Raw genomic sequence first — 60,948 nt, forward strand, 5'->3', positions numbered from 1 at the left:
CAATTTTGATTTGTATTTCCCTGATGATGAGTGATAATAAGCATTTTTTCATGCGTCTGTTGGCCATTTGGATGTCTTCTTTGGAGAAATATCTGTTCATGTCTTTTGCCCATTTCTTGATTGGATTCTTTCTTTTTTGGGTATTGATTTGATAAGTTCTTTATAGATTTTTGGATACTAGCCCTTTACCTGATATGTCATTTGCAAATATACTTCTCCCATTCTGCCTTTGTCTTTTGGTTTTGTCAACTGTTTCATTCACTGTGCAAAAAGCTCTTTTTCTTGATGAAGTCCCACTAGTTCATATTCGCCTTTGTTTCCCTTGCCTCTGGAGACAGGTCGAGCAAGAAGTTGTTGTGGCCAAGATCACAGAGCTTGCTGCCTGTGTTCTCCTGTAGGATTTGGATGGAATCCTGTCTCCCATTTAGGTCTTCCATCCATTTTGGGTCTATTTTTGTGTGTGGTGTAAGGAAATGGTCCAGTTTCATTCTTCTGCATGTGGTTGTCCAATTTTCCCAACACTATTTGTTGAAGAGATTGTCTTTTTTCCGTTGGATATTTCTTTTCTGCTTTGTCAAAGATTAGTTGATTTTAGAGTTGGGGGTCCATTTCTGGGTTCTCTATTCTTTTCCACTGATCTATGTGTCTGTTTTTGTGCCAGTACCACACTGTCTTGATGATCACAGCTTTGTGATAAAGCTTGAAGTCCGGAATTGTGATGCAAAGTTTTGGTTTTCTTTTTCAACGTTCCTTTGGCTATTTGGGGTCTTTTCTGGTTCCATACAAATTTTAGGATTATTTGTTCCAGCTCTGTGAAAAAAGATGATGGCATTTTGATAGGGATTGTATTGAATGTGTAGATTGTTCTAGGTAGCATAGATGTTTTAACAATATTTGTTCCTCCAATCCATGAGCATGGATTTCTTTGTGTCTTTCTCAATTTCTTACATGAGCGTTCTATAGTTTTCTGAGTACAGATCCTTTGTCTCTTTGATTAAGTTTATTCCTAGGTATCTTATGGTTTTGGGTGCAATTGTAAATGGGATTGACTCCTTAATTTCTCTTTCTTCTGTCTCATTGTTAGTGTATAGAAATGCAACTGATTTCTGTGAATTGATTTTTATATCCTGCCACTTTGCTGAATTTCTATATGAATTCTAGCAATTTTGAGGTGGAGTCTTTAGGGTTTTCCACATAGAGTATCATGTTGTCTGCAAAAACTGAGGGTTTGACTTCTTCTTTGCTGATCTGGAGGCCTTCTATTTCTTTTTGTTGTCTGATTGCTGAGGCTAGGTCTTCTAGTACTGTGTTGAACAGCAGTGGTGATAGTGGACATCCCTGCTGTGTGCATGACCTTAGGGTAAGAGCTCTCAGTTTTTCCCTATTGAGAATGATAGTCACTGTGGGCTTTTCGTAGATGGCTTTTATGAGGTATGCACTGAGGTATGAGGTATGTACTCTCTATGCCTACACTGGGAAGTGTTTTAATCAAGAAAGGATGCTGTACTTTGTCAAATGCTTTTTCTGTATCTATTGAGAGGATCATGTGGTTCTTGTCCTTTATTTATGTATTGTTTCACATTGATTGGTTTGTGGATATTGAATCATCCTTGCAGCCCAGGAATAAATCCCACTTGGTCGTGGTGAATAACACTCTTAATGTATTGTAGGATCCTATTGGCTAGTATTTTGGTGAGAATTTTGGTGTCCATATTCATCAGGGATATTGGTCTGTAATTCTCCTTTATGGTGGGGTCTTTGTCTGGTTTGGGGATCAAGGAAATGCTGGCCTCATAGAAAGAGTTTGGAAGTTATCCTTCCATTTCTATTTTTTGAAACTGTTCAGAAGAATGGTATTCACTCTTCTTTAAATGTTTGTGTAGAATTTCCCTGAGAGGCCATCCAGCCTTAGGTTCTTGTTTGTTGGGAGATATTGATTACCACTTCAATTTCCTTGCTGATTATGAGTCAATTCAGGTTTTCTTTTTCTTCCGGGTTCAGTTTTGGTACTTCATATGTTTCTAGGAATGCATCCATTTCTTCCAAATTACCTAATTTGTTACCATATAGTTGCTCATATGTTCTTTTTTTTTTAAAAAAAAGATTTTATTTATTTATTTATTTGACAGAGAGGTCACAAGTAGGCAGAGAAGCAGGCGGAGAGAGAGGAGGAAGTAGGCTCCCCAATGAGCAGAGAGCCTGATGTGGGGCTCGATCCCAGAACCCTGGGATCATGACCTGAGCCGAAGGCAGAGGCTTTAACCCACTGAGCCACCCAGGTGCCCCACTCATATGTTCTTATAATTGTATTTCTTTAGTGTTGGTTGTGATCTCTCCTCTTCCATTCATGATTTCATTTATTTGGGTCCCTTCTCTTTTCTTTTGGATAAGTCTGGCAGGGTTTATCAATCTTATTAGTTCTTTCAAAGAAACAGCCCCTAGTTTCATTGATCTGTTCTACTGTTCTTTTGGTTTCTATTTCATTGATTTCTGCTCTAATCTTTATTATTTCTCTTTTCCTGCTGTGTTTTGGCTTTATTTGCTGTGCTTTCTCCAGCTTCTTTAGATGTAAGATTAGGTTGTACATTTGAGACCTTTTTTGTTGCTTGAGAAAGGCTTGTAGTGCTATATATTTCCCTCTTAGGATCACCTTTGTTGCATCCCAAAGGTTTTGAACAGTTGTGTTTTCATTTTCATCTGTTTCCGTTAATTTTTTTAATTCTTCTTTAATTTCCTGGTTGCCCCATTCATTCTTTAGTAGGATGCTCTTTAGCTTCCATGCATTTGGGTTCTTTCCAAATTTCTTCTTGTGATTGAGTTCCAGTTTCAAAGCACTGTGGTCTGAAAATATGCAGGAAATGATCCCAATCTTTTGGTACCAGTTGAGACCTATTTGTGACCCAGTATGTAAACTATTCTGGAGAATGTTCCATGAGCACTCAAGAAGAATGTGTATTCTGTTGCTTTAGGATGGAATGTTCTGAATATATCTGTGAAGTCCATCTGGTCCGGTGTGTCATTCAAAGCCCTTATTTCCTTGTTGTTCTTCTGCTTAGATGATCTGTCCATTGCAGTGAGGGGGGTGTTAATGTCCTTTACTATTATTGTATTATTATTGATGTGTTTCTTTAATTTTGTTATTAATTGGCTTATATAATTGGTTGCTCCCATGTTAGGGGCAAAAATATTTGCAATTTTTAGATCTCTTTGTTGGACAGACCCTTTAATCATGATATAGTGTTGTTCCTCAACTCTTAGCACAGTCTTTGGTTTATAATCTGATTTGTCTCATGTAAGGATTGCCATCCCACCTTTCTTTTGATGTCCATTAGCATGAAAAATTGTTTTCCACCCCCTCACTTTCAACCTGGAAGTGTCTTTGGATCTAAAATGAGTCTCTTGCAGGCAGCATATTGATGGGTCTTGCTTTTTTTAGTCCAATCTGCTACGCTATGTCTTTTGATTGGGGCATTTAGCCCATTTAAATTCAGAGTAACTACTGAAAGATACGAATGTAGTGCCATGGGATTACCTGTAAAATGACTGTTTCTGTATATTGTCTCTGATCCTTTCTGGTCTATGTAACTTTTGGGCTCTCTCTTTCCTTAAAGGGTCCCTTTTAATATTTTTTTGTGGGGCTGGTTTGGTGAGGACAAATTCTTTTAGTTTGTTTGTCCTGGAAGCTTTTTATCACTTCTTCTATTTTGAATAAAAACTTAGCTGGATAAAGTATTCTTGGCTGCATATTTTTCTCATTTAGCACCCCAATACTGCATTTGATTTTAAATTAATTTAACAGAAGCACACGTGTAAATCAAACTTCTTTAGATAAGGGAAGTAAGTTCCTAAAGGAAGCAACTAAATGTAAGGGAATTTAAGAAGTTGGAGTCATTGTGGGCTGTTTTTGTTTTTTGGTTTTTTTGTTGTTGTTGTTGTTTTTAATGTGAGTTTCTGTATAGACAGGAGTAGCTGATTACTCCTTGGAAAAGATAAAGGTTAATACAGATATATCTTCCATGCTGCCCTCTCCTTCCTCCCAGTCATGATGATTATATTGCTGTAATTTTGTTGGATTTCACATGTGAATCCTGCAAATTATTATCTGCAAATAATTATCTCAGATGTTTAGTAGCATTTTTAAATGTCAGTAGAATCTCTGCTTCCACCAGGCCCATCTCCATGGCTTTCTGGCTTCAGAATAAGAGGACTATTTATTTCGACTGAACATTCAGTGAGCAAGATTTCACCAAGTGGATTTTTCAAAAGGGCTCATAGATGCTGTGTTTTCTGGGTCCTTTCATGTCTGAAACGTGAGATCCTGCCTTTATACTTAAGCTCCAACTTGGCTGGTTAGACCCTACTTGGATCGTACTCTTTTTTCCTCGTAGACATTTCTCCTTTGTTCTGGCACACATTGCTGCTGGAAAGACATCTGAAACCTACCTTATTTTTCTTCTTGTATGTGAATTTCTTTTTGTCCCGAATGTGAAAAATATTCATACTTTTTATATTCTAAGTTTAATAGTTTAGCCAGAATGTGTCTGAAGTTTTACTGCTATAGCTTTTTCCTATGAAATGACCTATATTTTCAATCTTGCAGGTTTAGTCTTTATTCTCATGCTCATATGAGTTCACATTTTAAATACAGCTCTCTCATCTGTTTGGAATTTATTGTGGTGTATGGCATGAGGGATGGGTCCATTGTTATCTTTTTCCTAACAACTATCCAGGTGTAGTTCGGGGTATAGATTTGAATTTGAGGTATGGATGGAACATGCAGGTGAAGCTGCCTCTGGAATCAGGCTGGAGGGGGTCCAGGGTCCAGGTCCCCATTTGAGGGTCATAATAGTGATGTCCAAATGAGAGATGAATGGGATTGACAGGTGTCAAAAATCCAGAGGTAGCTAATGAAGCCCACCCATCAATGACCACTACTTAGTTAAGGGTTTACTGTGCATATGAGAACAGTATACCCATGGGAACTTTTGAATTCAGAGATGACATGGTGCTGGGGGGCATGAGGTAAAAACGACAAAGCTATTTAACCTTTCCAATGACTGGTTATTACAGTGGGGGTTTCCAGATGGCAAGGGATTGTTTTAAAGTGGTTATCTCACATCATTTTTAGAAAGAGGACATAAGTTTAGAGTTTTGTTTGTTTTGTTTTTGTTTTATGATTTTCTGGAAATTACAAGAAGTCGCCAAAGTTTACTTTTGTTTGTTTTGCAGAATAAGCTAAATTAAATTTCACTTATGTTGTTTAACTGGTTTCCTCCACTTGGGATTTTCAAGTCCGCTCTCCATTTTGTGTTTAAGTTTAACAACTCCCCCCTCTGGTCAGTAGGCTGAAAATATGATCAATGAAGTATAGTGTTACTCTCGGTTACCCCTGTTGAAGTCAAGCAGAAGACATCTTCAGTTTGCTGTCTCTGCCCATTGAGTGGACAGGCTCTGGGTCATATAACCACTGTTCCCAACAGCTGCCTCGGCATCATGAATGTGGGGGGCAGATCAATGAGATCCTCCAGTTGTCTAATCCGGATGGATAGATCTAGTTGATGTGTGAGTAGCTGCAGAAAGGCATTTAAAACCCTTGAGAGAATACAGCATACTAGAGAGGTTAATAATGACAATTATAAGGACAGTAAAGCATAAAAATTAAAAAGTTCCCCAGAGCAGGGGCACCTGGGTGGTTCAGTCAGTGAATGTGAAAAGTCAGATGTGCCTTTGGCTCAGGTTGTGATCCTGGGGTCCTGAAATCAAGCCCCTCCATGGGGGGTGGGGGCTCTTTCTCTGCCCCTCCTCCCAGCTTGTGTGCTGTCTCTCCTGCTCTCTTTCTCTCTCTCAAATAAATAAATAAAATCTTTTAAAAATAAAATAAAATTCCGCAGAGCAGGGGCACCTGGGGAGACACAGTTGGCTGGGTCAGCAATTCTTGGTTTCAGCTCAGGTTCATGAGCTCAGGGTTGTGAGATCGAGGCCCCACATGGGGCTCTGAGCTCAGGGTGGATTCTGCTCCTGGGTGTCTTTCTCCCTCTCCCTCTGCCCCTCCCCACTACGTTCTTTCTCTCTCTCTCAAATAAATAAAATAAAAATCTTAAAAACAAAATAAAAAATAAAAAATAAAAATTCCCAGAGCTGAGATTCCCGGAAGCCAAGATTTAACCAATTAATCAACCAAATGAGTTATAATCAGATTCAGGCTTTACCTTTCTAAGTCAGTCCACATTTCAGGGGATAGTGTTCAATCGTGTTTCAATTTTTTTTCTGAGTCCGTTACATAGGCCCCACATGTAGTACAAGCAATCACGGGTATCCCTTGGGACAGACAGGAGGGACACAAGGGCGTTTTATTTCAGGAGGCGGTGTTGTAAGTGAGGCCACCTAATTCAGGTCTCTGCATAATGTGAGCAATCAGGCAAGTTAATAAGAGGCATTTCTATGGAAACAGAAGAAAAACAAAGGTTAGTCATTGGAGCAAATTATAAACATAGTTTCTGAGTTTGGAGAGCAGCCAGTTGAGAAAATTTCTAGATGTGAGTTGAAAGCATCTTTAAATGATGGAACAGGGATGGCAGTTTCGATCTGATGGGCCTTTCTTGTTTGCATTTTGAGCATCTCTGATGATCCCCTTGAATGTTCCCGTGAACTCCCTTAAGTGGCCTGACATCATCTTTTGTGGGGGTTTCTCTGAAGCTTACAAGAAGACAAAGCCTCAAAGACTGTGGCTAGGAGGAGAATCTGGTTTTCTACGGAAACAATTTTTTATAGTCATCCCATTTTTACCAAAGATAATTGTAATTATAATGAAGCTAATTTGTTTGTCAAAATAAGTCTAATTTTACTAAAATTGGCTTGATTGGGGCGCCTGGATGGTTCAGTCGGTTGTGTCTGACTTTGGCTCTGGTCATGATCTTGGGGTCCTGGGATGGAGCCCCATATTGGGCTCTGTGCTCAGTGGGGAGCCTGCTTCTCCATCTCCCTCTGCCCCTCCCCCCACTTGTGTGCGTGTTCTCGCTGTCTCAAATAAATAAATAAAATCTTGCAATAAAATAAAATTGGTTTGATCATTTATACAATTGTAGTAAGAATAATGATTCTGTGTATATTCTCAAAATATGACATTCTAGCCAAAGCTCTGGCAATATCCAAGGGGCTTTATTGGTTCCATAAAGTCAACCTTAGTTTTTCAAAACTCCCTGGTAATTAGGAATCTCAGATTCCGTCTTTAAAAGTTTGTTTAGGCTGGGGCACCAGGGTGGCTCAGTCGGTTAAGCATCTGCCTTTGGCTTAGGTCATCTAGGATTGAGCCCTGCATTGTGCTCCCTGCTCAGCTGGGAACCTGCTTCTCCCTCTCCCTCTGCCCTGCCCCTCCCACCTCTCCTTGTGCTCTCTCCTCTCTCTCTCTATAAAGTAAATAAATAAATAAATAAAATCTTTAAAAAAGTATGTTTTGGCTTAGAAGTCAAGCTAAGGACTTATTCCATTGTGTCCTGTTACAAGAAGATCAGAATCTTAATGAATTTATATAAATACATATATTGTCACGGAGAATAAGAATATTTGAGAATAGTTTCTGAATTCTGGAGGGATCAGATAGGGAGAAAAAGATAAATGTTTCAACTTTAGTTTACAAAAATATGTTTTACTAAATTGCTGTTAAGTTATTGACACCTAAAAAGACAGGTCTCAAGGGAGTTCTTTCATTCTGGAAAACAAGACATTAAAAAACAAGCAGCATTTTAAATTAAGTCATAAAAATTATAATCACCTTTATCAGTTCTTTCATTCTTGTGTAATGAATTCTTGTTTTGCTTGGTTTTGTGTTAGCAATTTTATAAATCAATCAGCTTTCCACAGTTTTTGTCAGGATCATTTACATAAATCTCTTTGAAGAGGACATATTTTTACCTGTAGTTGATTGTAAGTGCTTTTAGAGAGGAATGAAAAGTAATATAGTAATTGTCTGTGAATGATGGCAAAAGATTAAAAGTGGCCATAGTTATAGATCTGGTGACAGTTTACCAAAGAAATTTAAAAAGAAAAGAAAAAATCAATGAACCTATCTATCTACTTACCTATCTATCTGCAACTGACGAGTAAATTTGGTTATTTCCATGATATATATTATTTTAATAGCTGGAATTATGACTGATAACATTATGCCAGGACATAAAGACTTTTAGGACTTTCATATAATTTCTGAATTATTTATATTAAAAATATGTACTTACATAAGTACAATCCAAGAAGGTTAAATATTACTTTTTTAAAATAATGTTTCCCATGCAATTTAACATACCAAATAAGCCTAAATAAATTAATATTTCTCCTTTTATAAGAAGAGAGAGCCCATCTTTGAGGTTATTCAGAGACCCTCTGGAAAAATCTCCAAGTCAGTTCAAGGTCAAAAAGACCTCAGGGGTACCTGGGTGGCTCAGTTGGTTAAGCATCTGCCTTTGGCTCAGGTCATGATCCCAGCGTCCTGGAATCAAGCCCCGCATTACCTCCCAGGGATGCTCTAAACTACTGGGTTCAACCAAGGATGGAAAGTGCCCTGAGGGCAAAGAGGAATTTGCAAACCACTGAAGACGGGTGTCCCCGCGAGTGGTACACACCTGCCAGCCCGATTGACTCTCAGCAAATCACGTAACTAAGAAGAGAGGAGAGCATTTGCTAAGCAGATGAGCTTGTGATCTTCGCCATCATCATGCTTGCTACCCCTACTGACCCTCGTGTGCCAGCATGGTGCAAACCCTTGATCACACAGTACATCAGCTGGGAGCTTGAAGCCCTTGGACGGGGCCTGCCTATAATCTGGCCACTGACCACCACCTCGTGGACTCCAGACTCTTTCCCTCTGCCTCCATCACTGCTCTCGAGCCTGAGCCCTTCCTCCCTGTCCGGAGGATGTCAAGCCTCCCCATGCCGGCCCTTCCCTTGCCCTTCCTCCTGCCTGGGACTCTGCTCCCATAAATTGCTGTGTCCTGGGCCTGTCCCCAAAACAGTGCTACCCACTGACCTGGGCTCCCTTCACCTCCTCACCCAGCTGTACTTTCTTCTTAAGCTTATCAATATATGACACTGGAGCGTGTATCTATTTGTGATGTAGCTGCTTCCCCTATTAGAACTGGAGTCATTGTCTTCATTTGAAATCCCAATCTTCCTTCCTGTCCCCAATCGCTAGGAATTTCCAGAATCTACAAGGATAGGATGGTGATCTCTCTAAGAGCACATTGGGCTCTCTTTCTCTGCCTTTTAACCTGCGGTTTTTAATCTGGTGAATTGGGGTTTAAAATCGTGTGACTCTGTGCTCTGCTTTGCTGGGACTGGCCTGGCCTAATTCATGACCACTGTCCTGGCTCCCCTCTCACTCTCAGAAGGGTTCCTGTTTGAATAATAAAGTATGTGATCACCATGGCTAAAAGGATTATCAAAGGCTACCTGGAAGAGGGAAGAAGTCAACCAAGGGCAGTCTAATCTAGGTTTGTCCCACTGTTGGCCTTGGGAGGGCAGATGGATGGGATCTGCACCCTATGAGCTTCCTGTCCCTCAGGGAAAGAGCCAGGCCCCCCTACTCCAGATCCCACCTGCTGCCTCCCTGAGCCCCTGCTGCCTGCCTGGTCGCTGAGCAGCTCTGGCTAGTGCTACCCCAAGGTTGGGTTCTGACTTTGAATTAAATGCAGCTGGAAACACCGCACCGTTACTAGAAACAGAAGATCCTTCTTTCTGAGACCTTCTCCTCTTTGGCCTTTCTTGGGGATCATTTTCCCTTCCATCTTGTCTCCTTATGCTGTGAATTGCTGCAAAGATGAAATAAAGCATTTGGGCGACCAAATCAAGCCAGTGGCTGACGGATGTGTGGTCCTAGACGAGCCAGGCGAAGGGAGGTAAGAATCAATAAACACGAGAGCTGGAGGCTGATTGGGAGGCCCCCTTGGGACTCCTCTTCAGATGAGGAGGTGACGTTCAGAGAGGTCACTGACCATTCAACATCCCTTTGTCAAGTGTCCATTGTGTGCCGGGCACTGTCTTTAGCAAGGGCATTGAGTGGTGATGACAGTAGGAGCCTCTGTCCTCCTGGGCCTGACATTCTGGTGAGGGGCAGGCAAAACCAGGCGCAGACAAGTTAGGAAGAACACCGGCCTTCAGGGTATAGAGACCTTTCATGACGCAGTGGTTGGTGGCAGGAGGGTGGGTCATGGCTGTTCCTGCTGGCACTCCAATAAGGAGAAGCCAGCTGGACAAGAGAGGGCAGCTGTCGGAGGTTCAGGCATGTGGCCCAGGGCCCTGGGAGCAACGGCAGCCATGAGGGCAGCCCCCAGCCAGTCTCTCTTGGGATCCTCACACAGATCTACCGAGGAGGCAGGGCCGAGGTTACTCAGCCCCTTTTCAGTGAAGAAAGTTTAAGTGCAGGGAGTGATGAAAGGGCTGGTGCAGGGCTGGACCTGGAGTCAAATCTGGGCCTTTCCAATCCTGTCCGAGCGCACCCCGGGACCCACGCATGTCAGAGGATTCGGTTCGAATGGACGTGGTGTATGGCTTTGGGCTTCCGGAACTCACTGCAGTGAGTTGGCAGCTCTCGGAGGAGGAGCTTACAAGCTTGCATGACCCGTGGCTTCCAGACGGACCTCCCTGACCTTGCGTAGACTGGTGGGTGCAGGGAGACACCCTCATGCCTGAGGGAGCATTCCCCACGGTCCCCATCCAAAACAAGAGCACATTGGCTTAGATTCCCTGGAAGGAAATTACACACACATACGCCTTGAAATGGGGCCAATATGAATGAGCCCTGGACCCAGCTTCAGACGGTTTCTGGCTGTCCCCACAAATAGCTGTGTGACTTGCAGAGATCACTTATCCTCTCTGGGCCTCAGTTTCTCGAACCAGCAAATGGTAACAGTGTTTGTCCTGATCCCCACACAAAGCTCTTGTGAGGATCAAATAAAGAAATGGATGTGAAGGAATCCTGCAAACTGTACAACGTAAGGCGTTTTCTCATTACTCAGGTACCAGATGGCACCAAGCCGGAGTTTTCTGATTCTCCCCACCCCCATCTCCACCCCTGCCCCCACCCCACCCCCCGCCCTGGTCCCATTAAAACCAACTCAGGATCTCCCACAGGAGGATCTTGCTGCTTATTATCCAGAAGTCTGACTCGATCTTTTCTTCTACTGCCTGATCTGCCGTGTTTACCCAGAATGTAAACCGCCCACAAGCTGTAAGCAAGTTCAAACTGATCAACAACAAGGGAGAAGGGGGTGGGGGACTGAATCGAACTTGTTAGGGATATGAGGACCCGAAATCTCGGGAGGCTTATGCCATCCTTGCAAAGCTTCCTTCTGCTGCTGGATACGGAGATGATTTAAACATCCTCCGTGTTGGGCCAGGCTGAATTCTGTCGCTCTAGGAAGTCGTTCTCAATGTGGGTTCCCATGGGATACTCAGCGAGAAAACGTTTGCTCCCTGGTCACATCCTTTGGGAAATGGCTGCCTCTCATCCCCCTCCAGGTGACCAGGGAGCACCCAGCCTCTTTAAGGCTCTGAGAAGCCCTAAGGTTAAGAAACCATTTATGACTCGCGCTTGCTATTTCCCAAACTTACTTTGCCGTGAACCCCAGCCCGTCTTTCGCCTCAAGAGCTGCCACAGGGCTGAGGGGAAGCGTCCACCGAGGCCGTGCAAGCCACCTGCCTGCCCAGGATTGAACAAAAGCCCAGCTTAGCTAGGATCAGACTTGTCTGGGAAATCCAGGCCTTCAGGGCTCAAAGAGCACATGATGGCCTCTCGCTATAAGGAGCTTACATCTGGCCAGAGACCACTGACTTTCACATCAACTGTGGGGGCCTGTGTCTGGGTGCAGAGAGTCTGTTGGGGGTGGAGGGAGAGCTTGGAGTGACCGCCCCAGGGGACAGTGTGTCCAGGATTAGGCAGGGGCTGAAGTGGGGGAGGGGGGTGTCACTGTGGCAGGTATAAGTGTCCTGGTGGCCGGTCTGGCTGCATAGTTCCAGTCCTGCCTCTACCACCACGAGCTGTGATGCTGGGCCTGATCTGAAAAATGGGAACGAGGATGATAATAATAATGATCCCTGCCCCCGAAGGTGGTGGGAGTTTGGAAGGCCTGCCAGAGGCCCCTCAGCTGTTACTTAATTCGAATCCCTTTTTCTTTCTCTCTTGCCTTTCAAGCTGCCTCCTCCTCAGGCGCCTCCATTACCAAAGTCAGCCCAGCTGTGGAGGCTGAGGGAGGCGCCATTTTAGAATTAGCGCACAGTGTGCTCTCCAAGCTAGTGTGAGGCGAAGGTTTACTCAGCCTCTTCCCAAATGGCTCCAGCGGCCCCTCAGAAGGCCTCGTTGGTCTGGTTTAGGTCACCTGTGTTGTGCTGAGGTGTTGGCTAAGAAAGAGTTTTGTTGTTGAAAGCGCTTCTCACAGGCTTGAGGGTCAGAAGTGGGGCTGGGGAAGATGGAGCAGCCTCCCCTGGACGGGCTGGCAGAACCCACAGCCCTACCTGGGCGGGTCCTACACACACGCATGCGCACGCGCGCGCGCGCGCGCACACACACACACACACACACACACACACACACACACGCTTGCTCGCTCTCTCACTCTCTCCAGGGCCTCCTTTGCTGCCTGTTGACCAGTGGCCTGTGGAGAAGGACACCAGGAGAATGGCCACAGGGTTCCTCTGTGGTTCTGGCAGCTGGGATGGCCCTGGGCTGAGGCAGGAGGAGCTGAAGGGGCCCAAAGTCTCTGTTGAGCAAAACATTTTCTTTTTTTTTTAAGATTTTATTTATTTGAGAGAGAGAGAGAGCATGAGTGGGCAAAGGGGCAGAGGAGGAGGGAGAAGCAGGCTCCCCTCTGAGCACGGAGCCCCGCCAGGACCCTGGGATCATGCCCTGAGCTGAAAGGCAGATGCTTAACCAACTGAGCCATTCAGGCGCTGACCAAAACATTTTCATGCAAATGCCCAGGATGCCCAGAATTCTACTGTTGAAAGACTCTTTGGATTAAGGCCACTGGGCCTCCAAACGGGCCCTCTGCGTGCTGGTATGTCCCTGAGGCAGAGCCGCAGGTGAGCACATCATCACGGGGACCCAAGAAGTGGTGGTGGTCGACTCCGAAGAGTCAGAGGTGGTGGAGGCCCAAGAGGACGGAGCTGCTGGAACAGCCTGAGGCCAAGGAAGAGGCTCTGAGGCCCGCATGCCGGTTCGGGCGGGGCCGTTCTTCTGAGGGTGAAAACACAACCCTATGGGGCAAAGGTGGGAGCCCCTCACGGGTAAACTGAGGCAGAAGTTTAGACTGTCACCAGGGTCCACCGGTGATTTAGCCTCACGAAGGACTGTCTGGGTTAACTTCCAGTTTTTCTGGTTCTTTGCTGCCAGAAGCGCCCAGGGTCAGTGAAGCACTACGGTGCCCTGCGGGGGACGGAGGGAAAGAAGGCTCTGAGGCCCTGGAGTCCTTGGCGTTGGCCCAGCGCCGCCCCCGTGCCACCACCCGCTGTGAAGCCAGACCCCTCCTGGGGGTGGCTGCGGGGACTCAGGTTTCCCAGGGTGAGCGGTGGCCAGAGGCCCAGCAGTCAATCTCCAAGCAACTCCCCTCCTGCGCCTCCCCAGCCCTTCTCTTGCCTGCCCTGCACCCCAGGGGGCGGGAGGTGAGTCCACCACCCTCCCCTGCTCACCCTCCCCTTCCTGCTCCCACACTCCCCATCCCGCCATAGCTCCCCCTCACTCCCCTGGTCCCCATCCTCCTCCCACCCTGTCCGGGAGGTCCCACCCTCCCCCTAACCCCCACTTGGGCCTGAATAAGATGAAAAAGGTTGGGGAGACTGGGCAGGACATATGGCTGCTGTCCGAGAACCTTCCGGCCACCTGTGGGACCCGCCGCTATCCCAGGGGCCTCTGGGCTGTGCAGGGACAGTAGAGGGGAGTCAGGAGTGGGGGCAGGAGGACATCATCTCCCACCTTTGAAGGAGCAGTGTGCTCAGAGAGGGCCTCTGACTTCAGCCACTTTGCCCCCTCTGGCACAGAGGATGCCAGGGATGGGTGGCTCCTGGGAACCCTCACCTCTGCCCCCCACTCTCCCTTCAGCACCTTCTCCCCTCTGCCTCCCTGCTCTCCTTGGCTGCTTTCCCCCTTTGCTCATCTCTCCTGCACCCCCTTCAAGCCAGAAAACCCCAGGCCCAAGGTTTCCCTTACTTGTCCTGTCCTTACATGGGCGATTTCCTGAGTCCCTCCCCAGCTCTGCCCCAGCTCCCCAACAGGGGGATGGCAAACCCCCTCTTCTGTCTGTGGGGTGGGGATGGGGGGCCTGCTTTGAGAGGCTCTTAACAAAGCTCAGAATGTGACATGCCCTGAGTTAGGGACCACAAAGAGAAATCCACTTAAGCTTAGGTTTTCCTGGTGTTAAATAATAAAAACTCAACTAAGTAAATTAAAGATCTAACTGGAGTTATTAATGGGTTTATGAATCAGGCAGTATCCCATTTGGCAAGTAAAAGGGAGCTCCAACAGGTTGCAAGAAAGGACGTTTCTTAAATGTGAGATGGAGCAGGGGGAAAAAAGGAAATTATTAGCAAAGAAACCATTATATTAAGTGGGGTCTATCAGTGCCTAGTGCTGACTAGGAAATTCTTGGGTAAACTGGTTAAATGTTACATTTCAGGGGTTGAAACCGCAGTCAGGTTAGGTCCAGAATTTTGCTTTACTGACATGGGGTCTCATCCTAAGTGGTGCCACGTGGGGTGGTTTTCTTTTTAACATTAAGTTTCCCTGTTTTGATCAGATTCTCAGCTTTACTGAGAGAATCCAAATTTAAGGCCTTAGTGCCGCTTTTAGCTGTGCTTCCTAGTTCTTATGGCTTTTGGTCAGCTTTTCTGTGATACTCACGGGTTATGGCCCCAGGTTCAGAATTTTTAAGTCAGTTGTCCTCTTTGTTCCTCTTGTGACATTCCAGTCTTAGAGAATCTGCTTAGTGGTTCGCAGCTGTGAACGTGATTTCAGCTTCCAAGAGTGTATCCCATGCAAGGGGGATTATGATGATCACTCTAAGCAGATCATTCCCGAGGTTCAGACCATATTTCAGAGGCATGGTCCTCAGGACCCAAAGCAATCAAAATAAAAAAAGTCAAAGAAAGACCCTGCTGAAGGAGTCACTCTTTTAGGCCAAGTGGGCGGGTTTCGGTGTCCCCAGAATTGTTAATCCAGGAGACAGCAGATGGCGTTGGGTACAGAGGATTCCTCCTCGTTCCCCTACAAGACGATCAAGGGCTATTCCAGTATCAAGAACGACTTCGGCCAGAGAGTCTAAGGGGTCTTAGCTGGGCCGTTATTGCTTAGTTGTGGATTCTGCAATGATTTTAAGAATTCAAGAGAAGTTCCTGATCCTAGCCTCATTTCTGTTTATCCTTAATGAGGGAAGTAGGGTTCTGCCAAAAGGGGTGGATTCTGAATCCTGAAAGCCCCTGGTGGGTCCTTCCCAACTCAACCAGGTCCGTGCAGGGGAGTCAACCAATGAGAGGTCTTGTTTTGCTTTTCTCCTAGGCTAACCTAAAACGCTGTTCTAAATTCCAGAGGTCACTCCCCTTTAGCCAGGGCCTGGGAGATGGAGTTGAGGGTGTCATCTTTGCAGGCCAATGCCAGAGGAAAGAAAGGAAAGGAAAAGCAGGAGAAAGGGTTTCATGTCCAGTTAGGGTGAAGTCTCGATCTGTTGCTTTAGGCAGAAGCAGTCTACTTCCATGTCAGCTCCTTCTCTTCTGATTTGGAGGCTGCTGGCATCTAGAAAGGACCAGGTGTTAGCTGGAGCCATCCTCAGCTGTGTGATGTGTACCCAAAGCCCACTACCTGCCCCTTTTGCAGCAGTGTCAGGGGTCAGGAGCACCTGGTAAGGTCCCTTCCAATGGGGCTCGAGGGCTGTCTTCCTTTGATGACATTTCCAGAATACTTAATTATAAGGCTCTAAACTATGACCAACAGGATCCTTTGAAATGAGATCAAGAAGGCTTCTTTAACCTGATGATGATGGGCTTGAGCAGAAGACATTAGAGTCAGCAGCTGGTCATAGCAGCATGAGACAAAAACTCCAAGAAGTTTGTAAGGTTTTCATTAAGGTTTGTCTGATTTTCCCAGTGAAGTAGATGCCTTGAGCGCTGGAGATTGTAGAAGGTCTACCCCAGGTGGAAAACACATTTTCTAAAACTTATTTTTTTCTGGGGCTCCTGGGTGGCTCAGTCGTTGTGTCTGCCTTTGGCTCAGGTCATGATCCCAAGGTCCTGGGATTGAGCCCCATGTCGGGCTCCCTGTTAAGCAGGAAGCCTGCTTCTCCCTCTCCTACTCCCCCTGCTTGTGTTCCCTCTCTCACTGTCTCTCTCTCTCTGTCAAATAGATAAATAAAAATCTTAAAAAAAAAAAAAGATAATTTTTTCCACAGGGAGGGCATCAACCAGGAAGTTTCAACTCATCTAGAAAACGTACAATAACAGGGACATATTAGTAACCCGTACCAAGTGACAGTTGAATAAGGTGTACAAAGGTCCATAAGGAAGAGGTCTGAGGCCCCTGGGAACAAAAACAGGTATCCCAGGATTGTGGACCTGACAAGGCAGCCATTGCCGATAGACTGTTTTCGCAATGTTATAGAGGTCTCCCCACTAATGTCTATTTATAATTGGAATTGTCTTAAATGCCCTATGGTGGGTAAAGGAATGTAGAAACCAAAACAAGGGGTATGCCAGGGAGTCAGGAAGAACCAAGCAGCCATCTTGGTTTTCCCATAGCCCAGACTTGTTCATTTAATTTACAGCCATGATTTACCCACCTTCCCTTCTGTGATGGCAAAAGTCTGGCGACCAGGGGCCATTTTTGCAGAAGCAAGATGGACTTGATCCACCGTGACACAATCTTATGGATTTAGTTGTGCTGCCTTGACGAAAGCTTGATCACATATTAACGTTTTTTCCCCCCACAGATTCCCTTTCCACAAGCCTTCTACAACTTTCTTACATTCAGATTTTGTTCTAAATGTTTCCTTTTTAAATAACCAACCTCCCTTTAGGACAAAATTACTTGCTTTTCCCTCATCAAAAATGTATGTCCCTCCCTCGTGTTTTTCTTACAGCAAACACAGATCCTACTTTTCCTGTACACAGAGTTGTCTCCCTTATGATTTCCAATAGTCTTAGTTACATTTATTAGATTTCTTAACTCTTAGAAACCTTAATTTCTCGTGAAAGAAAGTAAGTAAGCAGTTGTGAACTGTTACCCTAGCATTCTTTAGATTGGCAAATTTAGGAATACGTTTCACCATTTCTAGAAACGTGCTTCTTCTTAGTACAGTCTTTCAACGAAGCATAAAACATGTTGACTAACAGACCCAAATTTATCTTTAGTGTCTCTGTAATAAGGAAACCAGAAGTAGATAAACGTGTGTTGAGCAATTAATGCTTCAATATTCTGTCTGATTTGGAGGTGATCTAGATATCTAATGGCTTTAACTTAACTCATCGCTGAACCTAAGTTAGGAAAAGTTTAAAAAGTTTCAGGTTGGGGCACCTGGGTGGCTTAGTTGGTTAAAGCCTCTGCCTTCGGCTCAGGTCGTGATCCCAGGGTCCTGGGATGGAGCCCCGCATAGGGCTCTCTGCTCAGCAGGGAGCCTGCTTCCTCCTCTCTCTCTGCTCTGCCTGCCTCTCTGCCTACCTGTGATCTCTGTCTGTCAAATAAATAAATAAAATCTTTAAAAAAAAAAGTTTCAGGTTACCAGGAAGATTCGGGAGACAATTTAAAAGTTTGCCCTTGGGTGCCCGGCTGGCTCCGTCAGAGCAGGCTCCTCTTGACCTTGGGGTCCTGACTTTGAGCCCCATGTCAGATGTAGATATTACTTGAGAAAAGAAGTTTGACTAAAATTTTACTTTTATTTATATCTATTCAATCTACTTGTTTTTAAAAATTATGCTTAATTACCCATAAAAACTTCACAAGACATCAAAGTCAGTCATTCTCCCTAATGATTTTTTTAAAAAACCTTTTGTAACAAAGAACATCAACTTGTTTGATTTCAAGTAAACACAGGAGGAATAAAAGCTTAAACTTTAATGCTGGTAACTTTAAAGACATGTCTATTTTAATTAAATAGAATTGTTTAATTATTTTTCCAGATCACATGAACTTGAAAAAAAATTTGAGTTAGTTTCTATCTTTCTGAGAGTTTTAGAATGCCCTATCCTTTACAAGCGCTTGCCTTCAAACCAACTAAATAGAGCTTTCACAAATTAATTTTAGCAATACCATCCAGAGGTAGAAAAATATCTCACTTTGACAACATATACATACAACATACACTATATGTACATTATATTGCATTACAACATACGCCATAATATATATATTTGGACACACACATAAACACGCAGGTATGCAAAGACTCCATAGCCACTAATATTTGTGGAGAAGATTTTTCAGATTTGCATTTGCCCCAGGAATTAATCTTAAGGAAGTTGTGCTGGAGTTTGGGTGCAAAGGCTGCCTTCCCTCTTTGGGCCCTTCATTCTCAGGTGATTGTAGGCTGTGTTTACATTTCAATGGCATGATAAGATTTATAACTTCAAGGGTCAGAGAGAGAGATGAAAGTTGGAGAAGGACTTTGGTTTCCTAAGGCCAGAATTTATACCAAACTGTTGGTGCTAAACAGGGGAAATGTGCCAGTAAGTGAACTTTGAACTGCCTTAGAGCTGCCTGTTTCATTTTGCAAAAATTTGTAAGATAAGGGTCAGTTAAGTTGCTTTCAGCTCCTCAGAGAATTAGGTTGCAAGTTAAATGACATTATTTTCAATTTGCTTCTTTCCCTCTGGCTACATAGTTCTTTTTTTTTTTTTTTTAAGATTTTATTTATTTATTTGACAGAGAGAGATCACAAGTAGGCAGAGAGGCAGGCAGAGAGAGAGGAAGGGAAGCAGGCTTCCTGCTGAGCAGCGAGCCAGATTCGGGACTCGATCCCAGGACCCTTGGATCTGTTTAATCTGGGAAGCCTTGTCTCAAGTCTGTTCTGGAATGATCTTATCTAATTGGAACATTTCCCTTAACCATTGTATTGCTAGGTTATAATCCCCCTGAGGCCTGGCACTCGTTTGGAAGGATCCTAGCTACAGAGGGAGTTAACCCACATTTCTGTCCAGCCTTATTTGGGGGCCCCCAGCCTGATAGTCACCAAGCCAAGCTCTTCGGGAGCTTTAGCTCACTAAAACAAGCTTAGAGAGATTTTGCTGTTGCTAGTGAGATACCCGCAACTTCCAAGACTTTAGTTCTTAGACATAAACTAAGCAGAAGGTGGCCTTCTGAATTCTGAATTCTTTAGAATTTAAGGATCCCATTAACAAAGACTTGGGGTTTCTTGGAGCCAGACTATTACCTACAAGGGACTGTCACTGGTTTGGAAATTGTGCCTGTTTTAGGGTGTACCTTGTTGCTCAGAAGTTTTCTCGAGGCTGGCTGAGGACTAGTCTCAGTCCCACCTGTTTCACAACCATCTTACCCATCATGAGAGTCTTCGCAAGGTGGTGAGCTCTAAGAGCCTCTAAATGCTTGACCAGTGCCTGCCAACTTTTTCAGCTTTCTGGACTCTGAGATTCCCATTAGCAGGAGCCTTTATCTACACAAGATAAGATAAACACGTGTGCCTTAACAAATGGGCGGTATCCAAGAGATGTTCCTGAATCCTGGCCATAAGAAGGTCCTGTGCACGTGGGCGCTCTTGAGTCTCCCGGACCCTTGGATTGGGGGAAGGATTGAACCAGCAAACCCCAAGGAATGGAGACTGTGGACTGATTCCAAACAACGTGGAGAAATCCAGCTGCTACCAACAGTTCCTAGAGTGGAATCCCAGGACAGAGCTGAGTTTGGGGTTTTCTGCCCCCAGGAATTGTGGTCTGAAAAGCTGGGGGCTTGGCTCTGATAGACCTTTCTGCCAGCTCATCAGTGGGGCTCTGGGTAGAGCCCTCTGCCAGTGCAAGCTGACATGCCCTGTAAAGGAAGGCAGGTTAGATCGGGATTCTGAAGCCGAAAGAGCGGACCTCAAACTGAGAGGAGCTCACCCACGGCTCTTGGAAATGGCCAGCGAGACCGTGAACTCAGGGAGTTTCAACGGGGTACAATTCCCATGTTCTTGTCGTCCCCAAATGCCTCCAGGAAATTCATTTTGAATCTCATCACTGCCAACCAATCTGTGAAATAATAAAAATTCAACCAGGTAAACGTTAAAAATCTAATTCATGAATTGGTCAACATCCCATGTAGAAAGTAGGGAGAATTTCAAAGGGCTCCAGTAAAGGAGAGGTTTTTAAAGGTAGAGAGGGAGCAGAAAAAAAGGAATTATTAGTAAAGAATCCATTATTTTAGGCAAGGTCACCCTCTTATGGGGAACTATCAGTAAAGGGGTCTATCCATAAATTTCTTAGTGCTGACAGGGACATTTCTATGTCAGCTGGTTAAAGATTACAATCCTGGGGAGTTGTAACTGCAGTTATGTGTCAGATCTTAGTTTTCTGACAGGGCCTTAACCTAAATGATGCCATCTTGGGCCCATGGTTTTCTTTTTAACACTAGCCTTGGCAGAAATCAGGTTGACGTCTCTGGACAGAGCAGTATCAGTCTCGCCTAGAAGTAGACAGACCTTTTTAAGGTCTTAATGCCACAAATCCAGAGTTCGCATGTTTTGGGAGAGGGGTGTCCAGGGTTGGAATGTTCTGGGAGGATGGATGTGGGAAGTTTCAGGAGTGAAGTCTCTGTAGATTCCTTTTAGGAACCTCAGGGGCTATATTTCAGCATGTTTGGCCCAGCTGTAAAAGGCATCCTGGGAGGTCAGCAGATGAGCTTTGAGAATTTACAAAACAAAAGAGAAGGAGATAAAAACACCAGACTGTGTGGGGCTTGATCTTTGGAATGGCATCCAGAGCTGGAGAGACCGACCTGCCTACTGCTAGGGAGTCAGGGCGCATGCCTTCTGCCAGCACAGCTGGTGATGGGAGCCACGATCTCGGGCAAACCATTTCCCCGCTCTGGGCATCAGGGTCCCCAGATAAGGTGGGGGTTAGGCCTGCAGGCTTCAAATGATGGGATTCCATGTGGACAGTAAGAGGGGGTTCTCCATTGTGCCTCTCCCGGCCAACCCCAACCTCTGCATCTGTGTGCATGGTTTGTCCTCCTTTAGAATTAACTGAACTCATAGGAATGTTACTGATAATTACCCTTCTCTCTGTTTTTATTGTTACTTGAAGATACTCACTGAGTATTTGGAGAATGAGGCCTGGCAGATGTCCCAGACTTGGAGGGTCAGATTCGATGTTGCACTGAGCCCAGAGCTGGTTTCTTGTGGGATGTTGGTGCCTGCTGTGGGCACTGGGCCTTCCATCACTGGGCCTGTCTGTTATGGAACCTTCTGCCTCCTCCTAGGGCAGGCACTCAAACCATGGGCATTGCCCCTGGCCTGTGGCTGGGCCGAGTGGCTGCTAAGATCCTCACTGTTCCCATCCTCAGCAGATGGAGCAGCCCGGGGGCTCCAGCCTGAAGGTGCCCAGAGGCAGGGAAGGCTCCAGAAGTGAGGGTGCAGTGGATAGAGGGTACAATGGAGGGAGGGTGCAGTGAACGGACGGAGGGTGCAGTGGACGGATGGAGGGTACAGTGGATGGATGGATGGAGGGTGCAGTGGACAGATGGAGGGTGCAGTGGATGGAAGGTGCAGTGGTTGGATGGAGGGTGCAGTGGACAGGTGGAAGGTGCAGTGGTTGGATGGACGGTGCGGTGGACGGATGGAGGGTGCAGTGGACGGATGGAGGGTACAGTGGATGGATGGATGGAGGGTGCAGTGGACAGATGGAAGGTGCAGTGGCTGGATGAAGGGTGCAGTGGATGGAAGGTGCAGTGGTTGGATGGAGGGTGCAGTGGACGGATGGAGGATGCAGTGGATGGAAGGTGCAGTGGTTGGATGGAGGGTGCAGTGGACAGGTGGAAGGTGCAGTGGTTGGATGGACGGTGCGGTGGACGGATGGAGGGTGCAGTGGACGGATGGAGGGTACAGTGGATGGATGGATGGAGGGTGCAGTGGACAGATGGAAGGTGCAGTGGCTGGATGAAGGGTGCAGTGGATGGAAGGTGCAGTGGTTGGATGGAGGGTGCAGTGGACGGATGGAGGGTGCAATGGTTGGATGGAGGGTGCAGTGGACGGATGGAGGGTGCAATGGATGGAAGGTGCAGTGGTTGGATGGAGGGTGCAGTGGATGGCTCTCTGAGGGGCGCACAGCTGTGGTGCTGGGCACAGCACCCCAAGCAGAAGATAAAGATTTAATGACCATGGGCATCAGGCACTGCTCTAACCTTTTGAGGCCCATGTGGGAGTCGACCTCCTCAATGCAAAGCTGTGCAACTCAAAAAAAGGAAAAAAGGGAGGAAAAGCAACCCCTCCCAAGTTCTCAGCTGGAGCTTTTCCCGGACTCACAAAGTCCAGAGCAGCTAACCTGGGATTCTCTACTGTCTTGCATTTAACAATTTCATGGCTTTTTCAGTGGGTTCCCAGAGTGGATATGACCCTTCCAGGGACTTCATGTCCCCTGCCTATGGGAGAAGCAAGAGAGCCCCTTGCAGAAGTACCGAGGGGGGCATGTCTGTGGTTTAGGTGATGACACACGTTCACTCCCCATCGCCCTCGAGCCCTGAGAGGCCTGACCTGTGTGTCCTGCCCACCCTTCGCCCTTCTCTCCCAGTCCCGTTGTTCGCGGTATGTGCCTTGTCGTTGCGCCACAAGCTCAGCTTTTTTCTTGCCTCCGGCGGCTTCTTGATGGCAGTTTCCACGCACAGAGACGTTTCCTCTCCTGCATCTGCTCCAGGAGGAAGCTACTTTCTCTGCCGCCTGCCCTGCTGGAAGGATGCAGAGAGCCCCGGGAGACCACAGCAACTTGGGACAGACCTTCAGAGACACTCAAGCCCTCTGAATTCTAAAATTAGAGCCACCCTCGTCCATCCAGGCGCCAAGGCTTCTTCTGGAAGGATCTCTGAAGTGGGGATGTGTCGTCGCTCATGGGAAGCAAGCTCTTCCACAGAGGGCTGCGGCCATTTTTTTTTTTTTTTCTTTCAAGATCGTATTTAAGTTCAGGTTCATTAACATTGCAGTCCCTTTTGTTGGGCACCTGGGAACCACGTAAAGGTCCGGGCTTCAGGGTTTTTGGTGGTTCGGCCCACGTGGGTGCAGCGCATGGACTGCAGATCTGTGCAGGGCAGAGCGTGTGGTTCACACTTTCAGAGACTTCTTTCCCTTCCCTCCACCCAGTGACAGGGTTGAACGGAAAGTGTCCGTGTGTCCCTCACCGCGAGGTGGGCTCCTGACTTGGCCCCACCTCACGGAGCCCTGGGGTGTCCTGGCTTTACACCTGTGAGAGGCGCTCCATTATTTCTTTCTCAGGGACCCATGAAACGCTTCTCTTAGAGTTCGCGGGCAGCTTTGATTTGGAAAAAATATGGCCTGTGGTTTATTAACCTCCGTACTCGTTTGGTGACCTCCAGCATGGCGGTGGTCAGCGAGGATTCTTCTGTGGACCTCCTACACAGCTCGCCGGACTTTAGGGGCCAGTCCCAGGCCACCCAGATGTTTTTGAGTCTCCCCAGTGCCGCCGGGCTTGGTGGCTAAGAGCCAGTGCCATCAGACCAGTCGAACAGGGAGTGGCCACACGTGGGCAGCCCCGGCCCCACCCAGGGGAGGCCGAGGCCGAGGGGATGGATGGATCAGCTGCAATCTTTCCGGGAGCGGACACGCCTGGCTCACCTCCAGGGCCGGGGCGTTTCCAGGGTGGTGAGAAAGCTCTGGGAGGGACCTCCGAAGCCATGCAGTCACCCACCCAGGGGTGGCCCGGCTCGTCCTGCTTTCACTTCTCCCTTCCGGCTCCCACTGTCACAACCTGCTCCCCACGTGACGCCCTGGAAGCAGGAAGTGGACTTGTAGGTCAGTGAGTCACTCTCCGCGCAGAGGGTTCTGACTGGACAGCCTTTCCGTGCCCTCCCGCCGTCAGAGCCACAGGCCAGTTCATCGATGGCTGCGTTGGCTTTGCCACCTATCTCTGGTCAGTCAGCTGTGACCCGGGTCACACGATACACCGCAGAACCTCCCGTGATCACTTTTCCTCAAGAAGGGCTGGTATCACTGCTCAGGAAATGGCTTCACCCTAAGGTGTAAACCCATGTCCCAGGAAGACTCGTGTGTCACCGTCCCTAGGTGCTGTCACCATCCCTAGGTGCTCTGAGTTGTAACCAGGGATCGAGTTCACCATGTGGACTGTTCATTTTTTAAGTTTTTTTTTTTTTTTTTTTGAGATGTCATCAACGTATAACATTATATAAGTTACAGGCATACAACATAATGACTCGATATTTGTATAGATGGCAAATGTGCTGTTCTTGTTCAACTCTCCTTTTCTTTGATTTCTTCAGGCCCCTTGGCTGGGAAGCGACACTCCTGTAAATTCCACGGCGCCACGTCCATGGGCATCTTCTTCACCATTTTGAAAAACGGCATAAATGGCACCGTCATGGATCCGCTCTATCAGGCCCACGATCCACCTAGAACAACGCAACTCCGATGAGGGGTAGCCGTGTATGTGTGGGAAGGCCCGGCTGGCCATGGATGCTGGCCACTCCAGCTTCCTCAAATAGTCCTTCATCTACCCTTGGTTCCCTTTAAGAACCCACTCTGTCACAACCCATTAAGTGTAGAGCTCAATGGATTTTTACATATGTGTACATCTGTGTCACCACCGCCCAGACAAAAATGGAGAACATTCCAGCACCCTAACGCACACCCTTGTGTCCCTCTCAGGAGCGACTCCCTCCAAGGGAAACCACTGTTCTGACCTCTATCATCATGGATTAGTTTCACCTGTCTCTTGAACATCAGGTCAATGGAATTATAGAGTATGCATTGTTTTTGGTCTTTTTTCAAAAACATGCTTGGGAGATTCACCTGTATGTCTCAGAGGTTTGTGTCATTGCTATGGAAGGACTTCGGTTGCTCGTATTATCTCCCCCCATGCCACCCCCGCCATCTTGGCATGACCACCACTAGCATTTTAATGGAATGACCTGTCCATTACATGTTCTCTGCATATATATATATATTTTTTTAAATTTATTTGTGAGAGTGAGTACACAGAAGGGAAGGGGCAGAGGGAGAGAAGCTTTAAGCAGTCCCCACTCTCTGCATTCCCCATTGAGTACAGAGCCTGCCTCAGAGTTCTGTCCCGTGATCCCGAGATCAGGACCTGAGCTGGAACCAGGAGTTGGACACTTCACCAACTGTGCCACCCAGGTGCCCCTGCCTATGTATTTTAAAACCTAGTTATAAGGCAGTGTGCAATAGTTTACAGTTGACATTTCTGGTCTTAAGGGCATTTCTCTTTTCACCCTCTACCATGTCCTGGAGAAGACTTGCTGGAGTTGCTTTGCACCCATGTGGAGAGTTCTTCCTCCTATGTGTTCTAGAACTTTATTTAGAAGTCATTTAGAAGAAGTCATTTAGAAAGCTCAGAGGGGCTCAAGATGATGGCGTCCTTCGTAACTTGGCTTGTCCTCACTTGGCCGTCATCCCTCCAGCTGGAGGTCTTGTTCTCTCCACTGACCATGTGCAGTGGGAACAGAGTGGTGGGTCCAGGCTCACGTCTGGGAGCTCACACCCACGATGGGCACACAGCAGCATGTGGAACACAAGTCTCCCACCTGGCACATGGCCCTCACTCAGGGCTGGTTCTCCCTAGAGATGTGGGCCTAGAGCCCTGGGGGACGGTTGGACTGAGGTCCTGGCTCCCCCCATCCCATCGTTTCCCAGCCCCAAGCCCATGGTCAGAGTAAGACAGATCTAAAGACTGGCTGGGCTAGGAGTCCATGGGCCCCGTGGGCTTCAGCTGCTGGTGACTTTGCTTCTTCTTGCTGCCTAGATGTGCAGTGGGACGTGTGTGTGTGTGTGTGTGTGTGTGTGTGTGTGTGTGTGTGTGTGAATAACCAGCACAGCTTGCTCCTTGCTCGCGGTACTGACATGTTCCTTCATTCTGTAGTTTCTGATTTTATCTTGTCTGATACCTGAAAGGCTCCTGAGAAACTGCATGTTCAGAGCCCAAGTCTGATTTTTACTTCCGTCCGAGTTCCTGGTGTCTGCAGTGACTTTGGGCTTCTTGGGCGTGTCTGCAAACACCCCCGCTCATTAGTCCCCTTTGCTCTGACTTACCGGAACACGGCGCACGGTGGGGAGGGTGGGTGTCACGGCACCCAGACACACGGGGCCTTGTCTCCCGCTCAGGCCACCTTCCCGAAGAGCTTTGCCTCCGTCAGATGCCTGCTCCTCTACTGAGGCTCTCACACCAGAGGCACTGTGGTGTGTAGGGAGTCCAAGGCAGCGCTCCTGTCCCTGGGGAAGCAAGGCCAGGGTCCAGGACACACAGCTCCCATGCGTCTTTGCTCCATGTCCCAGCTGCTCCCACAGCCCTCGGGCCGCGCTGGTTCTGGCCCATCGGCTGAGGTCAAGGGCGGCAGAATGCAAACAGCTCCCTGCAGCCCTTGCTCTGGGGGCAGCCGGGGTCCCTGGAGTAATTAGGGTCTGGAGTGGGGAAGAGGAGCCCCGCAGGTTCCAAGTGTCCCTGAGGGTGCAGGGGGCAGGGACTACCATGGTTGCTGCCTCATCAGCTCTGCTGCTCCAGACTCTGTCCCCAGCCCAGTCTCCCTGTGCCCCCACTGGCAGGGGCGGGGCTGGGGCAGGGTGCAGAGCCTCGCAGAGGCTTGACCAGTGGGTATACCCCAGTTAGCTCTGGGGCTTTGCTCCTGCTGTTTCCACTGTGGAGCAATAAGGGGCAGTGTCCTTGGCCAGAGGGACTTCCAGATTCCTGCACTGGGACCCGCACTGACAGCAGGTGAAAGAGATTGTTGTCCCCCACCTGCATTCCAAAGTTTCTTTACTGCTAGCTCCTTCTCTCCCTCTATTCCCAGGAGGTGAGGAGGACCCAGAGTGGCCAACTTTGCTGAGAAGCATCTCCGAGATGCTGCTGAGAAACGGACCGGGACAGCACAGACCTGTAGTGCCACCTAGGGGACAAGTGTCCCCGGGTTTCAGGCTGGTGCACACAGACTCCTCATTGCAAGTTAACCCAATTTATAAAACCCAGGATTCACTTGAAGAAAAAAAATGGCTGGGGGGGGGCGCCTGGGTGGCTCAGTGGGTTAAGCCTCTGCCTTCGGCTCTGGTCATGATCTCAGGGTCCTTGGATGGACCCCCATGGGCTCTCAGCTCAGCAGGGTGCCTGCTTCCCCCTCTCTCTGCCTGCCTCTCTGCCTACTTGTGATCTCTGTCAAATAAATAAAACCTTTAAAAAAATTATTTCAGTTATTTCTCATTTACAAAGGCATGCCTTTTAGAGTACCTTTAAAAATGTATGCTCCCATCCTACATTTTAAGTGATGATTTAACAAAAAAAAATTAGTTTCTTTCCATGAAGGTGGAAAGAGATGGCACTTACTGTGTGGAGTGAGGAGAAACTAGGAAAGCACTTCAGAAAGGCAATGCAGAGATACTTGGTTTTACATATTATTCTCATTCTCCAAGATTTTCTTTAAGTCATGAAAATGAAAACCAAGGAATGTGTACAGGAGGAAGAACTGTTCCTCCCTTGCTTCGATCCATCCAGGGTAGAGGCCACTAATTCTTGATCATGTCCTATTTAAATGCCAGTGACTTACAGATCTGGCCCCCCACCACGCGCCAGACTCCTTCCCCCAGGTGCCCGTTCAGCATCTCCGCTGGGATGTCTGAACCAAACTTTCCCATCCCCGCGGCTAGGAAGCGCAGGAAGCACGGGAGTCATCCTTGACTCTTTTCTCTCCCAACCAACAGCCAAGCCAGGAGGAGATCTCCAGTTTCCATCTTCAGAATATAAGCAGAGCCTGGCAGGTTCTCACTCCCCGGTCGCCGCCTCTAGGTCCGAGAACGGTGCTGTTTCTTGGCCTGGATTATGGCAGTGGCATCCTGACTGGTCTCCCTGCTTCCCACTTTGTCCTTCCACAGTTCAACCAGGCAGACCGAGGCATCCTTCCTGTAAGTCAGGTGATGTCTCTCCTTGACTCAAAAGCCTGCAGTGGGTCCATTTTACTCAGAATAAAAGCCGAAGTCCCTACAGTGGCTTCTCAGGCCCACGTGATATGCACCCAGCTGCTTCTCTGACTCCTCTCCAACCCCTCTCCATCTTGTTCCCTCCGCTCGTCACGCTGGCTCTTTGCACACTGAGGGCACGCCTGCTTTAGGACCTACTCTTCTCCCAGGTATCTGCATGGCCAATGATCACCTCCTTTAGGTGTTTGTTCAACTGTTAGGACAGCAAGGTGTCTACCCTGACCAACTCCTTTATAATCGTCTAATCCAACAGTCCGTACTGAAGCAGTATTTGCTCAGCTTTCTTAACCTTGAGGTGGTCACTGACATGCACTTTGGTCAATTCAAAGTAGGGCGCCTCTATGTCCCCATTTGCCTAGGATATAGTAGTTCCAGGTGACTTGTTGCCCCACAGTTATAATAATAACAATAGCATCCCCTTCACTTCCCAGTAATAAATATACCATTTATTGGTATCAAGACTAAGTTCAGTAATTTGCTCCTTGGACATTTATCTCAGAATGAATTCTGAACATCACTTAACAAAGTTAAACTGGTTTTCAAATTGGGAAAAAAAAAAAAGACAACTCAACTACACCAAAAAATAAACGATTCAACTTAAAAAATGGGAGGAGGACTTAAAATAGACATTTCTTCAAAAAAGATGTAGGGATGGTCAATACGCCTGGGAGAAGATGCTCGACATCACGGATCGTTAAGGAAATGCAACTCTGAACCACAGGGAGGTGCCCCGCACCCCCACCAGGATGGCTATTCTAAAAAAACAGAAAAGGACAAGTATCTGTGCAGGATGTGGAGAAACTGGAAACCCCTGTGCAAGGTTGGTGAGAGGGTAAAAGGGTGCAGCTGCTATGGAAAACTGTTTGTCAAGTCCTAGAAATAATTCCACTTTTGGGAACATGCCCAGAACTGAGAGCAGGGCCATGAAGAGATACTCATCACAAAAGCAATGCAAGTGTCCACGGGTGCATGGAAGGACACACAAACATCGTCTATACATACAATGGAATGTTCTTAGAAAAGGCGGCAGTGCTGACACGTGATAGGACGTGATGCTGGGTGAGATAACCCAGGCACAAAAGGACAGCTCTTGTAGGATTCCCTTTCTGTGAGGGGCCTAGAGTAGTCTAAAAGCAGTAGAAAGAATGGTACTTGCTGGGGTGGCGGTGGGGGGCAGGAAGGGGAGCTGGGGAGTCTGTATTGAATGGGGCAGAATTTCAGCTCTGCAAGACGAAGCAAGTCCAGAGGCTACCGGCGGTCGCACAACAGTGGGAATGTATTTGATGTCACTTAAAAAATGGTTAAGATGGTAAATTCTACAGTATGTGTATTTTTCCTCAATTAAGAGATTTTTAAAAATCCAAGAAAGACATTAAAGGATCAGCAGAAGTTAGAGCAGTATTTATTCCATTTTCTTGCAATCGTATTATCTAAGGCATTTGTGGTAATTACATGGCAAGAGAATACAATTTCTTTTAAGGCCTCTGTAGTTGGACTTTTGTGCAGAAATATATCGTATTTTGTATGCATTTGAGAGAACTTATGTTATTCATGAGAAATATATCTTTGCCTCATTATCCCTTAATCACACTCAGCCACTTGCAGTAGAGGGCATGCCTCATTTTGTAGCTGCTCCGAAGATCCCCTGCTTGGCTGTGGCCTGGCCCAGACAATACGAGGGGCCTCGCTGCGTCCCCTGCCCCTCAGGCCGCGCTCTCGATGACAACGGCAATGCCCTGGCCGCCGCCGATGCACGCTGACCCAACAGCGTATTTCCCGCCCCGACGCCTAGAAGAGAAAGCAGTGGCTGAAATGTACTCAAGGAAAAAACAGAGCTAGTCAGAAAATTAAAGAACTAGACAGAATAACGACCACATCTGCATTCTTCATCCTCATTCAGCTCAGTGTCTCCGTCTTTTCTCCAGGCCTCAATACTGATCTAGAGTCACAAGGTAAGGAATTCAGGAAACAGTATTTTTATTAAAAGAAGGTGTTAACCGAGAAGAGAGAGGCTGAAACAGATCTAGAAGCTGAGGTGTGCTCTGAGAAAGGAGAGGGGCCAGGAGGTCCCGGAGATGAAAAGGAAGCTGAAGAAGGGGCCGGCCTCTGATTTTTATATGGTCCAGGTTTTCATGGCACAGGAGAGAAAGGGCAATCAGTGAAGTGTGCCCATGTGAACAGGTGGATGATTTAGAAGCATTTCTTGTCCCTTGCATAAAAATTAGATTCCTCTAGACCACGATCTATTCTCGCTCAATCCTAGAGAAACCACCTAGGAATTTTCTGGTGCACAATACTCATTTCGACTCCGTGAATTATTAAATGAGGGGCACCTGGGTGGCTCAGTTGGTTAAGCAATCATGACCTTCAGCTCAGGTCATGATCTCAGGGTCCTGGGATTGAGCTCCCTGCTCAGTGGGGAGTCTGCTTCTCCCTCTCTTTATGACTGCCACCCCCCTACTTGTGCGCTCTCTAATAAATAAATTCTTAATAAAGTAAAAAATAAAATGAAATGAAATGAATCCTATTTACCTTAACCTAACAGGAGCCAGAGTGATTCTTCTTTTTTTTTTTTCCTGGCTTGACGTATTTCGTTTTTTGCTTCTTCCTAACAGAGCAAAATGGTCCAAACTACATAGTACCAGAAGGAGGAGCTCTTGTATTAAAACTGAGAAATATCAGACCCACAGAAGGGCTCTTCTGGAACCCTGGCACCGGTGAAGGAAACACTTAGCTCAGACCCAAACTAGCAGTTTGCTCCGGTTTCTTAAATGACAGCAACTAGCTCAGAATCCTCCCAATATTCTGTTTGTTCTCCTAAAGAACCGTATCTCACTCTTGTAACTGGTACTAGAGTGTAAGCACACGACGACGAACAAGGCCTCGGCAACACGAGGAAGCGTGCACATCCCAAGTGTAGAGCTCTAACAGGTCAGCTGGGCCATCTACACTGTCAGTCGCAAAGGGTGCAGCCATGTAACATGTTCCTGGTGAGCAGCAGTACATGGGGATATGAGGACGAATGAAAAATGCTGGACTGTTCTGAGGAAACCCAAATCCATGCATTTTTAACCAAAATGGCAAATATGAAACGTAACAACTTCTAGCAAATACCTTAATTCGTGAACCAGGTGTGCCATAATTCTCGATCCAGATCCTCCCAGGGGATGACCCAGAGCGATGGCTCCACCATTCACGTTGGTCTTACTTGGGTCAAGACCCAAACTCTTCTCGACTGCTAAGTACTGAGGAGCAAAAGCTTCATTCACCTAAACATAATCAAAACACAGATAAAAATCCTCGCTCATAAGTTGATTTTTAACCGAGAATGTCCAGTCCTACTGATGACTAATTATGCTTTTTTTTTCTATTTAAACTACCTTTTATCTTCAACCACTCTTTGTAAAGATAATCAGGTTTGAAAATGGGTGTAATTTACTAACCGATACTTCAAGTCAACTGCACCCCTTGGAGAGAAACCCTCAGCGATGTTGTAAATGGATACCTAGTAGAGGCAGTGGGAGATGGCCCACAGGTTCCGGAGCTAGAGGGATGGCTCAAATCTTGGCTGTGTGCATGTTCTTTAAGCTCTCGACACCTGAGGTTCCTTCAACAGTAAAATGTAACTGTAGTACACCCTAGGAGTTACTGTCAAGGTTAAATGAAATCATGAGTATTAAGTGTCTGGTGTTATTACCTGACACATACCAACCACTCAGGAGATGGTTTCTCCTATTATTTTTATTACTACCCAGTACTACTAGCCATTCTTCTAAGAATAAACTGACACACAACCGAGGATAAACCTGCAGAGCCAGATACATAGAGGAACTGTTACTGTGTTGAAATCTAGCAGATCTGAGATCGGATCATATTGTATTTACTTAGCAAGGTTGGCTATGAGAATTACCTTCCTTCAGGTTCATAGCACTATAGTTTTATATGATCTTAGAAAATTTTATAGGTAAAAAATCCCGATTTTAAGAAAGGTAACTTTTACAGAGTCGCAATCAAAATCTAGCCTTGTGTTCTTTTCTACTGTATTTTGTGCTTTTCCAAGATGGTGTTTTGTTTGTCCTTGGGTCCTGCATTATTTTTCCATTTTATATGGTCATGTTTAAGGTGGTACTAAGGGAAGTGGAATATGAACTAGCGAAACTAGGTTTCTGAGCCAAGGTAAAACTACCATGATCATCAAAAGTCCCAAAGACAATCCTATCAAGGTACCGAGAGCTATGTCCTTGAGCACATACACATCTATAAATGATTATCAACAGCTTCGCAGAGCTGACATATTTAAACAAAGTTTTAAGTGTGAAATCTAGAGTCAGTAATCCAGGAATATTATTTGCAAATATGATAATTAAGCAGCCCCCTTGAAGCTTTAAGAATGGAAGAAGAGATTTAAGGATAAGCTGTTTGTCTAAAACCCTGGTTTCCTGGATGAGAGACGATCACACCTGTGCCGAGTGACAAGCCCCCTTCTCTACCAATTTAGAGAGATTTCCTTTGTTATGATAGTTATTTCCCAATGTCAAGTAGCAAAGATGTTCAATTACCTAAAATTTTCAAATAGTCCCCAGATGTAAAATGTATATAATCCAGCTTTATTTTCTTTTCCACTCTTCCTTTTAATTGTGCTAAGCGCTTAAGATACCTTTGCTCAAAATGAACATTTAAAAAAAAAAAAAAAAAAAAATCAGGGGCGCCTGAGTGGCTCAGTGGGTTAAGCCTCTGCCTTTAGCTCAGGTCATGATCTCAGGGTCCTCAAATCGAGCCCCACATTGGGCTCTCTCCTCAGCGAGAGCCTGCTTTCCCCTCTGCCTACTTATGATCTCTGCCTGTCAAATAAATAAATAAACTCTTTAAAAAAAAAAATCACCATACTTTTTTCTATGCCAAAAATTATCACACCCCAAATCTAGGCACAACTATGGTGTAAAATACAAAGGTAAGACTGGGGGATGGAGAGTTTTAACTTGGTGAGAAGGCAAGAAACCAAGAAACTTCTAGATTTGGCACCAGATATTAATTTTTCTATTATGCCAATTCTTTTGCTTACATATTTTTTCATTTTAATGCATCAAAGGTCGAAGTTATTCTCACCCACCTTATAGAATATTCAATTCAACAAACACACTGGTAGTCTAAAATGAAATATTCCTGTAAGGTCCTAAGACGTTTCCAGGAATTCATATCTTAGTAGGAGAAATCAGGCTATTTTAATTATTCGAATATACATATTTTAATCAGGTAGAGAGAAAAGTACCCATCCAAAGCACGTAGCGGAAGTAATACTTAGTCACATGTCATCCGGAGAGGCTAATAGCACGGAAACAAAAAAAGCTATAAAATAACAAATTAAAGCCATTCATGCTATACATGTTAGTAGCTTATTCATGTAAAACAGTCTTAACACTTACCTCTACCAAATCCATGTCCTTAAGACTCCGTCCTATTTTCTTCAGTGCTCCGTTGATAGCAGGGATGGGACCTATATAAGAACAAAATCAGTTCCATCTTATGTGGCAGTTATTAGTAGCCACAAATCTTACCTTAGCACATTATGCAATGATGGGACCATAAAAAACCAGAAAACAGAACCAAAGTGAAAAGCTGGTTGTGCAAAAGTGCAAATGAGAGGCTCACGTGGAGATTTCTGCCAGAAACAGCTTTAAGAGCTCACAGGCAGGGGCACCTGGGTGGCTCAGTTGGTTAAGTGTCTGCCTTCGGCTCCGGTCATGATCCCAGGGTCCTGCGATCGAGTCCTGCACTGGGTTCCCTGCTCAGCAGAGAGCCTTCTTCTCTCTTTCCCTCTGCCTGCCACTCTGCTTACTTGTGCTCTCTCTCTGTCAAATAAATAAATAAAAAAAAAAAAAAAAAAAAAAAAAGAGTTCAGACAGCCAAAGGAGTCCTCTATGGGGTTCTGCAGTCATTGACAGATTGTGCCTCCTACCGAAGGTCAAGGCAGACTGAGTGCTCTCCTGGGTCACAAGTAATATGCATTCCCAGGAGAGAATGACTGTGGCCACTCTGAATTTTTCAGGTCCATCTGGACAGAAGACAAGAAACGGCAGCTGTATCTCCACATGGGCACAAGACAGGAAACCACAAGGCACTTCAAGGAAAAGATACCTGAAGCAAAGAAGCGTTTCTATTGCCAGTGGTAGGCAGAGATTTTAAACAAAACCAAACCCCCATGGCAGAAACGCAAATCTACCTAGTAAGACTTCTGAAACTTTAGCTCTCAGATTACTGACGATCACCAATGACAGTTTAATGCTGCTCAAGATTTTCAAGTTATACTGATATTTTCTCCCGAAAGGTAAAAAAGCTGGCTGAAGAAGATTATCTACTTCACTATTCTCAGAGAATGGAATGGCCATGTCTAAAAAAATTTGGGCGTTATGTTCTATTGAGTTTAAGTAGTCAGATATTCTGCAACAAGTGTCATACATATGCCTAAGGTAATATGGGAAATCGGTCTTCACAAGAAAAGCATGATGCAATCCAAACACAGTGTACTTTGTTTTGTCACCTAGTTAAAATGTTCCTTGGACAGCCGTCTGCTTACCAGTGAAGGGCATCCGGTTAGCGCTTTTCAATCTGGCTACTGATTTAACATAAAACCTAGTTCTAGATTCTCTTTGAATGTCTAAGGCACAAAAATAGGACAGTCAACAGCGGAGCCAGCAGTTAGCCAGCATGGCCGGGGATAAAGTACTCTACAGGGGTCAGAGACACACGGAACCAAAAGCTGAGGGTCTAACTCCGCTCTACACACCTCCTTGTCTTCATCTCCACAGTAAGCGTGACTCAGTGCATTCTTATTAACTCAGAATCATTACAGTCAATTGTTAAAAATATGCGGGGTCAGAGTCTGAGTTTTAAAGGACTGTTCCCGTAACACTGTTACTGGACTTCACAGGGACCCAGAAAGTTGTAATAATCTTGTTGGGAAAAGGGGACCTCATTTCTAGTCCTGCCACTAATAGCTATGTGACGCTGAGCACCTCTTTTGGGCTGTAAGCTTTCTCATCACAAGTGCTCTGAACTGGTTTTTAACCTTCTTTTTAACCACTGGAATCCTCTCTACAAATGAAGCCCAGTAAAAGAATAAACCAGAGCTGCTATACCTGCAGAGGTTCAAGGCTTCCCCCACCACTGCTGCCACTGGGGAGTTCCAGGGAACACGGACTGTCTTTCCGTATGTGTCCTTCCTGGGAGCCACTGCGAGTCCCAAGTCCCCGCTTTCCTCCCTTTTCTGGGTCAGCAGCTTCTCTGGCAAGGCTAAGGATTGCTTGATGTTGGATAACTACATAACCGAGGGCACTATTCTTAGAAATTGGAGTGATGAATCAATCCTCACCACTCAAAATCCACTCTCCGTTGTTTATTCATTTGGGGCAATCCGTGTAGTCACCAAAATCCCATACAACAACCGACAGACAGCTGTCTAGTGAAGGGACATCTGACACTGGGGCATTTGGTGTTTATGGCTCTGCTCAAGCCCTAAGGGAAAAAAGCAATCCTTCCACAATGGTATTCACTGTACTGCAGGGCCAGCATCCAGACCCTGGAACAGAAGAAAGGAAAACTACATTTTCTTCTTTTTTTTTCCTCTTTTTTAGATTAATATCTATCGAACAGAGACACAGCGAGAGAGGAACGCAAGCAGGAGGGGTGAGAGAGGGAGAAGCAGGCTTCCCTCTGAGCAGGGAGCCGGATGTGGGCTTCGACCCCAGGACCCCGGGATCATGACCTGAGCCGAAGGTAGACGCTTCATGACTGAGCCACCCATGCACCCTGGGAAAACGACATTTTCTTCACTACGTTAATGTACCAGAACCTATTCAGTGATATTAAACTGAAAAGAACTATAAAATAACTACTTACCTATATCAAATAAATTTGATTGATCATCAAGACGAGCCAGGTACACTTAAACCCCATACTCCCCAGGCTCCACCCTGGAACTACTGAAACAAAATCTTTTGGGGTGGGGTTATGGGGTCATGGGGAGATTTCGATGATCATCTGGGGTCTGGGAAACCACTGTTCCAGACGCTGAAGGGACAAATACCATACTGCTCAAAGCTACTTTCCGTCTCTGAAACAACAGCAGTGTTTGGGTGAAAGCAAGGAGCTAAAAGCTAATTAAGCTTTTAAGCCTGAAACAGAGAAAAAACTGACTTTTAACAGATGGTCACAGAGCTTATGGTGTTGGTTAAAGTAATCTGAAACACAGTGAAAGTGACAAAATATGGACAGATACAGTTGGGTATTTACTATGTCCCCAGTGAGCACAAATGCTATTACTTGAGAAGAACTTTGAGGGACAGACCGAAGGATCTCTGAGAACACAGGTCAGCAACAGGTCGTCCCCCTTCTACTCTGGATCCTGCTTCAAAATCCAATTTAGTTGGAAAAGGCCTAACTGCACTCACAGAAAAACCCCTGGACCCATCGAGAATCTGAATCTAGCCCCAGAGTAGCCTTTTCTTTGGGGTATGAGGGTACAGACGGGATAGGACAAAGCCTCCAGCACTAGTATTTTTTAAGTGAGGCGCCTCATCAATTCTGTTTCTTGGAGAATGAGGACAGACATTACTAAAATTCAGCACATCTGAGGTTCCTAGGAGCACATCCAGCAAAAAGCTGTTTCTTTTCCTAATTCGTATCTTTCAAGCCAAAAAGAGCATACAGCTGGCCCTTAAACAGCACAAGTTTGAATGGAGCAGGTCCACTTACGTGCAGATGTGGTCAATACAGTACAGTACGATGAATATATTTGCGTACAGTTTTCTTAAGAACATTTCCTTTCCTCTAGTTTACCGTGAGAACACAGTGCGTACTCCATGTAACACACAAAGTGTGTGTTAAAAGCTTATGTTACGGGTCAGACTTCCGGGCAACAGGAGGCTCTTAGTGGTTACGTTTCATGGGAAGCAACAGTTGTACTTGGACTCCGGCTGTGTGACAGTTGGCACCCCTCGTCCCCACGTTGTTCAAGGGTCAACTATACACACTTGTAGGGAGCTCTCCTGCTCATCTCTGCCAAACTGAGATCCACTGGAATCCTTCATTTTCCTATTAAGTGGCAGCTGAGCCAGGTGGGCGTGACTCTGACTTCCGGGATAGCACAGAGGGAAGAGCACTTGAATTAAGAGAGGCCTGGTTCCCATCCTGGCTCCATCACTTACCCGTCTGGAACTTGACAAGATAACCTCCCTAAACCTCCATTTTCTCCCTCACAAAGGGGTTGTGGGAAGAGGAAATGAGACACACCAGTGGCCGCATGCAGAACACCCAGCGTTCAGCCATCTCTGTTTGGCCCCAGGATCTCTCCTTGCCTCTTGTCTCCTGTAGTCAGCACCTTGTAATTCTTCTGTTATACGCCGGGAGCCAGTCTTAAATACAGACAGTGAGATGTGATTACTGCCCAGGAGCAGTCTTGGTTTTCCTACTGGGCCCGGCACAGGTTTTCTAGATTTGTTTAAATGACTGATGACCAATCTCCTTTTCTCCACAAGTGACCTTGATCTGGCTACTGTTTCAAGTATCTGAATGCCAAAGACAACTTCTCTCCAGAAACATACACTACAAACTTACCAATACCCATGATGGAGGGATCACATCCAGACACGAAATAGCCCACAATTCTTGCCAGTGGTGTGAAGTTATGTTTTTTAACAGCATCTTCACTAGCTATGATAACAGCTCCAGCACCATCGGATACCCCCTGGGAAACAAAAACAGGAACACTGACTAGAGGGCAGAAGGACCCAGTTAATCAAGGTTTGAACTAATGCGGTAGTGTTAAGATTGTGGTACTATGTAAGAAACAGCATCACAATCTGGGCTACGATGAGGGCTCGCAGTGCTCCAGGAACTGTTTTAGGCAGAGAATCCAACCTCACCAAGGGAAAACAGGAAACAATGTCCAGATATGGGGAGATGTAAGAAATCTGTTGAGTTGTATACATCAGAAAACCAACAAACCAACAAACCCAGGAAAATTGGAATAATAACCAAGCAGATTTCCTTCTACAGTCCTTCTAATATTTTGAAAAGACTAAGAAACTGGAAGAGTATTATATGCGATTAAAGTATTTTGTTTGGGACTATGAAACCCCCAATTAACTGAATATGAACGCTGCCAGTTGAAGGCAAACAGCTGAAGACTAGCGCGAGAAGTCTCCAAAAGACCCCACAGGACTACTTTGCACTGAACACGGCAGCAAGAGTCCAAGGTGAGCTGCGGCGTCACCTACCGAGGCGTTGCCCGCGGTCACGGTTCCCTCCTTCTTGAATACTGGGGGGAGTTTAGTTAACTGCTCCAGGGTCGTCTGGGGCCGGGCGTGCTCGTCTACCTGCATTGTCTGTTTCCCCTTCTTTGTTTTCACCTCAATGGGTGCCATCTCATTATTAAAGTAGCCAGCATCGTTAGCTGAAAGAGGAGACCATTGTGAGAATGGGAGAAAAAGAAGATACAAGAAACGAAATCAAACACATCCTTCAGTTTCGGCTCTACCCTTTCCTCGCAGCCTACTTTTAACATAAGCCTCTGTTACAGGCACAACTTACGCTGCCTCTCGAAGGACTTAATACACTGCCATCAATCTATGCAAATGCATTTTGCCTCCTTTTAAAATTGTAATTTTGATCTTTTTTACTGTAATTTTTCTTTTTTTAACCAGGTATCACTAGACTATTAGTAGTCCTTGTCTGTTAGCTACAGATAGAATAGCACTAAGTAAACTTAATGTCTCATTTAAACTGCTCTGGGTGAGGTAAGAAGTAAATTGAAAAGTCACCAGGTCGTACAACAATAACGTATTGTACACTTAAAAAAATCTGTGGGGCACCTGGGTGGCTCAGTGGGTTAAAGCCTCTGCCTTCAGCTCAGGTCATGATCCCGGGGTCCTGGGATCAAGCCCCACATCGGGCTCTCTGCTCAGCAGGGAGCCTGCTTTCCCGCCCCCTCTCTGCCTGCCTGTCTGCCTACTTGGGATCCCTCTCTCTGTCTGTGTCAAATAAATAAATAAAATCTTAAAAAAAAAAAAAAAATTTGTTAAGGGGGTAGAGTTTATTTTAAGTGTCTTTACCACAGTAAGAGAAAAGAAGTTGTCTCCAAAAGAAGTTACCGATCTAGGTTACCAAGTAATCTATGACTGAAATTTAATGACAAGCAACCCGAAGAAATTCTACGAGTGATTACCGACACAGTTGTGAGTGAAACAGCTGACCTGCTTCCACCTCCATTGACTACAATGGACCGCAGTAATCTACAGCTTCCAGAAACAGAATACGCCAGGAGTGAGACCACCTTCCTTCTGATAGCCCTTTACAAGGGCAGGCTACACACTTCTCTTGTTTGGTTTTCACAACTCTTATCTCAATTGTACAGATGCCTAGTGAAAAAATGACTTGGTAGAGGTTGGTTAACTTGTATGAGGCCAAGGTAGAAACAGAGCTGATGACTCCTGGCCTCTGGACCAGCATGCTCCCACTTTAATGTGTAAGAAAAACACAGAGAAGAATGAGCTGGCTGGCATCGGCTCCATCCCACTTCTCCCTCTGAAATGCTAAGACGGACTTCATTCTCACTACTCCGAGTACTTAACGCCCCTGAAGAAGAGTTGCTGCTCATTTATAATAGTTTAATTTAAAAAATCTTTTTCAAGAGACTAACAAATGTCTTCAACTCACCATACTGTCATGTTGCCCACTTTGGACCGGTCTGACAGTAGTGAGAAGTGTTACACCAAGGGCAGCAGAGCTCTGGCCACAGAGAGTTCTGAGTCTTCGAGTCAGCGCGCAACGATTCTCAATTAGGAATGGGAGGAGGAAGGCGCACAATGGGTCCTTTCCAAATATACCATCCCTTCCTCGTGAACAGGGTATGCCTCACAGAGGAGAACACCCTCTCTGGGCCAGCAGCTTCCGGGAGCCATCGTCTCTCACAGAGTATCAAAGCCCTCGCAGCAGAGTGCTCTACGTGTTCTACTGACATCAGAACCACTGAGGACAAAATTCAAGTTGGCCAGATAAGGTCAATTAGCAATGCCACTTTTTAGGTAGCATTTCTATATTTCAAAAGAGAAACTCCTGGTTAATTTTGCAATCATTCACAGAATATCTACTCATCTAAACATAAAGGAATGATGAAAAAAAGTGATTTTCAAAAGGTACAATTTTAAATAAATATTATTATATGACCATTATAATCCAAAAATGACCAAAATCTTCTCTATTTTTTTAAACCCAGGTATAACTGACATACAATGTTATATTTGTTTCAGGTATACAACCTAACCATTTGGTATTTGTGTATGCAGGACTGCACACTGATCACTGCTCTAAATCTAGTTAACATCTGTCCCCATACATAGCTGCACCAATTTTTTTTTCTTGTGACAAGAACCTTGAAGACCTACTCTACTAGCAACTTCACGCATGCGCTCTACACTGTTATTAACTACGGTCACCATGCTGTATGTTACATCCCCGGGACTTACTTTATTTTATAACCTTTGACTCCCTCCGCCCATTTCACCCACCCACCCAAGTTTTCTTCTGTTGACACTTCTAACATGCATCTCACTGACCAGCTTTCCACCTCTGCTGGGACTGCAGGGCGTACTTGTCGCAGTCTTCTCTGCTTATGTTATGTTTTGCAGCAAGATTCTCTGCGGTGATCCCCATGGGGAGCCGGATGTGCTCATCTGTTAATCCTGACCACAAAGCATCTTCCAGCTATTGAAAGACATGAATAGTAAGGTGATTTGTTAAAGTGTATCTTTTGAAAGTAATATGCTGTAATATCTTTACATTTAATTAATTGTCCCAATAAATGAAAGTAAAATTACGTTTTCTGATTATTATTATTACTATTATTATTATTATTATTCATCTTTGGTTCTGGGACATTTTAAAAAACACGCAATGCCATAATCAAATGCATGCATCCTCACTGTTCAGGGAGGGGACACAGGAGATCATCCTACAATCAAAAACGAAACCGCCGGGGTACCTGGGTGGCTCAGTTGCTAAGCGTCTGCCTTTGGCTCAGGTCATGATCCTGGAGTCATGGGATCGAGCCCCACGTCAGGCTCCCTGTTCAGCAGAGTCTGCCTCTCCCTCTCTCACCCTCCCTCTGTAAACTCTCTCACAAATAAATAAATAAATAACATCTTTAAAAAGAAAAAAGGGGCACCTGGGTGGCTCAGTGGGTTAAAGCCTCTGCCTTTGGCTCAGGTCATGATCCCAGAGTCCTGGGATCGAGCCCCGAATCAGGCTCTCTGCTTAGCAGGGAGCCTGCTTCCTCCTCTCTCTCTCCTTCTGCCTGCCTCTCTGCCTAGTTGTGATCTCTGTCTGTCAAATAAATAAGTAAAATCTTTAAAAAAAAAAAAAGAAAGAAACCCTCAAGGCTACGTTTTTAAGAAACCTAACACGGGGTCCTCATGCAATGTTTCCCTGTAGCCACCTGTGACCCACGATTCTGCGCTCTGCAGGAGTGTGCCTGAGCTCCTTCAGTGACAGGAACAGCTGGTTCTGTCAGCTACTGGGAGGTGGAAAACCACACACAGGTTCCTTGAGGAACAGAAAAGTTACTTATTATCCAGTGGGTCAGTCTCTGATAAGGGTGCCCCCTTGTATCTTCTCCACTGCCCCTCATCATCTTTGAGTCACTGAACTGTCTTTCCAAAGGTTTTCTTAATACTTGGTGTCTAAAATACTATTTCATATTTTCTAGGTCTTATTCTTTCCAACTTTCAAAAAGGCCAGGGGATGAACTAGATGAAGTGTGAACCAATCATTGCTGTTGGAAAATGCTAGCAACAGAGAATGTCATTAGCCCTTTCCCATGGGAGAGACCGCACACTAGTGCCCGCTGTCAGTACTGCCACTCCAGCGCCAGAGCTCTCAAAGGTGCGAGATCAGTTTTTGTCTGACTGACTCAGGACAATATCATCTCTATTCAAAGAGAATCTTTAAAAAACAAAATTTAAAGAGCAAAATAAAATAAAAAAATCAATAAAACAAAGAGAAGGTTTTCTGTGAAGAAGATACCTATTCAATGGACACTGCTCCAGGAAGAAAACTTCCATAAATCATGGTAAAGATTTAATTACTGGGTTTACCATTTATTCAGTAGAGAAATTAATTACTTCAACCTCTGCCTATCTTTTTGATCTGCCTCCTCCTTTCCTCTGCCTCCCCAGTGTATTAATTCCATGATCAGAGGAGTGGTGAGGTAAAGTCTATGTGGATTTTTTTTTTTTTTTTAATTTATTTGACAGATCACGAGTAGGCAGAGAGGCAGGCAGAGAGAGAGGAGGAGGCAGGCTCCCCGCTGAGCAGAGAGCCCGATGCGGGACTTGATCCCAGGACCCTGAGATCATGACCTGAGCTGAAGGCAGAGGCTTCAACCACTGAGCCACCCAGGCGCCCCTATGTGGATTTTTTAAATGCCGGTTAAGATGTCAAAACTAAAACCAGACTGGGGTTTTGAAATAGTTTACAAATTTCAAGTCATTTTTGTATTTTGTCAATCCCCTATTAACGAAATTGGTTTCAAAATCTGTTTTCTCTCCCAAAATGGTGTGATTAAAATTATTAGCATAGGGGCGCCTGGGTGGCTCAGTCGTTAAGCAGCTGCCTTTGGCTCAGGTCATAATCCCAGGGTCCTGGGATCGAGTCCTGCATCGGACTCCAGGCTTAGTGGGAAGCCTGCTTCTCCCTCTCCCACTCCCTGCTTGTGTTCCCTCCCTCACTATCTCTCTGTCGAATAAATAAAAAAGAATTTAAAAATATATATTAGCATAAATGCATGACAAATAATTTTTAAACATTTGAATGGTTCCAACCTTGGGATCTGATCCAAACTTGGTTCCAAAGCGTATGTTTCTGACACAGTAGGGAGACTGGCTCATGCTTTCAACTCCTCCACATAAGACAACTTCGGCCTCTTTAACACAAATTTCCTATTGGAAAACAAATGCGCAGCAGTAACAAAAAAACTTTTACTGTGACAGAGGTTTGTATTAAGCAGTAAACTAACAGTAAATGTAATGATTTACAGTCTCAAAAGGAAATACTTGTCAAGTCATGGTAAAGCACATGCCACAGCACCCATCCCCAAGACACAAGGGGAGAAAAACCTAACAGACTTCAATTGTGTGTGCGCAAGTGACAAATTCTACCTATGTTTTGGCAAGGAATGATAATTCTTACCCTCGAAATAAATCTTGAAAATCAGCAGAGATATTAATGCCTGGCATAATATATAGATTATCAGCTGAAGATAAAGAATAAATCCTTTAAAAAAGCAGAAGAAGAATTTATCCCATTAATGCAGGAGTCTGATGCAAGTAACAGACCACACACAAGAACTGAGTTAACTGAGGAGGATCGGAAAAGGAAACCCATTTCTTCCTTCTAACACCTCCCACTATTTGCATTTCTCAGAAAAGAAGCAAGGAACAAGCCCACAGAGCCAGTGTTCACAGTGACTGCTAAGAGAATCAGGACCACTGTTTCAGATACATTGTTACAGAAATAAATTAACATGAAAATTATTCATCACAATATGTCCATGTCCTTCATTCTGTAAAAAAAATGAAGATCTGGACAAATAAAATTGGATTTCACTGTATCCCTTTTCCCTGTGCTCACGGATCAAATGTATTTGTCCAAGTACCCATCCCTTAAAAAGGAATGCATTTCTGACCATCCCCTAAACCCTCCAACTTTCTTCCTAGCCTTATAGTCTTTATTCCGTGTTTCACAGGCCTGCGTTCAAGTTCATGTCTCTGTAACTTAGTCACCTTACTGATCAGTTTCCTTGTCTGTTAAATGGGAATAGTGATAGTTACCATCTTACCGGATGGTTGTGAAGACTAAGTGAGATACTGAATGTAAATCTAGCATAGGTCAGGCACACAGGAAGCACTCGATAAAAGTGAGAGTCATGATTAGCTTTAAAAAAAAACTGTGATAAAATATACCTAACTTCAAATTTACCATTGTAACCAATTTTAAGCGTACATTCAATAGGTGCATTCACAGTGTTGTCTGACCAACCACCATCACTCATCTCCAGACGTCTTTTCGGTTCTGCAGGCTGAACTCGGTACCCATTAAACATGAACTCCTCCTTTTCTCCTCCCCCAGCCCCAGCAACCACCACCCTCCTTTCTGTCTCTATGAATCTGACTACTCATGTGAGGGAGATCGTACAGTATTTGTCCTTTTGTGGCTCATTTATTCCACTTAGCATGTCTTCAAAGATCCGTGAGCAACTTTTAAGGAACTGTGGATTCTTGTATTCCTGTGTACTTTTCCAAGAAAAACCAAATACTGACCTTTCCTAACGAAGCACTATAAAGTAAAAGCCTACGGTGTTCTACTGAAGTGGGGCATTTTCTCCAACAGCTTTTAGCGTATTTTCAGAGAAGTAATAAAACGTTCCCATACCTGACATCCACTCACAATGGACTGGAAACCAGAGCCACAGAGTCTGTTAACAGTGAGAGCTGGGACCTCTTTTGGGACTCCCACCCGCAAACCAACGTGCCGGGCCAAATATGCAGCATCTGAAGAACTCTGGAACAGAGGGAGAAGACAAAGAATGTCCTCTATAAATCTTGGCAAAAAAGAGGACAAAATACACGGAAATGTTCGCAATCTATCAAAAATAATGAACTACATGGCTCTAAGGTAGGACACAATGTATATAGGTATAGCATGTATTTTATGTAATACATGTGTTTATTATTTGAATAAAAACTACAATTTGGTCTGCTGGTTTTTAAACACACAAAGTCCGAGAAATCCTTATATTACTATAGTTAAAATAATTCTTGTATTAATAGAAGATAGAAATTTGTAACAATTAGAACGGTTTAAAAATAAAATGGACTATCTTAAAATAGTATGTTCCTTAAAAGAGAAAGTATCCGGGGTGCCTGGGTGGCTCAGTGGTTAAGCCTCTGCCTTCAGCTCAGGTCACAATCTCAGAGTCCTCGGAGCCCCGTGTCAGGCTCTCTGCTCAGCATGGAGCCTGCTTCCTCGTCTCTCTCTGCCTGCCTCTCTGCCTACTTGTGATCTCTGTCAAATAAATAAATACAATCTTTAAAAAAAAAAAGAGAGAGAGAGAGAGAAAGTATCCGAAGCTGTAATTTTCAACTTTTGTTGCATACCGGAAAACCAGGACAGCTTGACATACGAATGCTGAGCGTAACCAAACCAATGAAATTGGAAAAGCACAGGCAAGGCAAGGCTATCAGTAGACACTTTTAAAAGCACCCAGGGAGAGGCGCCTGGGTGGCTCAGTGGGTTAAGCCTCTACCTTCGGCTCCCATCATGATTTCAGGGTCCTGGGATCCAGCCCTGCCTCGGGCTCTCTGCTCAGGGGAGAGCCTGCTTCCCCCTCCCTCTCTGCCTGCCTCTCTGCCTACTTGTGATCTCTCTCTGTGTCAAATAAATAAATAAAATCTTAAAAAAAAAAAAAAATAAAAGCACCCAGGGGATAATGTGAAACTGAGGCTGAGACCTGTTGACCTAGGGAGGGGAGAGTTAAACAAGGACCCCAGGTTCCAAAGCAACAGCACTGGCCTGGCTCTGGGGTCCAAGAAGAGCAGTGATGGCAGGTGGTCTGCTACAGACTTACCAGCTGGTTACAATCTGCACTTTAGTGTTTTTATAGGTTTCCTACCCTATAACCCCAACCTGTGTATTTGTTCTGTGGTTTTGGTCTCCTGTTTATTTATTTGTTCTTTTTTAAGATTTTATTTATTTTGAGAGAGCGCACAGAGGGAGATGAAGACTCACGGCTCGAGGAGAGCCTGATACAGGGCTCCATCCAGGACCCTGGGATCATGACCTGAGCTAAAGGCAGACGCTTAACCCACTGGGCCACCCGGGTGCCCTTGGTCTCCTGTTTAATGGCACACAAGTAATACTACCAGGTAACCAGAACCAGGTGTCAATGTGTTGAGACTTTTTACTGTGTTTAGCATGATAAGAAAATTGTGAAAAACAAAAAACACAACACACATCCAAAAGATACAGTGGCATAAAATGCAGAGCTGGAAGTGGACTCCCAAGGAGTCAGACTTGGCGTGGGAGTGAGTGTGTAACAAGCTTCTCACGCCTGCATGGATGCAGTGCTCTCAGCCTTCGGGAAAAACCTGGTGGACTGGGTTCAGCCTAGTGTGGCAGATAGATCGTAAAGGACAGAGTAGTAAATTGATACCATACACAGCAGAGCTAGCTCTGTCTGTATAAACAGAGAAATGGGCTTAGCCACAGAGGTTTAAACCATCTGGTTGTCCCATGCAGTAACACAAACCAGGGCTTGGATGCACAGTTGTATCTCATGTTTTATGGTCTCCCAGCCTTTCCATCCTAGGCACTTTTGGACAAATCTTTGTCCTCGTTCAAGGCTTTGTTTTGGGTTTTGTGGGTATTTGCTACCTTGCATCCCTCAGCTTTGCAGGTAGACAGTTGTGATTCAAAACTTGTGTTCTACGGTGTTCCTTGTTGAGGAGTAATTGCTTACTTGTGGAGGAATAAGTCATGCTTCCCCACTAAAGGGGGTGTGGGGGTGGTAATGCACAAGGCAAGCCATGCCATAAGCTACTAGAAGAACTTCTTGATGGGAAATTTTAGTTTTGCGTTTTGTTGCTTTACTTCCTAAAATAACTTCGACATGTTCCTCACTGGTCCATCTGATGTGGGAAACAAAGGCAGAAGAAAAAAATATTAAATTTCCTTACTACTTATAGCCCACTGACAAGTCCTTGAAACAGAGTGACAGCCCTCTAGGAACTCAGCTGCCTCGATGTTAATAGTTTCCCAATGGCAAAAGGCAATCTTAGCCCCATGCCCAGGATCCTGTTAAGCCTACTTCAACATATAAAAATTCCTTTTGCCAGGGTTTTCTGTTTTGGGAGTCATTTCCCTTATAATACTCTAATGTCTAGACTGGCAAAATAGGTGTTTTATAAAATCAAGCAGTAGTCTGAGGTTATACAAAGATTATTATTAGGTCAGGAGTCAGATCTGGATTGGAACCTAGACTCTGTCATTCACTAGCAGTGTGAACTTTGGTTTACCTAACTCTTAAGTTCCTCCCATGGGAAGTTATCTGCAAAGGGATTCCTAAGTGCCTTCTTTGTAAATAAGAGTAGAGTAGTTACGATTGAGTTGTTAAATTCTAGCCCAACTGACTGAATAAAGATAGTTTACGGAGATCTCGCTGACGGCATACATACTTACTAGTATGGATATTTTGAATGTGGTCCTACCTCATGCTTAGAAACCAGGTATCTTCTACTTTGGCCACTGTATTCCAGAAAGTAACTGATAACTTTTCCTTTTTTTTTTTTTTTTTTTTTTAATTTTTGGTTACATATTCTCTAAGTGCTCCCATGAAATGACTCTACATCCCTTTTAACACCAAAATTTGTGGGAAGAGCTTAGTACAGGTGGAAGAATATTGAACCAGAAGTCAGGAGCATTCCAGCCCAGGACTGTTACAGATCACCCCTCCGCAACTCTGCAACTTCCCTGGAGGTTTCCACATGTGTTAAGAGAGGCCTGGAGTTCTATAAAATCTCTAGGGTTTCTTCTGGCTTTTTAATATTCCATAAATCTTACTTGGAACTTAACCTTTTTTAAAAAGTTCCCATTCCTGTTTTATTTTTCAACTGAGGTATAACTGACATAAAACATATTAGTTTCAAGTGTACCATGTAATGACTCAGTATTTGTACAGACTGCAAATTATCACAATTAAGTCTAGTTAACATCTGTCATCATATATATGATGAGAGAGCAGAAGGCTAGCTGAAGACGAGACATAAGCTGACACAGGGCAACCTCCCCCTACCCCCCACTTTGGGGTGGGACATGTGTGACATTCTTCCAGGAATCTCCCAATTATGTTAACATTAATGCCTTGCCAGAGGGAAAAACCACCTTAACTTGACAATGGCAAGGCCTCAGGTATCCTCTATCTTTATAGGTGGGTCTTCTTTAACATGAAAACCCTTTTGAAACTTTCCTTTTCCTTACTTTCTCCAACTTCGCTTATATAATAACCATTCCTCAAGACTCTGCCCACAGGTCCTGTCCCAGGGCTTTCATAAAACCACCATTTTGCGCTGAAGACGTCAAGACTTCTTTCTTGGTTGCAGACTCTGGACCTCACCCCACCAAAGCTCACCTGTATCCCAAAACCACATTATATAGTTAAACAAAAAAATTTCTTTGAGGACTGATGTGAGAGGCTGGGAGCGAATGGTCAGAATTCTTGAGACACTTCTGGTGCAAAAAGGTACTTTTATTTAAGCACAGGGACAGGACCCAGAGGCAGGAAGAGCTGCACTGGGGTTGTGAGTGACTGATTACATACCTTGTAGTTAGCGGGGGTTTAGGGATAGCGTAAGTCCCTATGGAATTTGGAAGCAGAGCTTATCCAGGACCTTGAGGGGCTGGCTGCTGCTTAGATAAGGTTCTTTACTTCTGTCTAGTAAAACATGAGTCTTGGGACACTTCAGGTGTATGTAAGTGGCCACATGTCTGAAAGATGACTGCTATCTTATCGGCGGAAAGATCAGGAACCAGAACAAAGCTGCAGTGGTAAAGTCCTAACCAGTCCTTGAGGGGGCAGGAGGGGTGTTATAATCCCTACCTCAGGAATTCTGTCTGGAGACTACAGCAGCAGCAAAATGCAGCCTTTGTTCCTGTTTCTCCCATCAAGGACTTTTAATACTTATTAGCATTTTTCAAATGCCCGGTACAGTATTATTAACTATAGTCATCACGCTGTTTCATTACAGCCCCGAGACTGACTGACTTAGAACTGGAAGTTTATACCTTTTTGACCTCCGTAACTCACGTAATTCTTTTCATATATGAAAACCGCTAAGGACAGAATACTTTAGTACCTTTAAAACCTCTCAAAACATCAGTTAGTCGATTCCCCTTATTCGTTGTTTCTATACTCGCGAATTCACCTACGTGTTAAAAATTTATTTGTAGGGGCGCCTGGGTGGCTCAGTGGGTTAAAGCCTCTGCCTTCAGCTCAGGTCATGATCCCGGGGTCCTGGGATCGAGCCCCACATTGGGCTCTCTGCTCTGTGGGGAGCCTGCTTCCATTCCTCTCTCTCTGCCTACTTGTGATCTCTGTCAAATGAATAAATAAAATCTTTAAAAAAAATTTATTTGTAACCCCAAAAGTAATACCTCCAGCACTTCGGTGGTTATTTCCAGATTATGGGCAGGGTGGAGGAACATTGAGAAAATTTAGTCGCCTAAAATAATACACACTTTCCTGGCTGAAGATGAACAAAGGGACACTCAGCCTTCTTGTTTTAGCTCTCATGCTATAAACAAGTGTCCTTTCTGGGCGCCTGAGTGCCTCAGTCCGTTGAGCGTCTGCCTTCCGTTCAGATCATGATCCCAGGGTCCTGGGACTGAGCCTCCTGTGCAGGCTCCCTGCTCAGCAGGAGTCTGCTTCTCTGTCAGCCCCTCCTTCCCTCCTGCTCTTACACTCTCTCTCTGAAGTAAATAAAATCTTAAAAACAAACAAAAACAAATCTCCTTTCTGTGGTCTATTTATTGCAACGTTTTTTGCATTTTTGTGCTTTTTGTTGGAGATTTTGCTGTTCAAAATCGCCGCAGGCATAGTGCCATCGAAGTGCAGTGACTCACACAGCACTGCGGAAGCGCGCTGGGGACCTCACCCGGACCAAAGGAAACCGGGTGTCCAAGAGGTAACTGCTGCCATCAGGGACATCTTACAGCAACACTGCAACAAGTACGAGAGTACCAGTGCCACTCTGTGTGAGAACGTTGTCTCGCTGGATGAACCAGACCCGTGAGCAGCTGTGATTTGGATCGGGGCAGAGATGAGTTACTGGAGAGCTTCCTGGAGGGTTTTCCTGATGAGCCCAGGTGCCGCTCACTCTGCTTACTGCCACAGCGAAGCTGCTTCTCAAGCAACCACCAGAAACACAGGAGCTGCTACAACAGGTCTTGAGTTTGACAACACGGGATTCTGATAAACCTGGCCTTCGAGACCAGGGCTATATTTACCAGCGTCTTCTCTCAACAGACCCTGTCACAGGCAAAGAAGTCGTCTCGTGTGAGAAGCCACTGATGTCTGAGACAGATCTTATTGTGCCAGCTCTGCTGAACCAGCTCATCTGCCACACCGATCTTTGACCTTGGTGTACCATAAGCCTCCCAATGCTTTTGTAGAAGGAAGTCATGCAATCCATCCCAAACACGTGCCAATACATCATGGGAGCACTGATGTAGATGACAGCCTTTGGCACTACCACTGCCATGATCTTGGAACAGCCTCAGGTTATTCCCTCTCAATGTGACCTTCTAGACCTTCTAAACCTTGACCTCAGTCTCCCAGTCAATGTGCTTCAGGTGTCCTCCATACAGATGGGAGCAGCAGATCTCCCTGGAGGAGGACTAGATGGTCCGGTGAGATGGTCTTTCATCCCATCCTCAGGGCCTGTAACCTTCGCTCCTCTACCTACTCCCACTGTGGTCAGCAGTGGTCTGAATGACATGTCAGCACTCTCCATGGGACAGGCATGGGACCTGCTGGCTGGGTGGTTCCTAAGGCTGTCTGGCTGCCTGCAGTAAAAAATAATGGTCTGGAGATTTCCAGGACATTTACTTACTGCCAAGGGCACACCTACGTGGAAATGAACTTCACCAACAATGCTGTGCAGCACATGACAGACTTTGCAATCCAGTTAAACAAGAGGAGCTTGGGGATCATCCCCAGCACGCCTCTGGCCGACCACACACCACAGATGCCAAAGCAGCGTGCGGATGTCTCCCTGCCTCTGAACACCTTAGGTCCTGTCACGAGGATGAACCTCTGAGTAACTGCAGGTGGCTGTGAAAACCAATGTTTGTCTTCTTCAGCTTCTCACCCCACTCAGGGTGCTCTCTGTAGAAGATTTCAAAATGGCGCACCAGGTCTTCCTTGCAAGTGGAAGGCCATTCCCAATGAAAAAGAACTTCAGTTTCAGATTAAGGAATGTCCATTAAATATTGACTTTCCAGCAAACTGCAAAACGCAATATTTATTTCCTTGCCAAGAGGAATGTGGAAGGGGAGGACATGCTGTACCAATCCGTGAAGCTCAATAATGGCATTTGGAGTTTGGCTGAGCTATGTATCCAGCCAGGAAACCCACACGGCACGCTGTCGTGGAAATGCAGAGCTCCCGAGGTCTCCCAGGACGTCTGTGAGGTCTATGGCAGCATTTCTGAAAAGCTAACAGACGGGTCTGGTGCCCTTTGGTCATCCTGTGACTGGTGCAAGCCAAGAACTCTTAACTGGAAGAAATCGTTTTGCCATGTAGACTCTGAACCCAAACACGCTGATGCCACACCCCAAGGTAGTGACTAGTCTAAGCTGTGCTGCCATCAGGGCACAACCTGTTGCATAGTTTTAGCTTCTCATGAACATCTTTAAGCACTGCTTCAATCACTTCCCACCTCTTGTCACATACTGCTGCTACCTGTCCTTACTTGTGAGCTTCACTGTAGTGTGTCGACGGCTGGCATTTTTGAGCGGTTTGGTATTTTGTAACTGAGAGCTCATTTGGAAAGCAGAAAAGGACAAAAAACATTAAAGGAAAAGTGTCACTGAGGAAAAAAATGAACGAAGCCATTCAGACTCCACTGCAAACAAAACTGGTTGTTGCTAGAGGCAAAATCTCTATGAGTCATGGCTCCGGAGCGGAGGTAGGGGGTGGAAATAATTGCACACCCCCGTTCTGGAGCCTTATCCCTGCCTCAAGAGCTGAGCACGTGGTGGAGGTGGTGGCAGCAGCCTCCAGTCTTCTCGGCCTGCCTCTCCTAGTATGGAACAACCACCTTCTGAGCCAGCAGAACAGTGACAAGGTACTTGCCGTGGCAATGCACTCTGCGTGGAGCTTCTGTTAAGCCAAGGAATGGGAGGAAGAAGGGAGCCCCATCTCTTTGGCAATACTTCAAAGGAATATACAGCTTTCATTATCTATGAAATGATGTGATCTATTTTGTAGACCTCAACATAGCAATGTAGAAGGTAAAGGAGTTTCTTATTTCCGTAACAAATACTGACCAAAGTCCTGCTGGTTAAGAAATTATACGGTATGTCTTACACTGACCACGTTTTCTACCCTCCTTAGTTGGTAAACAGAGAGAGCCAACTAACTTTAGATAAGTCAAGGAAATGAATCTGATAGAGAAGCAATGAAATGTAACCCCAATGGGATAGATATAAAGCTTCTGGATTATATGTGGCTTTGATGTATGCCATCACTTCTAGAGTCAAGGATTACTTAAATCATAAATACCTTTAACTATTAACTAGTTCACAGTTCACTATTAAGACATATTAAGTTATCTTCTTAATAACATGAAGCAACAAGAAAGAATACCGACCTCCCTTCTGCCCTACTGACCTGGATGACATTGCCTACAATGACACTGTCAATGGTCTCAGGTGAGACCTTGCCCGCAGACAAAGCAGCCTTGGCAGCAACTTCAGTCAAGTCGGTAGCTGTGAAGTCCTTCAGAAGACCTCCGTACGCTCCAAAAGGGGTTCGCTTAGCGGCAACGATGAACACCCCTGTAAGCAGAGACAGATTCCTCAGTGTCCCGAACATGCTTTAAATAATCTCACTATGAAACCTAGTACTAGGTACTGTTTTCAATTAGAACTTAGACAATTTTTGTCCCAGAACAGTACACGGAACAAGTCCCACTCACAGAAGCAGTCTTTTAAGGAAGGGGTATCAGCTGGAGCAGTACCTACATGCTGGCCCCCAGAACTGCACGTTGCAACGTAAATCCATCCTGGTAGACAACATTCTTGTTCTCCGGTGAGCTACAAAGCTAGAAACATTTGTTTAAAACTAAAATGCTGGGGTGTCTGGGTAGCCCAGTAGGTTAAGCGTCTGTCTCTGCCTTTGATGCAGGTCATACTCTCGGGGATTCCTGGGATCCAGCCCCACACTGGGCTCCGTGCTCAGCAGGGAGCCTGCTTCTCCCTCTCCAGTTCCTGTTCCCCCTTCCCCCAGCTTATAAGCTCTCTCCCTCTCTCTGTCAAATAAATAAAATATTTTAGAAAAAAATAAAAATAAAAATAAATAAATAAATAAAACAAACGCTGGGACAGCTGGGTGGCCCAACTGGTTATGTGTCTGCCTTTGGCTCAGGTCATGATCCCAGGGTCTGGGGATGACATTAAGCTCCCTGCTCATTAGGGAGCTGCTTCTCCCTCTGCCTGCCGCTCCCTCTGCTTGTGCTCTCTAGCTCCAACAAATAAAATCTTAAAAAAAAAAAAAAAACCTACAGGGGCACCTAGGTGGCTCAATGGGTTAAGCCTCTGCCTTTGGCTCAGGTCATGATTTCAGGGTCCTGGGATCGAGCCCCGCATTGGGCTGTCTGCTCAGCAGGGAGCCTGCTTCCCCCCTCTCTCTGCCTGCCTCTCTGCCTACTTGTAATCTCTCTCTCTGTGTCAAATAAGTAAAATAAAAAATCTTTAAAAAATAAAATAAAACAAAAACAAAAACAAAATGCTTCTTCGATGTGCTGAAGTATATTTCCTAGTCACAGACTCAATGAATCTCCAAATTAAAAGTTCTCTTGAGGTTTGAGGCCAACCACTCACCCCACAGAAAATTCCTGACCCAAGAGACAAAAATTCCTCTGCTAGAAAATTTACAGTAAGGCATACTCCACTGTGTGAAGCAGTGTGCCTATGAATGGACAACCTAAAGTATGATTTTTTTCCTCCTATATAGCTAAGCCAGCTTACCCAGTCTTCCATCTACCAGCTTACCCAAATGTATCCCAAGTCAGAAAAACTGTTTCTACAGGGGGGAAAAAAAAAAAAAAAAAAAAAAAAGGAAAGAAAAATTGTTTCTAGAATTGATAATGTTTTGAATGTGAACTACATATGCCTTTAACTTTGGAGCCATAGGATGACTAAAATACAAATTTCAAATAATATGAACCATTCGTTACCTTTTACAAAGTGGACTATCTTTTACACAGACAGCCCCTCCGGATCTAAAGTCAGATAACCTGTAACATCTCCCATCTCTGAAGTAAATAAAAGGCATTCTTACAAAACTTCTTTAACATCATTTCTGGTTGCTTTCTTCTGAAGACATTCTAGTTTGCCAACATCCTGTTAAAACATGTCTCTTAGAATACAACAAGATTTCCTGATTCAACTGTAAGGGCCTACTTAGCCAGAGTGAGCCATTTTATTGTTTATGCAGTAAACTTAGATTGAACCTGCCCCTTCCCCCAAGAGGAAAGCGCTTAGACACAGAATTGGTGAAATACAGCCGAAGAGCCCCCGATAACGGAGTCTAGATTCAAGGACGTGTCCGGCCAGATGGAAACGTCCAATCAAGGGAAAGCGTCCGTATTACCTCCCTACCCGCCAAGGATGTGTTCGGCCAAGTGGAGACATCCAATCAAGTAAAAGCGCACATATTAGCCGCCAGGGAGTGTGAGCCCCCACCTTTTGGGCACCAGACATAGGCGCCAATTCTAGCTAAGGTCATAGGCTGAATTAGATGACTATCATGGGGTAGAATGTAATTCAATTGGCCACCTGTGTGTGGCCAGGCTCAACCACATGGCCTTTACTCTATAAAAGTTAGTCTGTGAGACTGGGAGGGGTCGCCTCTTTGCAAGAGATGGCCCTGGCTGGTCAGTTTGATTCTCGATGCTTGGTGCGAAATAAAGCTTTGCTTGACCTTCGCCTTGTATCAGTCTCATCCTTTTGTCTACGGACCCTTTCACAACCACAAAGAATATAGGGGAAATTATCTATACATATAGTAATGTAAATTAAGAGTATAAAATTATGGTATCACTATTAGTCCAACAGATGTTCATGCAAATAAATAAAAACTGCTCCTAACTGAGGCACTCTACTGCCATCTCCCCCGAAAAAGGCTACAGAAGTCTCTGACAATGGGAGTGATACTCATTAGAGCTGTATGAGGCAAAACTTGCACATCAGGAAGCAGCACCCAATATAGCCCGTTTCATCCCACTAACATTTATTAGGCACCAACTAAGCACTAGACATTTTATCACTTTTCATTATCTCATCTTCCTAAGAATCCCGCAGGTCAAAAGTATGGTGGTGCGTACAGGAGGCACTTAGTATGGGGCAGACCTCATGCCTGGTGCTTTGCATACATAGGCTTCTCCCAAAACAATCTGAGCTCACATTTCCGTGTCCTGCCAAGAAATTATGGGACTTTTAACAATGGGTTTGTGTCAAGATATTAACCTGTAATTGAGACCATACAAACATTATACCATGCTTGGTATTTAAGTACAATTCTCCTGATTATGTTAGTGGAGGCTATCTCTTTTGTGGAGCAAACTCAACCTGTCCTAAAAAAACCCCAAAAAACAAAAACAAAAAAACCTCCCAGAACCAAACCAAACCAAACCAAACCAACTTCAGCTTCTCCTTTCATTCCTACTTTGAGAAACTCACAGTCTAAAAGAATTTTAGGAGGGGCACCTGGATGGCTCAGTCAGTTAGGTTAGGCATCAGGTGGTTAAGCATCTGACTCTTGATTTTGGCTCAGGTCAGAATCTCAGGGTCCTGTCATGAAGCCCTGCTATGGGGCCACTCAGAGTTTGCTTGATTCTCTCTCTCTCTCTCTCTCCCCCTCTGTTCCTCTCCCTGCTCATGCACTCTAATTTTTTAAAAATCTTAAACCCCCAAACATTAAAAGATAAAAGAATGTTACTCCTAACATATGCAATTATAATTTAGAAGAGAACCAATTAATTTTTACAGATACAATATTCAGATATTTACAAGCCCATAAATATTACTTCAGTGTATTACAGATCTTTTGTTCTGATAGATGGGTTACTCTGTGGCACTATACCTTCCTCAATTTGTGCCAATGTCCTCTAAACCTCCTTGCCTGGGGCGCCTGGGTGGCTGAGCTGTTAAGAGCCTGCCTTTGGCTTAGGTCACGATCCCGGAGTCCTGGGATTGAGCTCCATATTGGGCTCCCTGCTCAGTGGGGAGCCTGCTTCTCTCTCTCCAGCTCCCCCATGCTTGTGTTATCGCTCTCTCTGTCATAAATAAATAAAATCTAAAAAAATAAAAAATAAATAAACCTCCTGGCTTTAAAATTTTCCTATTTTTATACTGGTATTTTATTTCGGTTTTCTTTCCCCTTCCCATGTCTTCTTCCTAATTTCATTCCAGCCTGATTGTGGTCATGGCTCCTATCTGACCACCTCTCCTGCAAATAACAATGAGGGTATAGAAAAATGACTACCCGACGGCCTTGGAAAATGAACAAAACTAGGCAGGTATGGAGGAGATGTGGAAGAAGGGAACAGTACAGGGTGAGTGTTCAATTTATTTATAGCCTTTGACTCAAAGGCAAACAGTCCACATTACGTGAATGGCTAGAACTCAGAAACTCAGTCTTACTGGCTTGAAGACTCAGAGAACTGAGTTCATGGCAACCACAGCCACTGGTAAATAAGAATGAAAGTGGGAAAGGAAAGGACCACAGGCAAGAGCCTAAATCATACACATGAACTCTGCCTAAGTATCTGGCTGGCCCTTTAACCAACACCTACAAACACCTTAGCTAAGGCTAACAGAACTGAACTTAGATTTGAACTGTTGCCTGCTCCCGGGGAAACAGAGTTTACCGATTCCAAGTTCAGATGAATTAACTGCCTGCAAATTAAACAGCCAACCAACCAATCAATAAATTAACATGCTTTGGAAGAACATAACAGAATCAGGCTCTACAATGTTTCATATGCAACGTTCATGCTACAATCCAAAATTAATGCACATATGAAGAGCCAAGAAAATATGATTTTTTTAATTTTACTTATTTTATTTTTCTTAATATGATTCATTCTTAAAAGACAATCAACAGAGACTAACCCCAAGATGACCCAAATGTTAGAATTAGCAGACAAGGATTTTCTAACTATGCTCAAGGATATAAAGGAAAGTAAGCTTATAACAAAGGATAGGCCATCTCAGTAAAGAAACAGAAACTGTTAAAAAAAAAAAAAAAATCAAAATGGAAATTCTTTTTTTTTTTTCCAAAATGGAAATTCTAAAACTGAAAGGTATCTGAAATAAAAAATCCACTGAATGGGCCTCACAGAAGAATGGAAATGAGAGATTCAGAGACTTTGAACATATGGACCCAGAAGTTTTACAATCTGAAGAAGAGAGAACAAAAAAACATGGGCAGAATCTCAAAGTCTGACAAAGAACAAAGGTAACTCAATGGAGAGAGGTCAGTCTTTTCAGCAAATGGTGCTGGAGCAACTGGACATCCACGTGCAAAAATAAAGTAATAAATTAATTAAAAAATAAAATCTAGACGCAGACCTTAAACCTTTCACAACAATTAATTCAAAATGGCTCACAGACTTAAATGTAAAATGCAAAACTATAAAACTTCTACAAGATAATATAGGATAAAATCTAGGTGACTGTGGGCTTGGTGATAACTTTTTAGATTCAACACCAGAAGTTTGATCCATGAACGAAAAAATGTGGAAAGGTGAATGTCATTAAAATTAAAAAATTCTGCTCTGCAAAAGACGCATAGAAGGAAATGAAAGGAACAAGCTACAAACTGAGAATATTTAAAACACACTTATTTGATTAATGACTGGTATTCAATATACACAAATGATGTGGTTTTGGAATATAGAAGAGTTTCGGTGGGGTGAGGTCCAGAACCGAGAAGTCTTTGGTGCAAAATGGTGGTTTATTAAAGCACAGGGGACAGGGCTCTGTGCAGAACAGGTGCTGTGCCTGTGTCTTAAGGAGTGGCTGATTGGAGCACCTGGGTGGCTCAGTGGGTTAAGCCTCTGCCTTTGGCTCGGGTCAGGATCTCAGGGTCCTGGGATCTCTGCTGGGCAGGGAGCCTGCTTCGTCCTCTCTCTCTGCCTGCCCCTCTGCCTGTTTGTGATCTCTCTCTCGGTCAAATAAATAAATAAAATCTTAAAAAAAAAAAAAAGAGTGGCTGATTATCCCCCTGGGAGTTGTAAGGAAGGAATTGGGAGGTTTCAAAAGAACTTTCATATGCTAAAGAGGACCAACCTACAAGGTACCACAAGTTCAGGTTGTCTTCCCCTCTAGCAAGATATTAATGAGATGACAGTTGGGAGATTCCTGGAACAACATCACACAGGTCCCATCCAGGAGTGGGGGCTGGGGGGAGGTTGCAGGCTGTCGGCGTATGCTTCGTCTTCAGCTAGCCTTCTGCTCCCTCACCACATATACATCTTAAAATTCAACAGAAGAAAACCAACAACCCAGTGAAAAAGTGGGTAAGAAAAAAAGCTTAACACACCCCACGAAAGATGATATAAAGATGGCAAACAGCCTAAGAAAATATACACAACATCCTACGTCATCAGGGACATACAAATTAAAATAACAACGAGATAGCACGACACAACTATTAGAATAGCTAAAATCCAAAGCACCAACACCACCAAATGCTGGCAAGGATGCAGGGCAAAAGAAACTCGTTGCCGCTGGGAATGCAAAAGACAAACACTTTGTTAGACAGTTTGGCTGTTCCTTGTAAAACTAAAACAAAACCTACCCTATCTATATGATTTAGGAAATGAGCCAAAGACTCATGTCCACACAACCTGCACACAAATGTTTACAGCAGCTTTATTCTGAACTGCCAAAACTTGTAAGAATCCAAGATGTCGTTCAATAGGTGAATGGATGTGGCACAGCCATACAACACATACTCAGTAATAAAAATAAATGACCTGTTAAGTCAAGAAAACACACGGAGGAAGCTTAAATGCATGCTGGTAAGTGAAAGAAGCCCATCTAAAAGGGCTACAGACTGTGATTCCAACTATATGCCACCTGGAAAGGGCAAAACTATGGAGACAGTATAAAGATCACTGGTTACCAAGGGACTTGCAAGGTGTGCTGATGTGACCGCACAGGAAAAAAAAAATCCCACCAGAATGCAAAACAGGAACACTGCCTTCCTGTCTGTCTCAGAGTAAATATCAACTCATTAATTAGAGCACGGACACACAGCAATCAGAAACTGCTGCTACAGCATCCATTGCAGTTTCTAGATTAATTTGGCAGGCACGCCTAGCTGCCTTGAAAGGATATACAAACAATCCCAAAAAGCGAAACAGCAGTAAGAGAACGATTCCCTGGGTGCAACGGGATGCATGCTAAAAAAGAAAACAAAACAAAACAAAAACCCCTGGGGTACTGGTTCTTGTTCCTGAAAATTAAAGTTCTATTGACTGTGACCATTTGTTATGAGACGAGAGTTTATAATTCTTTTTTTAAAAAGGTAGTAACCCTAAATTTATGTACTTAGTGATTGCACTTTCCTAGAGTCAACTTAAAGTAATGGAAGGGAAAGGGAATAAGCTGGTCTTCCAACAGAATGCCACGAAGTATGTGGCGGAGCAGGTCACTGGGGCAGAAATTCCCCGGAGACCCCAAGGAACCGTCAGTGCGTCCCCACAAGATTCTGCATCCCAGACCTGGTTAGAGGCGGGGGCTCCTCTGCGAAGCAGCCCCTCGCCCCAGGCCGCCCGTACTTGCGGCGCCGCCCCAGTTTTCCTAACTGCTGCAAAACACCGGGCGCGGGCGGGGTGGTCTGCGCGAAGAAGGGAAATGACCTTCAAGGTCAGAAGCAAACCTTGGTTTCGACCCTCAGCTGGAAACTGAATTGGAGTCGCTGTCGCTAGTGCCTTACAAGTACCCGGGGGAATCCTTCGGGTTGGGCTTTCATCAATCCCCCCCTCCCGCCAATAGAGACACCACCGACGCTCACCTCTGAGCAGGGACATGGCTGCGAGCGAGGACGAACGCGGGCTTCCCCTCCAGCGACGAGGAGGGGCCCCTGCCCACCTCCCCGCCTTAAAGCCAGGGGCGGCGACCCGCGAGGCCCCGCCTCCGCCCTTTCACCCACTTCCCGCCTCTCTGGCCAGTCGGTGCTCGTCGCCCCCGGGCGAGACGCCACCCTCCGTGTGGGAACCCCAACCCTGCCAGCAGCCGGGCCTTGCAGAAGAGAGCGTTCCTTGCCAGCGCATTTCCTCCTCACTCTTGTCTTTAAAGACTTTACCTCTCTTTTCTCCAGCGAGACAATGACTTGACTCTGCCCTTGTCCCTCCTGTCCCTGGCCTCCATAACCCGCCCCATAATCCTGTACTGAACGTTCCCTTTCACCCCGCACTGGATCGCCTTAGTCACTGGACCAGGCGTCCCGACACCAAGACGCCCCCCATGTGGAAAGGACTCGAGGGGAGGGGGCGTGGGGCCGGAAGTCGGGTGGGCCGGGCGCGAGGTCGCCGCGAGGGGATTGGCTGAGCCTCTGTCGCAGGCTGCGCGGTGCGGCTGCGCGGAGAGGCCGAGGGCGGCGGGGCCTAAGAGGGACCGGGAGACCTGGCGCTGGGTGGAGGTGGGGACCGGGCGGACGGGCGAGCGGGGTGGGGGCGATTGCAGTGCGAGGGAGTGCAGCGAGTGTAGCGAGTGTCGGAAGGCAGGGAGTCCCCAGTGTATCCCGCACATGAGCTCGCAGTATTTTCCTTATATGATCGGGCCCTGTTGCTGGCGGTGCCGCTGGCCTGGAGCCCGAGAGGATTATGAAAACGCGTCAGGCGAAGTGTGGCTGGGCACCGGGGCGGGGAGA

The 60,948-nt window shown here is 45.3% G+C and overlaps 1 protein-coding gene and 1 pseudogene across 1 annotated transcript; one reads left to right on the forward strand and one right to left on the reverse strand.

Annotated features, from left to right (window-relative positions):
• Positions 1-29,711: 29,711 nt before the first annotated feature.
• Positions 29,712-60,212, reverse strand: LOC111142457 (acetyl-CoA acyltransferase 2). The gene is made up of 10 exons (XM_022495619.1): positions 60,091-60,212; positions 52,675-52,841; positions 44,661-44,789; positions 43,052-43,168; positions 40,790-40,937; positions 38,453-38,628; positions 37,791-37,920; positions 33,602-33,672; positions 31,293-31,447; positions 29,712-29,966 (listed from the first exon to the last, which is right to left on the reverse strand). Exons 1-10 carry the CDS (start codon positions 60,104-60,106, stop codon positions 29,882-29,884), a joined length of 1,194 nt encoding a protein of 397 aa, XP_022351327.1. The 5' UTR covers positions 60,107-60,212; the 3' UTR covers positions 29,712-29,881.
• Positions 46,343-52,171, forward strand: LOC111142664 (annotated as a pseudogene).
• Positions 60,213-60,948: the final 736 nt, after the last annotated feature.

This window comes from Enhydra lutris, unplaced genomic scaffold (assembly GCF_002288905.1).
Source record: "Enhydra lutris kenyoni isolate GAN:26980312 unplaced genomic scaffold, ASM228890v2 scaffoldscaffold8, whole genome shotgun sequence".
Classification (NCBI taxonomy): domain Eukaryota; kingdom Metazoa; phylum Chordata; class Mammalia; order Carnivora; family Mustelidae; genus Enhydra; species Enhydra lutris.

Coding starts and splice junctions, on each gene's coding strand:
- LOC111142457 (XM_022495619.1), bottom strand. Junction 44,790..52,674: donor TTGTAGGCAATGTCATCCAG/GTCAGTAGGGCA, acceptor CCTCTGTTCCAG/AGTTCTTCAGATGCTGCATA. Junction 37,921..38,452: donor TGACCGCGGGCAACGCCTCG/GTAGGTGACGCC, acceptor TTTGTTTCCCAG/GGGGTATCCGATGGTGCTGG.